This window comes from Musca vetustissima, unplaced genomic scaffold, assembly GCF_032173495.1.
Source record: "Musca vetustissima isolate MV318-11 ecotype Yass unplaced genomic scaffold, APGP_CSIRO_Mvet_v1 utg58853, whole genome shotgun sequence".
Lineage (NCBI taxonomy): Eukaryota > Metazoa > Arthropoda > Insecta > Diptera > Muscidae > Musca > Musca vetustissima.
This window is the reverse complement of record NW_026883943.1, coordinates 1-52,164: the sequence shown is the minus strand read 5'-3', so window position 1 is coordinate 52,164 and position 52,164 is coordinate 1. Positions and strand designations below refer to the sequence as shown.

General features: G+C 36.6%; 5 protein-coding genes and 1 pseudogene across 5 annotated transcripts; 2 read left to right on the top strand and 4 right to left on the bottom strand.

The window, feature by feature from the left end:
- Positions 1–7,711: 7,711 nt before the first annotated feature.
- Positions 7,712–9,006, top strand: LOC133330936 (vitellogenin-1-like). The gene is made up of 2 exons (XM_061539335.1): positions 7,712–7,931; positions 8,001–9,006. The coding sequence occupies exons 1-2, from the start codon at positions 7,727–7,729 to the stop codon at positions 9,002–9,004; spliced, it is 1,209 nt and encodes a 402-aa protein (XP_061395319.1). The 5' UTR covers positions 7,712–7,726; the 3' UTR covers positions 9,005–9,006.
- A 2,398-nt stretch (positions 9,007–11,404) lies between these two features.
- On the bottom strand, positions 11,405–12,763 carry LOC133330940 (vitellogenin-1-like). The gene is made up of 3 exons (XM_061539339.1): positions 12,547–12,763; positions 12,157–12,461; positions 11,405–12,100 (listed from the first exon to the last, which is right to left on the bottom strand). Exons 1-3 carry the CDS (start codon positions 12,761–12,763, stop codon positions 11,405–11,407), a joined length of 1,218 nt encoding a protein of 405 aa, XP_061395323.1.
- A 3,626-nt stretch (positions 12,764–16,389) lies between these two features.
- Positions 16,390–42,877, top strand: LOC133330939 (vitellogenin-1-like). The gene is made up of 2 exons (XM_061539338.1): positions 16,390–16,597; positions 41,868–42,877. Exons 1-2 carry the CDS (start codon positions 16,390–16,392, stop codon positions 42,875–42,877), a joined length of 1,218 nt encoding a protein of 405 aa, XP_061395322.1.
- On the bottom strand, positions 26,340–29,231 carry LOC133330935 (dual specificity tyrosine-phosphorylation-regulated kinase 2-like). The gene has a single exon (XM_061539334.1). The coding sequence runs from the start codon at positions 29,229–29,231 to the stop codon at positions 26,340–26,342; it is 2,892 nt and encodes a 963-aa protein (XP_061395318.1).
- Positions 42,878–45,828: 2,951 nt separating the features above from the next.
- LOC133330938 (vitellogenin-2-like) lies at positions 45,829–46,253 on the bottom strand (annotated as a pseudogene).
- A 215-nt stretch (positions 46,254–46,468) lies between these two features.
- On the bottom strand, positions 46,469–47,869 carry LOC133330937 (vitellogenin-1-like). The gene is made up of 3 exons (XM_061539336.1): positions 47,650–47,869; positions 47,215–47,579; positions 46,469–47,146 (listed from the first exon to the last, which is right to left on the bottom strand). The coding sequence occupies exons 1-3, from the start codon at positions 47,867–47,869 to the stop codon at positions 46,469–46,471; spliced, it is 1,263 nt and encodes a 420-aa protein (XP_061395320.1).
- Positions 47,870–52,164: the final 4,295 nt, after the last annotated feature.

Genomic DNA, 52,164 nt, shown 5'->3' with positions numbered 1-52,164 from the left:
ATCCGGCTGATTTCAACGTTTTTATTATTTCATGATCTGCTTGTAGTGCAGATTCGATTGTATGACCGCCTGCTAATATGTCGTCGACATATATTCTTTTTTAAGTATGTTTGTAGCTAGCGGCCGCTCAATTTGCCATTCTGTGGCCTGCTGCAATAACGTTCTTATTGCCAGGAATGGCGCACAGTTAATACCAAATGTGTTTATTTCGTAATCTTCGATTTGTGCGGTTTCATTTTGTATATACAATATTCTCTGATACGGTATATCAGACTCGTGTACAAATATTTGACGGTACATCTTCTCAATGTCACCATTAAATACATATTTGTATAACCGCCAATTTAGAATTACAGACGTTAAATCGTTTTGTAACGTTGGGCCTGTATATAGAACATCATTCAATGAAAATGAACTATTTGTTTTGCAAGTCCCATTAAACACACGTGATGAAAATATAGATTGTTGATATTCTTTTTTAAATGGAATTTTTACACCAAATCTACCGCCCGGTCGACTGCACGTCTTTTTGTAAGAGTCTTCGCAGTACTCATTTAATACGGTCGGAATAGGAGTCCGTTCGACTTCCTCATGTTCCCCGAATTTTCGTGATAATGCTTCTATGTCTTCTTCACCTTTCGAAGATTCTTTGACTGTGGCAAATGCTATACTTTCGTTTGCTATTGGTCCGTATATATACCAACCGTAAATTGAATTCTGTGCTATCATATTACCTAGAATATTTTTCTTCATGCCGTTTAGCATTATTGTTGGAAGGATATCGCTTCCAATCAACATATCTACATGCGCTGATACCGCAAAACCAGGATCGGCTAGTTTTAAATCTTTAACTTCACTACAGTACGAGTTTGGAAGAGACCTAGTTGGAAGTAGACTAATAAGATTTCGTAGCACTATTACTTCGGATACTAGATTAAAAGAAGTGTCATCTGTACATAGTGTAATGCAACAAGATTGGTTTGCATTGGTGACTATTGTGTCACTTAAACCACTAATTTGGAAATCTTCGTTTCTGGTCGTAATACCTAAGCGATTAACCACTTTATCTGTCACAAATGACCTTTTAGACGCCGAATCTAACAACGCCCGTAATGTGAACCTTTGTCCGGAGTGCATAATTTGTACCAAGGCCGTCGGTAACATAACGTCACCGTGACTAATTGTAGCTAGTGTCTGAACGTTTGTACCAGACACTGCCCTTGACGAGCATGGCAATTCATTGTGTGATTCGTCGGTGGTGAAATGTGTTTCGGTTCGGGCATGACCATAATTGTTTTCACGCGCTACGTTATTAGCGCTCGATTGTTGTTGTGAATAGTTCGTTATATGCAACTTAGTATGATGTTTTTTCTTACATTGCATACATCTGTGCATACTGACGCATTCTTGGCTCGTGTGTCCACTCGCAAGACAATTGTTGCATAAACGTTTTTCTTTTGCAACTTCGATTCGCTGATTAGCTGACATGTTGTTAAATCTGGGACAGTTCCGAAGAATATGATTTTTTGCACATAGAATACATCTATTTGAATTTGTGTTCGTATTATATTGAGCTCCGAAGTTATATCGTGAAGATTGTGGAGCGTTCAGTGTTTTTATACGACTAATTCGTTCTAACACTTGTTGTCGGTTGATCAAAAATTCTTCCATTTGAGACCACTTTGGTAAGTCCGCATGTGACTCAAGTGACTGTTCCCATAACGTCAACGTTTCTATTGGAAGTTTTGTCGAACAAAGGTATATTAAAATTGGATCCCACTCGCCCACACTAATGTCGTGTGCTTTCAAAATTGCGAGACAATCGCTGATTGTTAATTGGATCCTTTTTATGTCTGCGTTATTTTCGTTTTTTGCGGGCGCTATTTCGAATAAAATCCGCAATTGGTTGTCTACCAAAACTCGCTTGTTTTCGTAGCGTTTCTTTAGTGCGTCCCATGCTAATGAAAAGTTTAGATCTGACAATGAGAATCTGTCTACGATTCTGCCAGCTTCACCTTTAGTTTTATTTTTTAGGTGATATAATTTTTGTGCTGGTGTCAGTCTGGGGTGATTGCCATATATGGCCATAAACATGTCCCTAAAGGTGGGCCATTCTTCATAGCTTCCGTGGAAATCTTTTGTATCACATGGAGGAACTTTAATACACACTTCTGACATGTCAAATGTGGTAGTTGGGGGATACATGGCCGAACTATGAAAAAGTGAAGGATTTGTTTGGTCTTCTCGTCCTGAACTGGTGGACTTTTGAAGAGACCTCTTTTTTACAACCTCCATTAAGTTCGATTTTGTTAATTGGTATTGATCCCGTGCGGATTCAAACTCCAATTTCGCAACATTTTTAAAATCATCATCGATTGCCTTGTCATCGGCCAGATAGACGTTTTCATAGGCAGTACGTACATTATGCCAGTCTTCATCTAATGATTCTAATTTTGTTTCTATCAGCGAATCTGACAGATCGTTTTCGGACATATTTAATATTTTAGCACATGCTCCCATTAAGTTCTCCATGTCGAAGTGGAACCTTGCACAAATTACTTTTGCCATTTCTTTGATTTGTAATATTATTTATTTAACTTGAGTTTTATTATTTGTATATTTTTTTTTATTTTTTTTTATATATATTTATGGACTTTTATTATTTATTGTAATATTATTTGGGTCTATTTTGCCTTCGGTTAACTTTCTGCTTTATTATACAAATAGAGAGAAGTTAGAAAAAATTAAAAAATTATTAGGCTTTAATAGGGCTTTGCTCAACAAATATTTATTTTTTAAATTTTGAGAGCAATTTTATTATTATTTTATTATATTATTATTAGGTATTATTTGTATTATGTTTATTATTGATACTTTTATTTTATTGCTTATATTTTTATTTTATTTTTATTTGTATTTATTATAGAAATGGAATGCAATATAATGTAATGCAATTTCCACTAACGTTCGTTACGTTGAATTACGTTTGTTACGTTTAGTAACGTTTGTTGCGTTTTGGTTGTTTACGTATATTACGTGTTCACTAATTGGACTATCGCCTTAATGTGAACAAGAGTACTCGGTATCGGTTACTCTTTAAACGTATGTCACTATTCCAACAAAACAAAACAATATGTCTGTCTGTGAATATTGTAAACAATGCAGGGAAATGTCAACACTGATGTAGAATGAAAAAAAATTTGTTGGAAAATTTTTTTGAAGATTTTTGAAAAAAAATTGGTATTTAATGGCAAATCTAGGCCGCTAATTCGTTTTATCCGGCTCGAAGGTGATGAAGAAAGGTAACTGGTGACAGAAAAATTAAATTGACAATTAAAGCTTTAAGGTAGTCACAGATAATAGCCATTACCGCCATGACCAAAACAAAATGTAGTCGAACTAAGCAGCTAAAAAACACAATTACCCGACCAAACTCACACTCTACAAGGCGCCGATCCCTATTGCTTACCGCGCAAGCAGATGAAGCAGCTCTTGAAGTATTTGATCTGTGTCGATAGTAATGTTCGTTGTTAAATAAATTTTGAACAATACCATCTTTTACGCAGAAGGGAAAGACCAAAAATATTGAACTATCAATTCGAAGATAGGTTGGAGTTTTCAAAGTATATTTTTTCAAAGCCCACAGGAGCATGCTTTTTGAAAGTATATTTTCTTAATGGACCCACATTTGTGAATTTGTATGTCTTATTGCATTATTGTTTATTATAAGTGCAATTATGAGATTTTGTGGACTGGTAATTTCTTAAATGTGGTCTGCGGACTTTGAAATTAATGTGAATAAATAAATTAAATTAATATGGCCCAAGGACGAACCCTATTGAAATTGGAAAAAATCGGTTCAGATTTCGATATAGCTCCCATATATATTTTCGTCGGATTTTAGGTAAATAGTGCACTAAAGTCCCTATATACCCTTTGATTTGCACGAAATATGGCATAGCGTACTTAAAAAAGACAAGAGTGATGCGTGTTAAGTTTCGTCCGATTTTAGGTAAATATTGCAACAGAGTCCATTCATATCCTTCGATTTAGCCGATATTTGGCATAGCGTATTGAATTAAGTCTAGAAGGATGTGTGTTAAATTTCGTGAATATCGGTTTAGATTTAGGTAAATAGAGCACCAATGTCCTTTTATATCCTTCGATTTGACATAGCGTACTGAATTGAGTCTAGAAAGATGAGTGGTAAGTTTCGGGAAAATCGGTTCAGATTTCGATATAGCTCCCATGTATATTTTTGTCAGATTTTATGTAAATGGTGCACCAAAGTCCCTGTATAAATCTCGATTTGGACAAAATTTGGCATAGCGTACTTAATTAATTCCAGAACGATGAGTATTAAGATTCGGGAAAATCGGTCCAGATTTAGATATAGCTCTCATATATATTTTCGTCCAATTTCATATAAGTGGTGCACCAAAGTCCCCATATATCTTTCGATTTGCACGAAGTTTGGTATAGCGTACTGAATTGAGTCTAGAAAGATGAGTGGTAAGTTTCGGGAAAATCGGTTCAGATTTCAATATAGCACCAAAGTCTCTGTTTAACTCTCGATTAGGACGAAATTTGGCATATCGTATTGAATTAAGTCTAAAACAATGTGTGTTAAATTACGGGAATATCGGTTCAGATTTAGATATAGCTTCCATATATATATTCCTTCGATTTTATGTAAATATTGCACCAGAGTCCTGTATAACTTTCGATTTGGACGAAATTTGGCATAGCGTACTGAATTAAGTCTAGAACGATGTGTGTTAAATTTCGTGAAAATCGGTATTTAGATTTAGCTCCCATATTTTCGTCCGATTTTATGTAAGTGGTGCACCAAAGTCGGCATATATCTTTCGATTGGCACGACATTTGGCATAGGGGAATAATGCCTGGTAGTTTCGGGAAAATCGGTTCAGATTTCGATATAGCTCCCACATATACATACATATATGGGCAATATTGTCAATTTTTTAATATTCCATTTCAAAAAATCAGCTTTTTTGTTTTTGTGGCACATCAATGATTTTTGGTACACATATAGAGAAAAATGTTCTGACTCCGAAACCGTTCGCGATCAAATTTTTGGTTGATGCGCGCAAAAGTTATCGAGGTTTTAATTTTGGGCATAAGAAAAAAATTTTAAAATTACGCCGTTTATTATATTGACCAAAAACGTTGATATATATCTTCCTCCATAATATAAGAATATGAATATATTATAATAATCACGATAAAGTTGCACATATTCGCGAAATATGAGAAAAATAAAAAAATATAGCAGATTACATCAATATTGTCATTATATTAATGACATACACATAAAAATTAATTTAAAAATATCTACATACATACATAATCTAAACACCAAAATCACACAAGTCCCTGTAGCGGTTTCTAAATCAAAGCGACAACAAAACAAGATATTGAGCAAAAATATTTGTTTTTGGTTCGAAAAAATAATGTCATCATATTAATTTTTTTAATTGTATACAAGAAATTTCAGAAAAAAATGTTGGGGTTATTCTGCTATTTTACCCGAATTTCGCCGAAAAATTTACATACATATATAATAATAATCACTTTTTGTGTATAAGTATACGCCGTGAGGATTATATCAAGGCCCTTCCGATAAATCTTAGAATTCTATAAATAGGAGTAAATCTTAAAATAAAATAATATTATGAAATACACATTTTAAATTGCGTGTAAATCACGTAATTCTCAAAATAATTTGATGCGCATGCGGTTTCCAGGAAGTACTGAAGTTTATCTTCCAATCCATATATATTTTGCGAAATTTCATTTGACGGCTAAGAAAATCGTAAAACGCGAATAATTTCCGAAAACTCCATATGCCATTAACGCGCATCCGATTTCGGTGTGCACCCTAAAAAAATACATCGATCTATACCGATAAGAACCATGGATGTGCCAGCACAATCTATTTTTGAGATAAATTGCGTACTTCTCTCTGTCGTCTGAAGTTTTTAATGTTCTATTTTCGAAAAAGATCAAAATCCGTATGAGGTCATTTATTGAAGCGGTAATGATACACAGAAAACGCAAATAAATCCGCGATATTTTCAAAAACAATTTTTGCCAAATTTCGTGTTTTTGGAAGGCCAGTTACCGCCGTTCTAGTAGATGGATTTTCACGAAGAAGATTTTATATCATCCGAAACGTAAAAAACCTTATTGATCGCGGGTACCCTTATCATTCATTTGACAGATCTAAAAATTTGGCCCGAAAAATAGGTTTTTTAGAAATTTGATCGCACAAAATGCAGGTAAAATTTTGAAAAATGATACATAAGGGGCGTAGTCCCCATTTTGTTGGCTTCTAGTTTTACTTTCACACGAAGACCGTGAAATGAGTGGCTTAATCACAAATCGATAGAGAACATATAAAAACTGGTTCGCCTAAACCTGTTTACACATTTTTTTACATTAAAGTAGACACAGCTTCCACCAATATAAAGTTTGGAGGTCAATATCATGAACAGTTTGCAACGACAGATCAATTAACCCAAAACTATTCACTTTTTTTCATATACTTAAGTAGTGCCCGAGTTATAAAGGGGTGAACCTCCGCTTCAGCTATGTTAAAAACTTGGCAATATTGCCCATATAATGTTTATCCGATTAACAAGAAATTTTGCACAATTTTGATATAAATCGTTTTCCATAAATTTGTCGCATGGTAAGCTGCCGACTCTAAATCTGCCCTAATGAAATTAAATTTAGTAAAAAGCCATGAGTATGTTCCTTCGAGAGAACATTGACATGTAATTGTAAGGATACATATCATATAGTCGGCCCAGTCTGACTTTACTACTTTCCTTACTGGTTCATTTTTGTAAGATCATATTTAGAAATACTCTCAAAATGTGGATTTTTTATGAATATTTTTAGAAAGTCTCTCAAAGAGGGATGGGATTTCTTTTTTGAAGAAAATATATTTAAAAATTAATTAGTATATATATATATATAGAAATGTTTGTCAGTGAATAGGCTTTCATGAATATATTTTCATGATCAACTCAAATATGTTAGACAAATTATCGAGTATATAGACCAATAATTGTTTTCTAAAATTTATATCATAGTGGTAATGTTAATACCACTAGAGATTATAAAAATAAACTTATTTAACCAGATATATCTTCACATACGTAATCCCTTGGATATGCTTATATATGAGTTTGTTTTAAATTTATTAAGAATTAGACACTTGCCTTAACCAAAATATCTAGAATAAATTAAACAATTGTGATTGTAAAGAATTGAATAGAAAATTTTCCCATCAACGGTGATTGGTAGTAGTGAGTGATCTTCTTCCGTTGCTGCCGTTCCGATTTTTTGTTTGTTAATGCAATTTTACTTTGTAATTACGTATGCAAAATTTATTTTGTTTATTTCTATGCAAAGGGAACGCTAATATTTCCAATCGAAAGGAAAACGAAAACAAACAAAAATATCAAACCTGAGCAAAATTACCGAATTTGTTTAAATCAGCAAAAAAAGAAAAAAACTGATTATTTTAGTTACTCAGCAAACAGATCCACGGGCTGTGATGATACTGCTGATGAATTTTTTATTATAAAAACCTCTTACCTTGAAGGTGAAAGGCACATTTCAACATTCGGAATAAACAGTTGAAGTTGTCCGGCAAATATTAGCGGAACTTGGAAATATCAACTCGAACTCAATTATGAATCCTTTAGCAGTTTTGGGCTTTGTAGCCATTGTGGCCGTGGGCTCGTTGGCCTCACCCACTTCCCAGAGTAGCAACATGAAGCCATCACAATGGTTGAAACCCAGTGAATTGGAAAGTACACCATCCCTGGATGAGCTAACCTTTGAACAATTGGAAAATATGCCATTGGAGAAGGGTGCCAAATTGGTGCGCAAGATTTGTAAGTATTTTAGATGTACTTAGCTCCTGTGGGAGACATTAAATTCAAATTATTTCCTCTTTATTGCAGATCATTTGTCTCAAATCGATTACTCCGTGACGCCCAATTTTGTGCCCAGCCCCAGCAATGTCCCCGTCTACATTTTCAACAACAAGGGCGAAAAGGAAACCTGCAACTTGAACAACTATGTCGATATTGCCAAGAACAAGCCCCGATTCGGCGAACAAGAAGTCACAGTTTTCATTACCGGTTTACCCCAATCCTTGGATGATGTCAAGAAGGCCAACAACCGTTTGATCCAAGCCTACATTCAACGTTACAGCCAAAAACCCCAACCACCAAAGGATGAAGATAGCTCCAAGTGGGAAAATGAACAGCCAGTTGGTGGTCATTTGGTTGTCATCGATTTGGGTCACACCATCAACAGTGTCCAACGTTATACCTCCTTGAACGTTGAAGAAACCGGAAGAATGATTGCTAAGACTTTCGCCGAATTGATGGAGGAGTGCGATGTCGATGTTGAGGATATGCATGTTGTTGCCCAGGGTATTGCTGCCAATGTTGCCGGTTCCGCTGGTAAAGCTTTCCGTGACATAACCAGCCACAAATTGGATCGCATTACTGCTTTGGACCCTGCCCGTCAAGTTGCCAAGAACCCTAAAGTTTTGTCCGGTCTAGCTCGTGGATCTGCCAATTTCGTCGATGCCATTCACACCTCTGCCTTAGGCATGGGCACCACCAGACGCGTTGGTGATGTTGATTTCTTCCCCAATGGTCCATGCGAAGGTACTCCTGGAAGCCGTAATGTCATCGATGCTCAAACTCGTGCTACCCGCTACTATGCTGAAACTGTACGTCCTGGTAATAGCCGTAATTTCCCCGCCTTGGAAGCTAACTCGTTGAAGAAATACCGTAGCAAGGAAGGTTATGGCAAGCGGGCCTATATGGGTATTGCCACACGTCGTGACACCACCGGTGATTACATTTTGGAAGTCAACGAACAAAGTCCATTTGGCAAACGTTCTGCTCCCCAACAGAGATCTGTACAATCTTTCAATGATGAAAGTTATTAAGGAAACATGGCATGGAATGTATTTTCGCACCGAAAAAACCGGCAAATAATTTTGGAACTGTGAAATTTTGTAATTTTTTTTAATAGTTAGAATTTAGTTGAAAAAAAATAAAAACAATAAAAAATAATTGAAATTATAAAAAGAGTTTTGAACAATTATACCCTTCACCACTCTGTGGTACAGGGTATTATGTCTTTGTGCATATGTTTGTAACAGGCAAAAGGAATCGACGAACCCTATTGAAATTGGGGAAAATCGTTTCAGATTTATGTATAGCTCTCATATATATTTTCGTCCGATTTTATGTAAATGGTTCACCAAAGTCCCTACATATCTTTCGATTTGTACGATATTTAGCACAGTCCAGAGTCCAGAATGATGTGTGCTAAGTTTCGTGAAAATCGGTTCAGATTTAGGTATAGCTCCCATACATATATTCGTCTGATTTTAAGTAAATGGTGCACCAAAGTCCCAATATATCTTTCGATTTGCATGAAATTTGGCATGATAGAATGATGTGTGCTAAGTTTCGTAAAAATCGGTTCGGATTTAGATATAGCTCCCATACATATATTCGTCCGATTTTAAGTAAATAGTGCACCAAAGTCCCTATATATCTTTCGATTTGCATGAAATTTGGCACAACGCACTTAATTGAATCTAGAATGATGTGTGCTAAGTTTCATAAAAATCGGTTCCGATTCAGATATAGCTCCCATATATATTTTCGTCCGATTTTATGTGATTCCGATTTTTATGAAATTTGGCATAGCGTTCTGAATTGCTAAGTTTTGTGAAAATCAGTCCAGATTTAGATATAGCTCCCATATATATTTTCCTTCGATTTTATGTTAATGGATCACCAAAGTACCTATATATCTTTCGATTTTCTCTAAGTTTGACACAGTATATTGAATTAAGCCTACAATGATGTGTGTTAAGTTTCGTGAAAATCGGTTAAGATTTAGCATAGCTCACACATATATATATATATATATATATATATATATATATATTCGACGATTTAATGTAAATATTGCACCAAAGCCCCTTTATATCTTTCGATTTGCAGAAAATTCAGCATAACGTACTGAATTAAGTCTAGAATGATGCGTGTTAAATTTTGGGAAAGTCGCTTGAGGTTTAGATATAGCTCCCATATATATTTTCGACAGATTTTATGTTAATGGTGCGCCAAAGCCCCTATATTTTTTCGATTTGCACGATATTGTATATTTCGTGAAAATCGGTTTAAATATAGATATATCTGCCATATATATTTTCATCTTATTTTACGCAAATGGTTTCCCGAGGAGCCTACGTCTGTTCCATATACACGAGATAAAATTACATACATAATTTTGCTAGGTTTTATACTAATTGTACACTAAAGAATCCAAGTCTCCCCGATTGACATAGAATTTTTCATAGATTCGCAATGATATGTTTATGAGGTTTTGTTATAGGTTGAAATATCTATGTAAATCACACATTTAATTTCGCCCGATTCCATTTCCAAGGTCCTCTAAAGAAGATATGTCTGTTCTATCTACAGGATATTGTATATATTACCCATAGTGGTGAAGGATGTCATATAGTCGGCTTTTGAACTTTCCTTATTGGTTTTTATTTGATGAAGGTCTCTAGGAATTAAAGAAATAAAAATTGGCTTGATTACGATGTACTGTTTATGTATAGGTGTCTGAATTGGAGAACTATACTGGGGCTAAGCTGTTAAAAGTTGTATTTAAAAACCAGGCCTTAATTGGGCCCTCAAAAAATTTTTTTAAATTATTTTTTTTAATCCACGCCTTAATTGGGCCGTCAAATTTTTTTTTAAATATTTTTTTAAATCCACTCCTTAATTGGGCCATCAAAATTTTTTTTAAATTATTTTTTTTTTAATCCACGCCTTAATTGGACCTTCAAAATTTTTTTTTTAAATCCACCCCTTAATTGGGCCATCAAAAAATTGTTTTTTAAATTATTTTTTAAATCCACGCCTTTATTGGGCCTTCAAAAAAATATTTTTTTAATTATTTTTTTAATCCACGCCTTAATTGGGCCATCAAAAAATTGTTTTTTTTTTAATTATTTTTTTAAATCCACCCTTAATTGGGGGTTTAAAAAGTTATTATTTTAAAAATTCACGCCTTAATTGGGCCTTTGAAAATGTTCGCATGGTCATTTTAAAATATTTTTTAAAGATTGTTCCACGACTGAACGCCCTTTAAAATATTTTGAAAAAAATTTTAAAAATGTAGAAGAAGTATTTTCTCAATGCCAACAATTTATTTATAAAAAAATGTACAAAAATTATTTTTTTCCGAAATATACTAAACGAAATGATTCTGACAATCTTTGAAGTTGATAGATACGCAATTTGATTTCCGCTCGAATTTAATTTCTTTCCGACGACCAGGTGGCAGAGGATCTATGAGATTTATGGCATTCCTTATTGTGTTTAGCTGGAGCACGTTGGCCGAAGGGACTCTGTTCATTCACCTGGAGGATGAAATCACCCTTGGCATTCTTGTCAACAGCCAGACCCATATGGACACGTTTACCACAACCATAATTCTTGTAATTCTCAACGGAACGTTCTTCAACGGCGGGGAAATTATGTTCATGACCGGGACGGACAGATTCAGCATACAGGCGAACGGCACGCATAGTGGCCTGGATAACATTGTTTGTACCGGGAACACCACGGCATGGACCGTTGGGGAAGAAATCAACATCACCGACACGACGGGTTGTGCCCATGCCCCAGGCAGAGGTATGGATGGCATCAACAAATTCAGCATCACCACGAGCCAAACCGGTCAAACAATCCGATTCTTCGGCATAGATTTTGGAAGGATCCAGGGCAGTGATCCGGCTAAATTGTTCACCAGTTTGACGTTCGAATGCCTCACCAGCGGCACCAGCAACATGAGCGGCAATATTATGGGCCACAATATGGACAATGTTGTGGGGTACCTTGCATTCTTCAATCAAATCGGCAATGCTTTCGGCAATCTTTTCACCGGTTTCTTCAACATCCAACAAGGCGTAACGTTTGGCACTGGACAATTGTTCACCCAAATCAATGACCTGTAATGGAATTGTGAGAGAATGCATGGAAAATGTGGTTGGTTTTGTTTACTTACCACCAAATTACCAGTATTGGGATTTTCCTCTTCGGTCTTGGAGGCACGATGGCGATAACGTTCCACATAGGCATTTACAAGTTCACTATTGGCCTTGTGTACAGTTTCCGTTTTAGCTGGGACACCGGTAATGTAAATGGTAATCTCCTGTTTGCCAAATTTGGGCATTTGTTTGGCAGTGGAGGCCATTTTGTCCAAGGTGGTCTCGACCTTTTCGCCATTGCTTTTGAAGATTGTCACGGGAATGCTGCTGGGAGTTGGTGTATACGATGGCTGCATGTCATAGTTGATGTGGGAAACGTGGTCTAAAAGAAGAGAAGAGTTAAAAACAAAAATATTTCATTGAGTTCCAGGCACCAAGGGCTTCGAAAATTAAAAAAGTATACTTACAAATGGTACGCAAAGTCTCAGCTCCTTCCTCCAAGGACATATTTTCCAAACGCTCAACGGTGACATCATCCAGTGATGGACAATCTTTTAATTGTTTGGGGGAGAACCATTCGCTTGGTTTTAACTTCTGCGATTGTTGATGTTGATGATGTTGGCGATTGGCACTCGCAGTAGCTGCCAACAGACCCACCACAAATAAAAGTTTGAAAGTATTCATGTCGTGTTTGTCCTTGTTGTCCTCGCTTTGGATTTTTGACGATCAGTGAGTGCTGTCTGAACTGTACCTTTTTCGTATTCACTCATAACATTTTATAGTCATTATAGTTGGTCTTCACAAAATTAGCTCCAGGATTTTTGCTGACTGGCCCAAAATTGAAATTATTGATTTATTGAACGACGTCGTCGTTTATTTTATTATCGCCGGATGTAAAATGCCGACATAAAAATTATTGTGGTTAAAGTTTATTAACCCCTTTTTGATTTTGTAATAATTATATCGTTGCGAAAAATAGCCGGCCACACGTTTAGTTCTGAGGTCAACAATAGATTTTGCTGATTGATTTTTTGCTCTGATGGTGTTTGAGAAAAAATATTCTTTAAAAAATCCACGCCTAGAGCTCTGAGCTTGAAAAAAATATTCTTTAGAAAATCCACGCCTAGAGCTCTGATGGTATTTGAAAAAAAATTCTTTGAAAAATCCAAGACTAGAGCTCTGATGGTATTCTTTAAAAAATTGAGAAAAAATATTCTTTAAAAAATCCACGCCTAGAGCTCTGATGGTGTTTGAGAAAAAATATTCTTTAAAAAATCCACGCCTAGAGCTCTGATGGTGTTTCTTTAAAAAATCCACGAGAAAGAAAAAATATTCTTTAAAAAATCCACGCCTAGAGCTCTGATGGTGTTTGAAAAAATATTCTTTAAAAAATCCACGCCTAGAGCTCTGATGGTGTTTGAGAAAAAATATTCTTTAAAAAATCCACGCCTAGAGCTCTGATGGTGTTTGAGAAAAAATATTCTTTAAAAAATCCACGCCTAGAGCTCTGATGGTGTTTGAGAAAAAATATTCTTTAAAAAATCCACGCCTAGAGCTCTGATGGTACTTGAAAAAAAAAATATTCTTTAAAAAATCCACGCCTAGAGCTCTGATGGTGTTTGAGAAAAAATATTCTTTAAAAAATCCACGCCTAGAGCTCTGATGGTGTTTGAGAAAAAATATTCTTTAAAAAATCCACGCCTAGAGCTCTGATGGTGTTTGAGAAAAAATATTCTTTAAAAAATCCACGCCTAGAGCTCTGATGGTGTTTGAAAAATATTCTTTAAAAAATCCACGCCTAGAGCTCTGATGGTGTTTGAAAAAATATTCTTTAAAAAATCCACGCCTAGAGCTCTGATGGTGTTTGAGAAAAAATATTCTTTAAAAAATCCACGCCTAGAGCTCTGATGGTATTTGAAAAAAAATTCTTTGAAAAATCCACGCCTAGAGCTCTTGTGGTATTAGAAAAAATTATTCTTTGAAAAATCCACGCCTAGAGCTCTGATGGTATTTGAAAAAAATATTCTTTGAAAAATCCACGCCTAGAGCTCTGATGGTATTTGAAAAAAATATTCTTTAAAAAATTCACGCCTAGAGCTCTGATGATGTTTGAAAAAATTATTCTTTAAAAAATTCACGCCTAGAGCTCTGATGATGTTTGAAAAAATATTCTTTAAAAAATCCACGCCTAGAGCTCTGATGGTATTTGAAAAAATATTCTTTAAAAAATCCACGCCTAGAGCTCTGATGGTGTTTGAGAAAAAATATTCTTTAAAAAATCCACGCCTAGAGCTCTGATGGTGTTTGAGAAAAAATATTCTTTAAAAAATCCACGCCTAGAGCTCTGATGGTGTTTGAGAAAAAATATACTTTAAAGCAGTAAGGAAAGTAGTAAAGTCGGACGGGGCCGACTATATGATACCCTTCACCACTATGGGTATATTAAACAGGACGATAACATAAAATTGGATGAAAAAAATGTGATATTTATCTAAATGTGAATCTACCTAGATCTATCCATAAAGTATGTCAATCGACTTCAAACAAATATAAATAGGTCATCCGTTGGGCTATGTCTGCACTTCTAGAAAACGCAACTACGTAATTCTATGCACAATTTTGTAAGTTGTGCAAAATTTGATGTCAATCTGACTAACATGAGGAGTTTGATGCCCAATTTACTTGAAATCGGGCGAAAATATATATGGAAGCTCTATCCAAATATTGAGCGATTTCAAACAAACTTGTCACTGGTTAGGTTATACTAATTTCAGAACGTTTTGTTCCTATTGTACGTCAATTACTTAAAATCAATCTATAATAAAAGGGAGCTATATCTAAATCTGGACCGATTTTCACGAAACTTGGCAGACATCATTCTAGGGTCAATTAAGTACGTTATGCCAAATTTCGTGCAAATCGAAGGATATATTGGGACTTTTGTGCACCGTTTACATGAAATCGGACGAAACTATATATGGGAGCTATATCTAAATCTGGACCGATTTTCACGAAACTTGGCAGACACTATTCTAGACCTAAATGATTAGGCTGTACCAAATTTCGTTCAAATCGAAAGATATATAGGGACTTTGGGCACCATTAACATCAAATCGGACGAAACTATATATGGGAGCTATATCTAAATCTGGACCGATTTTCTCTAAACTTGGCATACATCACTCTAGACTTAATTCAGCACGTTATACCAAATTTCGTGCAAATCAAAAGATATATAGGGACTTTGGGGCACCATTTACATGAAATCGGACGAAACTATATATGGGAGCTATATCTAAATCTGGACCGATTTTCACGAAACTTGGCAGACGTCATTCTAGACCTAAATGATTAGGCTGTACCAAATTTCGTGCAAATCGAAAGATATATAGGGACCGTTTACATTAAATCGGTTAAATATATATATGGGAGCAATATCTAAATCTGAACCGATTTTTCCCAATTTCAATAGGGTTCGTCCTTGGGCCGAATAAGTGACCTATGCCAAATTTCATCCAATTCGGATCATAAATGTACTTTGTTTACAATTTAACATGGACAGACAGACGGACGGACGGACGGACATGCATATATCGACTTAGAAAGTGATTCTATGCATATTCTCAAAAGGAACCATGTGTCTATCTCGTTTCTTTTTGCCTGTTACAAACATATGCACAAAGACATAATACCCTGTACCACAGTGTGGTGAAGGGTATAAAAATCCACGCCTATAACCCAATGCTCACCGCTGTTACCCCGAAATTGGCCCTGCCGACAATGAACTTAACTTCCCAGCTGCCAAAATCTAGTTTGGCCATGTAGCCATACATATGTCTAATCCTAGCTATTCGAACACTATCGATTTAATTCCCCTTTCTTCTGTGATATCCAGGATGAACAACATAGACTGAAGGTCTTCCAGAGGAGTGATTAACATGAAAAAAATCCATCTTAAAGAGCGATCATTTGATCAAAACTTTTCCATTGATTGAAATACATACATTCGTATATAAATTTCCACAATCGATGAATACGAATTACCACATATGTACGTCCACAGCGGCAAAACGGTGATAAACTAACTTGTGTACTACTTTTTGCGTTGTAGTCATGTCAGCATCAGCAATTTAAACGAATATTTTTATTTTTGCTGAAAATTCAATTCGATTTCGTTTCAATTCAATATTCTGCAAAATTTACTATAAAAACCCCATGCCATGGGTGGATAGAGCACAGTTAACGTTTCGAATAAGGCAAACGTTAAGGGTAGTTGACGACATTACGACGTACTGATCCATCCGCTCATTATGAATCCATTGGGAGTTGTTTGTGTTGTGGCCTGTTTAATGGCCGGCGCTTTGGCCACACCATCATCATCGCGCCAGAATAGCTTGAAACCTGCACAATGGCTGAATCCCAGTGAATTGGAGGCAACACCATCATTGGACGAATTGAGCCTCGAACAAGTGGAGAATATGCCATTGGAAAAGGGAGCCAAGTTGATGCGTAAATTGTGTAAGTAGTTGTGGGGGAATTTTTGAAAAGGAGCATTTTTTTCAAATCTGTTATTTGTTTCATTCACAGACCACTTGTCTCAAATCAAAAATGGTGTTGCACCCAGTTTCGTACCCAGCCCAAGCAACATTCCCGTCTACATTTTCGGCAGCCGTGGTGAAAAGGAAACCAGCAATTTGAAGAATTACGTTGAAACTGCCAAGGAGATGCCTCGTTTTGGCGAACAGGAAGTGACGGTGTTCGTTACTGGTTTGCCCGAAAGTTTGGAAAAGGCCCAGAAGACCAACACCAAATTCATCCAAGCCTATGTCCAACGTAACAGCCAAAAACCCCAGGCGCCTAACGGTGAAGATCAATCGAATTGGGAAAACAACAAGCCTGTAGGTGGCCATTTGGTTGTCATCGATTTGGGACACACTATCACCAATGTTCAACGTTACGCCACCTTGGATGTCGATGAAACCGGCAAAATGTTGGCCAAATCTTTGGTTGAGCTGACCAATGAATGTGTTCCCCACGATAATATCCATGTCATTGGCCAGGGTGTGGCTGCCAATGTTTGCGGTGTTGCCGGTAAAGTATTCAAGGCCTTGACTACCCACAAATTGGATCGTATCACTGCCTTGGACCCTGCCAGCCAAATGGCCAAGGACCCCAAAGTGTTGACTGGTTTGGCTCGTGGTGATGCTAAGTTCGTCGATGCCATCCACACTTCTGCCTTGGCTTTGGGTACAACCAGACGTGTCGGTGATGTTGATTTCTTCCCCAATGGTCCATCAAAGGGTTGTCCTGGTGCTCGCAATGTCTTTGATGCTCAATTGCAGGCTACACGCTACTACACCGAAACTGTCTTGCCCGGTAATGAACGTAACTTCCCAGCTGTCAAGGCCAATTGCTTTAAGGAATACAAGAATAAGGAGGGTTATGGCAAACGTGCCTACATGGGTATCAATACTGCTCGTGATGTTTCCGGTGACTATATGTTGGAAGTGAACGAACAAAGCCCCTATGGCAAGAGAACTCCAGCTCGTCAACAAAAATCTCGTCATTCTTCTCATCAAAACAAATATGATGATTAGATGGTGTTGTTGATGATGACGATGATTAAGAAATAGGCGTTTGTATTAAGACCGTATCGACTTGATGTATTTTATACGAAAACCAATATTAGAGTTTGTAATTAGAAAAAAATTTGAAAAAAATCGTTATAAAAATTCAATAAACAAAAGCAAGTTTTCTCCAAGATGAGAAAAAGAAAATCAAAATATTTGTATTCGATTTATTTTAAAATTTTGCATGAATATTGAACTTAGAACTTAGACTTAGAAGTTCTTAGATTCTCGAGCAAGCGTTTGAGAATCATTCATTTGAAATCCAACTGCTTCTCAAATAACTATAACGTTTTCCAGTTCTAATGAGTACTATTCTTTGGCCATCATATTTTAATGTTACTTGGAAATTAAACCGGTGGGGGATTTATTGATGTCACATTAAAATATTTGGGGTTGGATATTAGTCCCTTCACCGTACTATTGAGGACGATTTTGCTTATTAGATTTAGCCACACCCTTATCTACGATAGACGGCAGTCCCTGTACCTTCTTCCATCTTGGATCCGTCTGTATAAAATGCCAGACTGTCCAAAGGAGGGTTGCTACGGTTCTAGTCGTCTCTACTAGGGATAACGACATCTATATCATCAAATCTCAGGACTGGTGATATATAGACGCTTAGTTTTACGCCTTGGTCCAATGTCGTACCTAGTTCGTTCAGGATACATCCATGCCCGTAGGTACGCCATAGATTTTTTTCATGTAGCCTTAGGGGACTACGCGCTGCCTGACACTTAATGCTGAGACACACAGGCCTTAAGTTCAGCATTGCGTTCAGAGCTGCTTGTGGGGTTATTCTCGCGGCTCTAGTTATTAGAATCGAGGTGGTTTTTTGTACATTGTCTAGTTTGGATGGATGTCGACTTGTGGCGCAAGCAGTGCCACCAAACAAGATAACCATAGGAAAGGATGGGCCTTACCACCGTGTTTAACAACCAGTATTATTTGGTAAAAATATATTTTTTTGACCGATTTGTTTTATATGAGCTCTGACTTTTCTCAAACAGCCAAATCAACCACCAACCTATCTCGAATCTTACTCGACCACTGTCACCTAATCCTATTGGATATTAACTGTAGGATTGCTACATCAACATGGTTTGAACGAATCTGAACGTAGGATGGATACTATCGGGTATGCTGTGGAACATGAGGTGAGTTTTTTACACTTCACCCATACACTTCCCCTCAGAAGTTACCTCCTGTTCTGCTTATCACGTGAATTGAAAATTTGGAACTTCTGCTCAACAAAAACACAACATTGTTTCTGTCATTTTTATTAATTTCGTTAATTCTAACGATAGTTAAATTATTATTTTTTTAATATTTTATTATTCATATTAACTTGGTGTAGACCGCACTAAGACAGAATTGGTGCTCTTCATTAGGAAACGTAAGATTCCAAATTTCCGCTTGCCATCTTTGGGTGCAGTGACCTTACCCCTTGATCGCAAATTAACGTGGAATAGAAATGTTGAGGAACGCTCTATGAAAAGACTAATAGCACTCTACTCCTGCAAGAACTGCATAGTTGGTTGTATGTGACGGTCTCCTCCCCATTCCTACATATTGATGCCTTGAATGGTGGCAGAGGGTCAACAAAAAGATACTGCTGACTAAAAGGAATTCAGTACAGCGATCGGCTTCGATCGTGACTACCGGAGCGCTAAGAAGGACACCACAGCCAGCCTTGAATGCGATCTTCAATCTCCAACCACTGAACACTCTGATTAAATACCAGGTTGCATGATGTGCCCTGGGGCACTTCAACGACATCAGAGTAGATTTTCCTAGTAGGGAATCCTGGACTTGTGGCTCCTTACCTCTGCCAGGTATGTCATTTTTCACAGACGGGTGAAAGATGGAGGAAGACACTGGTGTGGGCGTTTACCAGGGTGCGCAAAAATTCGCTCGCGAATGAATTAAAATACATTCTTTTCGTTTTGTGTTCATTTTACGAATGAATTTATGGCGCTAAATTCTTTACCAAACGAGCATTCGCCAAAGAATGTTCGCACACGCATAACAAACGAGTGAGAGCACACAACACCCTGACGTTTACTGTAGGGAATTAGAAATATACAACTCATATAAATCTAACAATCTTTGTTGCATTCTTCAAGCTGAAATCATTGCAATCACGAAAGCGGCCGAAATAGTCTAAACACTTACTGCCGATAATACGGGACCGGTGATCATGTATGTCGATAGTCAGGCGGCCCTCGAGGCTTAAAAGTCGTGCACTACAAACTCAAAAGCAGTTCTTGATTGCAAGTCTGATCTGATGATATACGACGGATAGTTAAAACATGTTCCAGGACATAACAACATAGAATGGAACGAGATAGCCGACGACGAGGGAGTTCACAGTCGTCCAATCTTCCGATTGAGAGATCTGTGCAACCATCCATTGACTATTTTAAAATCCGTTTGTTATACGGCGAGGTAGTCGGCAACATATGGTCGAGAGAACCGGGTTGCAGACTCTCAAAAGCTATCTGGCCTGAATTCTCTCGCCGAAGAACTTCTTTGCTGTTGTCACATACTAAGACAGAGATAAAAACTATTGTGGGTATCATAACAAGTCACTACAAGATTAGATCCCTCACTTCGAAATGGGACTCCAACAGAGAGGATTACTGAGGATTAACCATTTTCTAAGCTCTCCAACTCCAACTATGTTTTCCTCTCTTCCATTCTCTTTTCTTTTCCCTTTTCATTTCAAGTATCAAGGACGATCACAATGGACAATTGTATCTGAGTGAACGGTTGTTATTAACAACCGCACATCCCTAACCTAACATATTAATCTAATAATATTATCGCTGGCTTAACTTGTAAAGGCGCCAAGTCCATATTTCACATTTTTTCAGGAGAGACAAAAAACTTTATTTTGAATAAAGATTTTTTTAAATCTGTAAATGCAATTTGTTTTTGTATTGTATGTGTAATTTAATTGCGTAAAGGCAAAATGAAAAAAATAAGTATTTGCGGAGATACACGCCTTTTTTGGGACTTAGAGCTTTTTCTGTCGCTAAGTTTGCATGTTTTAATGGACTTAGGACTTTTTCTTACAACTTGTCTACCATTATATTTTCTAATTACTGCAATAATTTTGATTTTTTACATGTTAATATTATCTAAAAGAGTAAAGATTGTTTTGGAATAATAATTCATTCAAAAATATGAAGAAACAAGTAAAAACGTCGCTATTTAGGCAGGTCGAATATTGGGGATAACGTTATATGGGCGGTACCCTAAAAAGTGGACCAATATTGATATGTTTTTGTTGGAAGATGAGCTACCCCATAAGTACCTAAAATACCAAATTACAGTCAATTCGGCTGAAAATCATGGCCAAAATCTTCAAAATAAAAAGTGGACTTACAGTCTTTACATGATGTTAAGCCAGCGACAACAATAACAAATGAGATAACTCTATTTTTATTTTTTTAGATCGATGTATTTTGCCTCTTTATACATAACTGTATCAAAATCTCAATTTCTCGAAAATTGGACTTGTTGCTTTTACAAGTTAAGCCAGCGTTATTTTATATAGAAAAACATGACTCTCACTATAAAAATGTGAGTGGAAAGAATTCACTTCAAACGGGTGTAAAGTGTGTTACAGAACAGTTCGACGTGTGTTCGATACACTTCTACGCCTGAAGTGAATGCCAGCACATGCCCGTAAGATTCATTGGAATCATGAAGCCTGGAAAAAATAAATTTACAAAGTTATTACATTTCCAAAATTGTTCTTTGTATACATACACAATGTATACATACACAATGTAGTCTTGTTGGTTGGGGGTAAGTTTATTACGACAATATCAGACATCCTGGAGGGTGCTCTTTCAACCCTGTCAAATTGGGCTTGCACCAAAGGTCTTGGTGTAAACCCCACAAAAACCGAACTGGTACTCTTCACTAGGAAATACAAAGTTCCTAGTTTCCGTCTGCCATCACTTGGTGGAGTGACATTAACTCTCTCTGATGAAGCTAAATATCTTGGCACTGTCCTAGACCGCAAGTTACTGTGGAATAGGAATGTCGAGGAACGCTCTAAGAAGGGATTGATGGCACTCTATTCATGCAAGAACTCCATAGGCAAGAGTTGGGGATTGAGACCCGGAATTATACACTGGCTGTATACGACGATTGTCTTACCCATACTTACCTATGGATGTCTTGTCTGGTGGCAGGGGGTGAATAAAAAGAAGCTGCTGACAAGACTGAGCTTAGTACAGCGATCGGCTTCAATTCTGATCACTGGAGCATTAAGAAGCACACCACAAGCAGCCTTGAACGCAATCTTGAATCTCCAACCATTGGACATTCTGATCAAATTCCAGGCTGCTAGGTGTGCCCTGAGACTCCGGGAAACAGATGCCTTGAAATCGCGGAACTATGGTCATGCCAGCATTCTAAACATAACGCCAAGTTATGACCTTTTTAGGGGGGATAGTCATATCAGTGATTATATTCCCCCCCACAGGGATTTTAATGACATTAAAGTCGAATTTCCTAACAGGGAATCCTGGACTAGTGGCTCCCTACCTCTGCCAGGTCTGTCAATCTTCACAGACGGGTCCAAGATGGAAGAAGGCACTGGCGCAGGCGTCTACTGCAGGGAATTAGGTATACGAAACTCATATAAACTCAACAATGATTGTAGCGTTTTTCAAGCAGAGATTCTTGCAATCACGAAAGCGGCCGAGATAGTAAAAGCACTTAATACAGACTTTACAGGACCGGTGACTATTTACGTAGATAGTCAGGCGGCCCTGAAAGCGGTGAAGTCGCATACTATAAACTCGAAAGCAGTTCATGATTGTAAGACCGCTCTGAATGATATACGTCAAATAGTTGGGTTATGCTGGGTTCCAGGACATAACGATATTGAAGGGAATGAGATAGCCGACGAGCTTGCTCGAGGGGGGTCACAGTCGTCCAGTCTTCTGATTGAGAGATCTGTGAAACCCCCTATTAGCTATTTCATTGGCAGAATCCGTGCGTTCTATTGCGAGGTAGTCGGCAACAGATGGCTAAGGGAACCTGCATGCAGAATCTCTAAATCTATCTGGCCAGAATTCTCTCATAAAAGAACGTCTTCGCTGCTGGATCACAACAAGAGGGAGATTAAGATCGTTGTGGGGATCATTACTGGTCACTGCAAAGTTAGATCTCTCACTTCTAAGTGGGACTCCAGTGGAGAGGATTACTGTCGTCTATGTGAGGATGAAGAAGAAGTGGAAACAATTGAGCACATCCTTTGCAAATGTCCATCGCTGATCAGCAGAAGACATAAACAGTTTGGATGTTATGAAATTGATAATCTAGTCTTCTTCTCCAAAATAGACCCTAACCTAATTCTAGGCTTTGTCAAAAAATTGACTTGGCTAAAATAATGTCTCTTCCGCTTCCGCTCCCTCCTATTCTGACTACCTCTCTCTCTACTCTTCCACTATCTTTTCTTCTCTCTCTTTATAGGTACACCTATACATAATGGATGATCACAATGGACATAGTCTCCGAGTGGACGGTTGTTACAACAGCCGTACATCCCAAACCTAACCTAACCATACATACACAATTGGGTCATAGGCTTGATTCCTTTGTCCACAATAAACTCTTCAATAGCTGGATACCTGGATTAATTCATACAATGATTGTGTTTATTCCAATTTATTCATTATTGCGGATTTATTATTACTTTTTGACATTTCTATCTATCTACCTATCTATGCGTTAAAATCATTAATCGACAGAATACCTCTTAAAAATGCGTCTTTGTTATTCATTATCCCCAAATAATAATAAAATGAGACACATACACACAACATTTTCATACCAACTGGTGATAATTAAAGAATTATATGTTTTTTATTTTATTTATTGTTATTATTTTGTATGCGTTTAATCTGTTATTTTATTTTTAATTTTTTGTTGGTTGATTTATTTTTGTTGCACAACATTGTGGCTTAACGAATTACTCTCTGGCAAAAACAAAAATTCTATAAATAAACAAAATTTATATTTTCTTTCTCATATCTCATACAAATACAAGTTGTATAGGAAAAAGTACTTTAGTTTTAAATAAATATTGTTTTCATTTTTTTACTTAGCAAATATTTAACACAAAAACAAAACATTGTTATATTCTAACACGTTAGTTTCTAGGAAAACCTAATGAAATGGGAAAACAAGATTAGAAGACACATCTAGAGTAGTATAGAAAAAGAGGTTTAACCTAAAAACAAAACACATTTTTGTTTTCTTTTTTTATCATTTGTTACTACTTAAATATTAAGACAGATTCTGGCTTAGTTTTGGTGTGAGTGTGTGTGAGAGTGAGTGAGTATAAGTGTGGTAAAAATAGGCTCTAGGAGCATTTATTTTAACTCATGGCAAAATACATGAGGTATAGAGTTTAAAGATTACAATTCTTTTCAATTACTTATTAATTTATTTTTATTAATTTTAAATATGTTACTTTTATTTTAAATAAAATCAGTTTTGTTCTTTTTTTTCATTGCCAACAAAAAAATCTCATGAGTTGTGTATATTTTTAGTGTTGTTTGCGCTAATTGTTATTTTTAACTTGTTATTGTATTTGCTATATAATATTGTGTATATATATATATATATTTGGAGGATTTATTTAGACGTGTGTTTTCTCGGTATTGGATTTTGAAAATATTTGAAAATCGTTTGGTTTTATTCGGGGTTTATTTATCGGGAAAAAAGGTTTGTATTGGGAGGCTGGCTTTTAGAAGGGTTGTGGGATTTATTTTCTGCTAATTTACCAAAGATGATCTGTCAAGAAAATTACCATACATTTATGTAAAATTTAAAATTTTCTTGAACGTGAAAATTATTAAAAAAATGCTATATGAAATATATAATTATTGGATTACTCCTGTCTGATTTAAATTATTAAACAAGAAAGAAAATACTGAAAGTAAAACTTTTTATAATCTGGCAGCCTTAATATAATGTATAGATTTCCTACCCGCCATCTAGCCTGATCTAGCTTTAAGAGTTGAAGAAATAATACAGCTTTTCTCCGGCTTCGGGGAGCAGAGCTATTCAGTAGTATTCTTTGGGTAACGGACACTCAGCGGGCTAAGGGGGAGAGCCTCGGAGGAAATGACCTAGTGCCTATGATCCCAATGGGCTACCCTAAATACCCATCTCAAAGGTCTGAGTCACTACCCCTTAAAAGTGATCCCCCTAACGTTGGAGTGCCATGTAACTTGTGCCCATCAGTGTTCTAGGGTTTGCAGTCAGGGTCTCGTCTGTATTAGAACGGAGCCTGGTTGATACCTGGGCGCCCCAATAAGTTCATTCAGGCTTAGTTGCCGTGTCCTTGCCATGGTAATATGCCATAGTTGACATCAAACCCTTATCAATATATTCTATGGAGCCGAATTTTAATAACGACTCACCCTTGTCAGACGAGGAATATGGAAAATACATGGAAAATACTGCGATTAGCACTACGGTGACGAACACAGTAGCAATCCTGGTGACTCCTCCGAAGTAAGGGGTGTTAAAACTGGCGAGGTAGAGGATCCGAACTCCACCTCCATGGCCTATAATCACGTCGCTAGACTTCTCAGGCAGTTGGCCGTCGAAGCGGAGACTGGGACTGATAAGATGGACGAATTATTAGAGCCAGAAACTGCAAGACAAGTCCACGCCAAGGAGATGGCTGCCAAGAAAATGTACCGGAGAGCGGTTAATTACTGCAACCGGTTCATCGGACGGGACAGCGACTCCATAACGGATAAGGAGTTCCTTTTGATCAAGAGGAACCTCAAATTCATTCGGCAATTGTGACCCAGAATCTCGATCACAGTCCACAGCTGTGAAGAGAATGAGGTCCTCGGACGTACAACAACCTTATGCTAAGAGACCCACGCAGTTGTCAGTTGCACAAGTTCTGCTATACATTAAATTTCAGACATTTGGAAAATTCGGCTATGGCCTTTAACATACCAACAAGTTGACTTGATCTATGCATGGGACATTCATTGCATTATATTTTTACTGATGCCGAAGATGATGCAGGATACGTATCTCTTCTTGTGCCTGCCGTCATTTCGTACAAACTTAGGGCCTACATGTTTTTTTATAATTTTTACATTTGACACAAATTTATGAAGTTTTCAACGTATTTTACTTATCCTGTATTTGCACTGATGTGAATATTTCAATTATTTTTTTTTTTTTACTTTAGAAAAAATTCTAAAATTTTCGACATATCATCTTTGGTTTTTTATTTTTTTGTACTACACAACAACAACATTAATATACTTTTGTTATTTTCTTAGTCCAGATTTACACTATGCAACTTTTAATTGCCACAATTCTCCTCTAACAAACAAAGCAGAATTGCCGCAAGTGTAATACCTCAATTGTAAGTCATGACTTAGATTTAAAGATAATATATAACACACAGACAGACAATCCTACTGACCAACCGACTGATAGACAGACGACACACATACTAACAAATACACAGACATATATATTTAAGTTTAACCTCTATTTCATCAATCTCACCACACTTTTCAATTTGCATTTCCATTCCTTTGATCCATTAATAATAATGACATCCTTGCTCACAAATAGTTACTCTTATCAATTCCCATGGTATATTCTAAATTGCTTGAAGACTGCTGTTGTTGTTGTTGTTGTAGCTGCCATACATTTTCGGTGCAGGACGAGGAGGAAGGTGTATTGTGAAATGATGATTGTGTGCCATGGGATGTGTTCGATGTTTTACCATCACCCCCACCACTAACACCATTATTTCCACCACAACCACCGCCTACAGTAAGGCCACCATTACCCGAAACACCACCCATATTACTACCACCACCTCCTTCGTCACCATTCTGATGGCCATTGTTATCGATAATAATTGAGGCGGATGCCGAAACACTTGAGTTCGTCGATACTGGTGATTTTTCCTCACAAACACTATTAGCACCACTACCGCTACTGATCACACCACTTTGACTACTCGGTGGTTTGGGTAGCCGCCTTCTAAGCCATGGATGTTTCAAAGCCTCAGCGGGAATTAGACGTTTCTCGGGATCCCATTCCAGGCAACCACGTATAAAATTCAAAAATAATGCATCTTTACAACCATCTAAGGCCCGTGAAAGACTTTTTGAACCCGGCGGTCCTCGTATCTTACCGTGTCGTGATTGACCACCTTTGAGTACCACCATACCATCGGCTAGATTACGTACTGTACAATAACGTGGATAACCTTCGGGGTTGAAGAAGACTTTGGTACGTCGAGAGTTTCGCAGCAGATCTTTGGGTGGCATACCCAACACCTCAATGATACATGCCAATTGATCGGATTCATTTTCACCGGGAAATAGGGCATGTCCTGTTAACAGTTCGGCTAAAATACAACCCAAAGACCACATATCAATGGCACGGCCATACTGTGTACCCAATATAACTTCAGGTGCACGATAAAATCTCGACTGAATATAACTATAAACCCGTTCGCGTTGAAAACACGATGAACCGAAATCAATGACCTTTATGCCCGAACGTCCCTGTTGCTTGAGCAGAACATTCTCGGGTTTCATATCGCAATGGATAATCTCATTTTTATATAAAGCATCCAGACACTGCAGTAGCGAGTGAGCAAATTTTCGTATTAGCTGCAGGGAGAAGCCCTTAAAACCGTTCTTTTTTATAAGCTCATACAGATTAATATTAAGCAGCTCGAACGTGATACACATGTGATTGCGAAACGTAAAATAGTCGTACATGTGGATGATGTTCATGGTATTGTATTTATCCTGACGCCGAAGATGATGTAGGATGCGTATCTCTTCTTGAGCCTGCCGATAGAAGCGGGCTTCATTTCGTACTATCTTAAGGGCGACATGTTCATGGGTCTTGTGATCGTAGGCCTTAATAACTTGGCCAAAGCTACCCTTGCCAATGATTTTTAACATTTCATAACGATAGGCGACATGATCATGTGGCACGTGAATGTAGGCACCCTGTTCATTGTCATAATCCGAATTGTTGGGCCCCACAATACCGGGACGTTTTTTGGCATTGGCGCCAATGAAATAAATTTGATTGTAACTTAAAATTTCGGTACGTTCGTACGGTGTCAGTTTGTGCATGTACAGTATCATAACCTGTTGTGGTGATACTACCAAAGGTTTGGGTTTTTCGGTCATGGTGGCCTTCTGTTGTCCGGACATTATAATTTGTTCGTGAAATGTAAAACAGCTATCGTTTTGATTGTTGCTTGGAGTCGTGTTGTTGCTACTACTACTTTGAATGGTGTTGGTGGTCGGTGTTAATTGTTGTTGTACTAAGGCCGTTGTTGATACTGTTGTGGTATTGCCATTATTAGTGCCGGTATCTGCTGCTGTATCGGGATTTTGCTGTCCACCACCACCACAATTATTGCTTAAATATTGCACACTTTGGGAGTTAGTCTTATGCTGATTACTTGTGGCTGGGTCCACTCCACAGCTGGAGGATTCAGTTAAACTATTCGAGTGTTTATAACGACTTGTGGCCGAGGCAGGTGTTGAACGTATTGCCAATGAGTTCATAGGTATGGAATCGATTAATTGTTGTACTGTGGTCGATGATCCCGAGCCAGTGCTACCGCCATTGGTCGATAGGGATTTATGGAGACGTTGCGGTGAGGTCGTACAATTATCTTTAGCACTTAACGATAAATAAGGTTTTGATCTAGATGATGTTCCTCCTGCCACGTCACTTAGTTGATGATGATATTGTTGTTGCTGTTGCACCTGAGTTTGAGTTTTATTTCTCAAATCGTTGTTACAATAATAATTCACTTGACTATTATTTAGGGAGGCATTTGTATTGGCATCGAATACCAAAGAAGTAGCCGATGCTGCCGTCGATAGCTGTAGATGATGATGATATGCCGTTGCTGCTGATGATGATGTACCGTTTGGTCCTCCTCCACCGATTAATTTATTGCTACAACTTTTACTACGCATTGATGTATAAAGATTTTGGGGATTATCTACGCCAGCGGCGGAGGCAGTACACGTTCCAGATGATACATCCTTATAAATACTATTGGCCGATAGCGGTAATAATTCTTCGGCCTGGGCGGCTGCGGCAGCAACAACGCAAGAACTGCTGCTATTTATTGAGCTATTGTTAAAAGCTGTGGCATAATCGATGGGCGATAGATTGGCTAAAACAATGTTATTTTGATTGGAATTATTGGCTGCGGCGAGGGCGATTGATGTCGGAGGACAGGAATTTGTGCTGCTACTACTAGTGTTGGTGGTGATGTTGCCTAAATTGTTATCCGCCAAAAGGCTATTTCTACGCATGGACGCCGCCGTGGTGAGACGTCCTAAACTTTGCAATGATGATGACTGAGTGTTGTTAACACCGCCAGCAAGAAGTTGATGACTTGTGGCCTGTTGCTGCTGCTGTTGTTGTTGGGTTAACTGTTGAGTCTGAGAACCCACCATTGTTGTTGCGTGTAAAAAAGTCCTTTTTTCTGGCTCGCTCGCTCTTTGTCTGAGATCTGAGTGGGCTGCTTTTTTGTTTCGTTTCGTTTTTTTCTTCTTCTTTGTGTTTGATTTAATGCAGAAATATGGCAGTGAATGATTACTACATATGTTACGAACAAGGGAGCAAGGGTTCGGGGGCTGTTATTATTGTTGTTGGTGCGGTGGTCGGTCTACAATTTTAGGCTATAGCTATAAGGTCACGAACAGTATTTAAAAATAATAAATGGTAGATGGGGGCGATATATGGAGTGGTATGGTGGGGGGTTTACTTTATATGCGTGAATTGTACTCGAAAAGGATTTGCGTGTTTAGGTTATAAGGTGGTAGCTACTTCTCTAAAAACTTTGTATTCCAGGAAGTTTTAGGATTAGTTTTTCTCGGGGGGGTTAGGCAAAGAGCAGAGAACTATAATACTGTTGTATTTTAAGAAACTAGTTAAGGTTACTGACTAAATTGTTGCAATAATCTCTAAAAAAATAAAATAATAGGGGAGTCTCTCTCTCGAAAGGAAGCCTTTATAAGGAAGCAAAAAGTGTTTCAATTTTCTTAAAATATTTTTTTTAAATAGGCAAGCTTTCTTCTTTTTTTACGCTAAGGATAATGGTGTGGTGTATTTTTTTATGAGAGTGTGTGCGTGTGTATGTATGAGAGTGTTTGAATAATTTGTTTTGGTTTATTTACAACTCAATTGAGATTTAAAATGTATTGTATTCTTTGATGAGGAAACTTTGTTGTTGTTGTCGCTGTTCTTTAAAACATAACCTAAAGATGTGAGTTTTTAAATGCTCTTCTTCTACTAAAAAGAATAACTTGTTGCTTTTCTTTGAATTCTTATTCGAAGAAATTTTTCGATTTGAGATTACTGCTTACTATGTGCGCTAAATTTAGTTTCTTGTTTATCGCTATAAATACAATATTTTGTTTTATGTTAATTTATACTAAAAACACGTTAATGCAAAATTATACGAAATTTGCAATTTATCACACTGCGCCTGTGCGTTTACTTTTTTTTGGGAAACGTTAAGGTCTTTAAATTGTTTTCAACTTCTATTATTAATGGTTTCTGTTGTGATGACTTTCCAATTTTTATGAAATAATGATGCCACAGCAGGATGATGTGATGTTTCTATTTTTTCCAATATCAATTTAATTGCAGTTGTTGGAAGGAATCTTATTAGTTGTTGTTATTTTAGTTTCCTTTGCTTTTTTATTGTTTTCTGAAAATAATAAGAAAAAACAAAACAATTAGTAACTTTTCAACAACTGTTTTTAATTAAATATTTAGGTTTATTATGAATCTATATATAACTCTCGAATCAACTATCTACGGAACACAGTGTTTAATTTTAGAGTTATAAATGAAATGTGGATAATGGGGTCCAAATTATTGTTATCGCCAAAACTACGAATCAACGAAAAACTTTTTAAAGATAATACTTTGGGAAATATAATAAACAAATAATTGTAAGTAGAACATTAATCTCAGATCAAAATGTATAATAATAACAACAAACTATTATTTTCATATCGTTATGATTTTCTAATAAAATACTCCTGAAGAGGTTGAGTAAAAAAATTTAAAAAATAGTTTTTTTATTCCATAAAATAATTAGTTTTGTCAAATTACTAAATATACGATCAAAAACATACATAAAGAAAGGTGAAGTTATTAATGTATGAATGTCTCCATAATTGTGAAGTGAAATTTATCTAAAGGGTTTTTTCTCGTACCACATAATAATCTTTCAAACTTGTAATGTCGAAGTAAAACAGAAGCCTTACAGAAATCCCTTGAAAAAATTAAAATTTATTGTATATAACGACTTTAGGCCGAGGCACGTATCTACCAATGCATTTATAGATATGGTTTGCCGGTTGAAAGTCGATGAAATTTAAAGTTGAGAATGGTTGTGGTCACCTCAATTTAATTTATTCCCAATGTTAAAATACAAGGGTCCAAACGATACTTTGGAGACTTCAACAAGAAAAAAAAAAACAGTATGGAAAGATCAAATGTCGAACGGGCCGACTATATGATACCCTTCACCACTTTGGGTGCATACGAGATGTTCATATGTACAATATACTTTAGAGAGAATAGACATAGAATCTTTGGAGGACCATTGAAATGAAATCGGGCGACATTAGCTGCGTACATAGATATTTGAACTTAATTAAAACAACCCATACACATATAAATCTAAAATTTATTAAAAATTTACATAGGCTCCTCTATTTGCACCATTTGCATAAAATCGGACAATAATATATGAAGGAGCTATATCTACCTCTGAACCGATATATATATATATATATATATTTCAACAAAACTTCACGGATGTCAACCTGTAGTAATTTCAATACGGTACGCAAAATTTTGTCTCAATCGGACGAAACTATATATGGGAGCTATATCTACATCTCAACCAATTCCAACAAAACTTGGCATACATCAGTCTGGACATAAGTCAGTACTCTGTGCAAAATGTTGTCTCAATCGGACCAATTTACATAAAATCGGACGAAGCATATATGGGAGCTATATCTGAATCGGAACCGATTTCAACAAAACTTGGCATACATCAGTCTGGACTTAAGTCAGTACTCTGTGCAAGATGTTGTCTCCATCGGACCAATATTGTCAGTATGGTGCTCAATTTACATAAAATCGGACGAAACTATATATGGAAGCTATATCTAAATCTGAACCAAATCCAACAAAACATCGCATACATCAATATGGATCTAAATCAGTACTCTGTGCAAAATGTTGTCTCAATCGTACCAATATTGGCAGTATGGTGCTCCATTTACATAAAATCGTACGCAACTATATATGGGAGCCATATATAAATCTGAACCGATTTCAACAAAACTTGACATACATCAATATAGACCTAATTAAGTACTCTGTGCTAAATTTTGTTTCAATCGAAACAATATTGAGAGTTTGGTGCACCATATGCATAAAATCGGGCGAAACTATATATGGGAGCTATATCTAAATCTGAACTAATGTTCTTCAAGTGCAATATGGAACTCTGCATATTCTCAAAAGGAACCATGGGTCTATCTTTTTTATGATTCTTCGATTTTTTCCTATATAAATTGTGTACGAGAACTGTCCAATTATGCCGATGTTTCAGAAGACGAAGGACATTCATTACTTATATTAAGATCTGAATATAAGTGAAGCTCTTTGTTACAAATTAACAACCCTATGAGAAGACATAAATATCAATAAAATATAAACGTGGTTAATTAACTTTCTACTATAGATAATATTCACATTATAATACTCACTGTTATTATCTTATCGATGTATTATATCCATAGGATGTTGTATCGTTAAAGGCTTCCTGCGCCTTTGGTGTGAAGAAAAGATTTTATTTTTATTGCTTTCTTGGGTTTATTTTATTCAAGACTTTGTCTGTGGATTATTTAAAGCACTTTTTAATTTTTTATTTATATTTTTTAAGCCTTTGTGCCACTAAAATTTGATTGCTTAGAGATGCTCCACTTCTCTATTTCTTATTTTTTTCTTCTTGTTTTCAATTTTGCCACACTATTGCCTTAGGGCAAGAATCACTCTCCTTCCTTGTCAATGTGAAATAAAAAAGATGACTTATCTGTTGTAACACACAGCTTATAATATTGCCACAAAATCCCTCGATGATGATTCATTCGAGCAAAAAAAATTATGGTTTCTTTTACGCCCACCACCCTCCTCCTTGTTGACGGTGTTTGGTATTCAATTCTGTCATTACTTTACAACAACAACAACAACAAGCTCAATAAAACATTGCCAATAATAATACAACTATTTTTTGTTTGTTTTGTGTGTAATAAGGAAATAGCTGCGATTGTCGTCCTTTGTTGTACAATCAGAATAAAAAAAGTGGAACCATACAAGGATGGATGGCTGTTCGGTTGGATGGATAGATCAATTGCTGTCGTTGTTGTTGTGGCTGTTATATCCTTTTTAGTCTTCTCTTATTTAGTTTGCAAAGTGCTTATTTTTGTTGAAGAGTTTAGACGCCCCTAATCGCTTTGACTAAATGCTATTATTGTGCTATTGCTGTGTGCGGCGATGTTGTCGCCTGTTTGTCTCTCCTCTTCTTCCTGCACTGAGTTTTCTATGTCGACCGTCTGCTGCAGGTGTTCTTGTTGTTGTTGGTGGTGGTGTCCCCAGTCGCATTAACATATCGACGCCCAGTCATTAAACATGATTTGTTTTGAGTTTTCTTCTTGCAACATTATGTGTGCGTTCGTGTGTGTGTTTATTATTGTTTGTTGTTGCTGCTGCTACTGGGGGTATGTTGTTGTCGGTCAAAACGTTCGTTCGTTGCTTTGCTCTCCGTGGGCTGGCTATTAACAAAAATAAAATCAAGTTAAATCTTGCCGGTTTTGTATTTGAAAATATTTTACTTTTAAATACCACACGCCAACCCAAATGCAAAAATTATAATTAGGTCCACCACACTCCAACTACTACTGCGTTGTTGTTGCTGCTTGCTGTCTCCTTTAGCTGTTGTTGTTTAGCTTGTTTCCAACGTGCAGGTTGGTGCCTTGCCTTTACTTGTGTCGTCGTCGACAACTGTCTGTCCGTCCACACGTTGATGGGGTGACCGTATTTTGTATTTAATTTGTCCCTATGCTGCCTTAACTGCTGCTGCTGTTGGGCACCGTCTTCTCTTCTCTCTTTCGTTTGCTCTCATCACTTCAAAATTTGCTGTACGACGTACTCTCCTCCAAATGTGGCCAGGGCAAAAAGTTCGCAAGTTCTTTGCACTTTTTTAAGGGGGCTACCAACTACTTCTGCTGCCTGCTGAACAGCAACTTTTCTACACACAACAATGAGCACGAACAATCAAAATTCGATTTGATTTTTTCTTTCATTCAACTTGAAAGCACAACTACTATTTAATTCTTTTGTTTTCTTTGATGTTTTTTTATTGTTTAATTTATTATTAATCACTAAGTTGTTATTGTTTTATTGAACTTTTCCACCTCGCACAGTTGTGGACGACAGTAATTTGCTGCTATTTGTGTTCTTAATTCCTGGTCGGTGTTACATTCTCTGAGCGCAACCAGAGAGTCACGAGTCAGCGTCATACTTTTTCGCCGGCGTGAAAACCAAACGAAAGAGTTAGAGTCTAAACGCAACCAGAGAGTCACGAGTCAGCGTCATACTTTTTCGCCGGCGTGAAAACCAAACGAAAGAGTTAGCGTTAGCGGCACAAAATGTCAATTATTTGTTTTCATTTTCTGACAGAAAATTTTACGTCGTGCAAACCAAAATCAATTTATTATTTAATAAACAATAATGTCAAGGAATTTGGATAAAATTATTGAAAAAAATATTTTTCTTCCATTTTATTAATAATTCATTAAAAAACATCCACAATCTTTGAAAATATTTGTTTTTTTAACAGTACTGCCATATGTTTTGATATAAATTCTCATTGAAATTTGGTAGCACTGTTGATTTTTACCTAACACTGCACTTAACAGCACTGCCATATGTTTTGATAAAAATTCTCATTGAAATTTGGTAGCACTGTTGATTTTTACCTAAAATATGGCAACTCAGTTGAGAGCAAGAGAGAAATTTTGAGTATGACGCTGAGCAAAAATGAATAAAATCTATTCTAGCGTCATGCCGCTAGACGCGAACGTCAGCCGTCGCGATTTCCCGTTGCCTTTAGAGTCTAAACGCAACCAGAGAGTCACGAGTCAGCGTCATACTTTTTCGCCGGCGTGAAAACCAAACGAAAGAGTTAGCGTTAGCGGCACAAAATGTCAATTATTTGTTTTCATTTTCTGACAGAAAATTTTACGTTGTGCAAACCAAAATCAATTTATTATTTAATAAACAATAATGTCAAGGAACTTGGATAAAATTATTGAAAAAATTATTTTTCTTCCATTTTATTAATAATTCGTTAAGAAACATCCACAATCTTTGAAAATATTTGTTTTTTTAACAGCACTGCCATATGTTTTGATATAAATTCTCATTGAAATTTGGTAGCACTGTTGATTTTTACCTAAAATATGGCAACTCAATTGAGAGCAAGAGAGAAATTTTGAGTATGACGCTGAGAAAAAATGAATAAAATCTATTCTAGCGTCATGCCGCTAGACGCGAACGTCAGCCGTCGCGATTTCCCGTTGCCTATAAGAAACACACGGCAAACGACTGTCGCTGACTCTAGACTCTATGGTTGCGTTTAGACTCTTAAGAAACACACGGCCAGTGTTGCCAAAACTTTGTTGATAAAAAATGCTAGATTTAGTTTAAAAGAGTCCCAGAAAGTGCTAAAAAAATTAAAAAAGTGCCAAATAAAAGTGCTAAAATTGTTTATAATAAAAATTAGTAGAATTGACTGTAATTTGATATTTTTGGATTTTCATTAGGTACAAATTTCCCACCTAAAATAATCAATGTGGTCTATGTTTCAGGATAGGCCCTAGAGAATGAAATTTTGGGGACGTCCGTGCATCTACATAAACATAGCTAAAGATTTCAAACTTTGCGACAGTAATTTATAGACCAAAGTTAGTACAATGAGAGATTCATATCGAAAACGCCAATGTCAAATGTGCCGCAGTCTCCTCTATGAAGAAAACTGTCAAAATGAAGGTTTGCACATAGTCCTCATATTAAAGTACTGCTCTATCTTCTTTACTTTCAAGATTTTAGATTCATTCTCCGGGTTCTTGTAGGGTAGGATATATATTTGCGGACAATTTTCTACAAGGGAATATGTTTGGACATATCCCCCATATTAAGGTTCCATCTTTTTTGCATCATTTTAAGTTTTAGAAACTTTCCCGCCGAAGTAGCTGTAATTTAAAAATATGTTTGCTGATCTTTTTCGATGTAGGTCTAATTTTTGACATAACCCCATTACAAAGTGAAACGCGACTCATTTTCTGTACTCTCAAGTGGCTATAATTTGGCAATACGGATTCACAGTGAATAAAAGCTCCTTTCCAGAAAGTTTCCGAATTAGGTTCTACACCACACAAAGGCCTGGTTTTTCATTTTATTAAATAAACAACCTTCTAGCTAGCGATTTTTAGAAAAAATGTTAATACACTCCACATGGTGTAGGTTATAAAAAGTTCTAACTGGCTGAATTTTTTGGCTCTTTACAGATGTACTGACACTTTTTTAACATTAGGGTCAATTTGAAATCGAACATTGCCGAAAATTTTAACTAACTTCAGAAAAAAATAAAAATGCCAAAAAAGGTGCTAGGTGCTAGACCACTTTTTTTGGTGCTAAACGAGTTTGAAAAGTGCTAAATCTAGCACTAAAAGTGCTAAATTGTCAACACTGCACACGGCAAACGACTGTCGCTGACTCTAGACTCTATGGTTGCGTTTAGACTCTTAGCGTTAGCGGCACAAAATGTCAATTATTTGTTTTGATTTTCTGACAGGAAATTTTACGTTGTGCAAACCAAAATCAATTTATTATTTAATAAACAATAATGTCAAGGAATTTGGATAAAATTATTGAAAAAATTATTTTTCTTCCATTTTATTAATAATTCATTAAAAAACATCCACAATCTTTGAAAATATTTGTTTTTTAACAGTACTGCCATATGTATTGATATAAATTCTCATTGAAATTTGGTAGCACTGTTGATTTTTACCTAAGATATGGCAACTCAATTGAGAGCAAGAGAGAAATTTTGAGTATGACGCTGAGCAAAAATGAATAAAATCTATTCTAGCGTCATGCCGCTAGACGCGAACGTCAGACGTCGCGATTTCCCGATGCCTATAAGAAACACACGGCAAACGACTGTCGCTGACTCTAGACTCTATGGTTGCGTTTAGACTCATAGGGATAAGTAAATCGACTTTCGACTAATCGAATTTTTGTATTGAAATATCGACTTTTGATTATTGAGGAAATCGCAAAGTCGACTTTTCAATATCGACTTTCCATTTTCCTTATAAATACTTGCAACCTTATTCTGGATGACAATTCCACGTGAATCTACTCGCTCTTCCCCTACGACTTATTCTGAACATTTCCCAGTGAATTTTTTCGCATTCTCGCTTTCGCCTTATTCTGAATGAAGTTTGTTAGAGAAAAAATCCGCTTTTGGAAAAATTAGTTATTCTGGATTACAGAGAGTGGGGGAGAATGAGATGACATTTTGTGAGAACAAAACATTAGTAATAAATATGTTTATAAAAAATATCTACACAATACTTATTCTATGTAGATTTAGAATATTATAAATGATTGTATGCACATTTTTAACTCGAAAACAACAATTAAAATGCCATTGGAAATCCTATTGATAACGATGCATGCTCAACCAAATATTGCCAGGAAATGCATTAGGGCAATAAGGAATATTGAAAACGAGTTTGATGCATTTTGAAGAAACACATCCTCACATTTTAGGTGAGAATGTGTTTCTCAAGAAAAACATTTTAAAAATTGTGGAAACACCAAATTTGCCTGATGAACCGCATAACAGTCACAAAATTCAAAGAAAAATTATGAAACAACAATAATAAAGCTACAATTTTTTTTAATTATCGTGTGCATGATTTGAAGGAAGACATAAAGGAGTAGGAGAAAATCATATAATAACTAGCCACTTTAAGAATTTGAGGAGATATATGATTGGAATTGGAACTGGAATTTAACAACAAAACCCAGCTGATTTGATTCCAACATAATACTAGTGTGAATATGACTATGACAAATTATGTTTTTTAAAATCAACCAACAGGAAAATTGAAAATTCGAAATTGTTCTTTATTAAATGTCCTCCGGTAATCAATTTACTTAATCTGCCTGCTGGGAAAGTTTGAGGAAGCAAATCTTCCTTCATGGAATAACTCGCAATTCCCAGTATTTTCTTATGTGCTACACATATAAGTGGTAATGGCTCAATTATAGGAAATGAAAAAAAATGCTCGTACCGACAATTTTCTGGCAATTCGTTTTGTGCATTTAGTTTGTAGTGTCATTTCAGAAAAAAGAATTAAATTCAGAAAATATATGTTTGCAACCGAATTGCCTTATATAGACGCATGAAGCAAGTTCAAAAGAGAACGATAAGAATTGCCGCAAGTAAACTCGCCTAATATAAATCAGGACTTATACCATGCGACTCATGTTTAAGAAATGTAGGGCAGTTCATACACAATGATATGTTGTTTATTTTTTATGGGAAACATAAAAGATAATTTAAAACCCGTTAAGTTTGAGCGAGTCGAATTTTTTTAACCTCTACCATTAGGTATATATTAAAAATTCCTTTGGATATACAGTGAACCCCGTTAAGTTTGAGCGAGTCGAATTTTTTATAACCTCTACCATTAGGTCTCTATTGTGGTATCATTTGTATATTGTTTAAGAGGGTAGGTGTTGGGCGCCATATCGTATATCGGTATAACCCTAAGTCCTGATTTATATTAGGCGAGTTTACTTGCGGCAATTTTTATCGTTCTCTTTTGAACTTGCTTCATTCGTCTATACAAGGCAATTCGATTTTAAAAATATTTTTTTTTTTTACAATGTTCTGGATTGATATTTTAAATTACTGACACTACAAACAAAATTCACATGTTCTATTCCCCTTGCCCCTCTCTCCTTCAAACAAAGACTTGCCGCAATTAAACTCGCCTAATATAAATTGGGACTTACAGTACCTTTACATTTAACCGGATTTCGTTAACCCAGTGGGTTTCAATTGTCATTTCCTTTGCATATAAGTCAAATAAATCCTCATAAAGTAGGTTAACCCGGTAAAAAGTTCTAATGTACAAGGAGTTTAATTTAACGGAATTTGTGTTAGAAATTGAATGTAATTTTATATTTTGGGTTCTCATTGGGTAATACATATTCCTTTGAATAATAATCAATATTGGTTTACTTCTTAGGGTAGCCTCTACATAACGTTATCGTTTTGGATTCTGGGTGGTAAAAAAAAAAACTTTGTACCAAAAATCGTCTGTTCGGTTATTTGATATTTTTAGAATTTTTGTCAACGTTCATTATCCGACTGTGATATTTAAGGTTTTCATTGGTTGACAAACAATTATAAATATTGGTCCAAATTTGGCATAACCTTCATATATACATCGATTTGAAATTTTTGGTATGTTGAGGATTTAAGCGTATTGTCTGCAATTATAAATTTTTGATTTTGATTCCAATATCGGAAAAGAAAATTTTCTGGTATCTTATAGGTGAAACATTTCATGCTTTCTTAAGAAGAAAACGTTATTATCAATAGAAGAATACCTTATGGATTCATTAACTATTGAAGTCTACGACGTTTTTAAAGCCTTCTTGAAAAAAAGTTCTGGTCTCCATTGAATTCTCTTGTGTCTGTAGCAATTTTAAGTCCCTGAGAATTTTTGAAATTTCTACGGTCTTTTGAAGTTCTGAATGCCGAACGATGGTTTTAATGTCAATTTTTGGATTCTCTGCTGACTTTTGAAGTATTTAGGGACTCAATACGTCCTTGACGACTATATATTAATTTGGCGTCTTATAAAGCATATTACGATTTCTAAAACCTCTGACCAATTATGAAGTCTCTTAAAGTTTTTTAAAGTATCCTGCAACTTTGGAAATCTATTGTAAATTTTTAATGTTTCTGGTTTCTACTTCCGAAGAAGACAGAAACATTGATGATTTCTAAGGCTTTTGCGAAACCTGAAGCTTCAGACTATTAAAGTCTCTAGTGACTTCTCAGATTTCTTGCGACTTTTGAAAGCTTTGGTGTATTTCGAATCCTCTGATGACTTCTGAAATTATTAGAAACTTTTAAAGTCTCTGGCGAATTTTGAAGTTTTAAAAGTATCCGGCTGCTTTGTAAGTCCATCTCAACTTTTGTAGTTTCTGGGTTCTTCAGAAGTCTTTGATGACTTATAAAGTCTTTAACGACTTCTGGGCCTTGGCGAAATCTAATGACTCGTACTATTAACGACTTTTCTGGCGACTTTTGAAAGATTTTGTGTATCTTGAATCCCTATCTGACTTCCGAAGATACTGGTAGCTTCTTAACTCTATGGCAACTTCTAATGTTCACTAAAGCTACATCTTGAAAACTTCCTTCCGTCTTGGTGTTTTTTGAGTCCTCTGGAGACTTTTGAAGTTACTGATAGCATCTGAAGTCCTTAGCGTTTTTAGAAATCAACCGGTAGTTTTTAAAGTCTCCGTTAGCTTTGAAGCCTCCGACTTCTCAAAACTCTTGCGGCTTTTGAAAGTTTTTGTGACGTTTAAAGTTACTGGTAGCTTCTTAAGTCTATGTCAACTTCTGAGATCTCTGACGTTTTCTAAGAAAGACTCGTCTATGGAAGACTTCCTTCAGTTCGTTTCGGGGTGACTTCTGATGTCCACAGAATCGTTTGAAGCCTCTGGAAACTTTTTAAGAATTCCTTCACCTCGTCTATAAGTTACTTCCTTCATTACGTCAATGAAAATTTGCTTCAGCTCGTATTTGACTCAGGCCATCTATAAAGACTACCCGGTGTTAATTCGACTATGAATGTCCCACGATTTCTTTTCGTGTATGAAGGACTCCTGATATCAGCTCGTCTATAAGTATTGCCACTGATTCCTTATAGACGAACTTAATTCACGTCTATGAACGCATATCTTCAGTTCATCTAGACTCCCTTCTGCTCACCTTTTAAAAACTCGTCCCTATTTCCTCCCTAATAATAAAAAACATTGCTTGCTCCAGCTTCCCATTAATCGAGTCCAGATTATTAAAATGTTGTCCGACTTCGAATCTGATTTCTAATTAACAATTTAAATAATTTTCTATAGTTAGAATATCGTCTTTAAATGTCACATTCGATATTAAATGTTTTTATTATTTTAATTTTTCAAACCAATTATCTGAAATTTGACTCTCGTTCCATTTTGGGGCAATGATCTATGTTACAAGGCTATTGCAAACAATTATTTCAAAGGTCTCATCTTCCGTTTTATTTTTTGTTGCCTTCACATAATAATTTTGCAATATTGTATTTATTTCTTATCGCATATTGCCGAACAAAATCGACTGCGATTCTATAGATTTTGCAATTTACGTAAATGGGGAAAGCGAACAGAAAATTGAAAATCAGCAAAATTTTCACTATCAGCAATTCAATGGACTCACCTGACATTCGGCACTATTTTTGCTGTGAAATGGAAAAAATGATTATAAAAACCTGCAGCGAACAGAGCAAAGGTACATTTCAAAAGTTTGAACATTCGGCTTAAGAAGTGCAAGTACGACTTTGGCAATTGTTTATTACTGACCACCACCGTAGAAGGATGAATCCATTGGGAGTTTTGTGCTTTGTAGCCTTTGTGGCTGCTGGAGCTTTGGCCTCACACTCGCAAGAGAACCCAAGTCCAAAGCCATCACAATGGTTGAAACCCACTGAATTGGAGGCAGCCCCCTCTTTGAATGATCTGACCTTTGAGCAGTTGGAGAATATGCCATTGGAGAAGGGTGCCAAATTGATGCGTAAACTTTGTAAGTCTTACAAGAAATACATTTGAAAATTCTCGATTTTTATTATTTTCCATTTTCTTTTTGCCAGATCACCTGTCCCAAATCAATTATTCAGTGGAACCCAACTTTGTGCCCAGCCCCAGCAATGTCCCCGTCTACATTTTCAACAGCAAGGGTGAAAAGGAAACCTGCAACTTGAACAACTATGTTGATATTGCCAAGGAGAAGCCGAAATTTGGTGATCAGGAAGTGACCGTTTTCATTACCGGTCTACCCCAATCCTTGGACGATGTCAGAAAGGCCAACAGCAAGCTGATCCAAGCCTACATCCAACGTTACAGCCAACAACCCGAAGCCCCTCAAGGTGAAGATCAATCGAAATGGGAAAATGAAAAACCCGTTGGTGGTCATTTGGTTGTCATCGATTTGGGTCATTCGATTACCGATGTGGAACGTTACGCCACCTTGAATGTCCACCAAACCGGTAAAATGATTGCCAAAACTTTGGCTGAATTGGAAAAGGAATGCAATGTGGATTTGGAAGATATCCATGTTATAGGTCAGGGTATTGGTGCCAATGTTGCCGGTGCTGCTGGTAAAGCTTTCCGTGACATTACCACCCACAAATTGGATCGTATCACTGCTTTGGACCCCGCCAGCCACATGGCCAAGGACCCCAAAGTGTTGACCGGTTTGTCTCGCGGCTGTGCCAAATTCGTCGATGCCATCCACACCTCCGCTTTGGGTATGGGCACCACCAGACGTGTTGGTGACGTTGATTTCTTCCCCAACGGACCATGCCAAGGTGTACCCGGTACCCGTAATGTCATCGATGCCCAAGCTCGTGCTACACGTCTTTTTGCCGAAACTGTTCGTCCCGGTAATAGCCACAATTTCCCCGCCATTGAAGCCAGCTCCTTGAAACAGTACCGCAACAATGATGGATACGGCAAACGTACCTACATGGGTATTGCCACACATCGTGACATTTCCGGTGACTATATGTTGGAGGTTAACGAACAAAGTCCATATGGCAAGAGGACTCCTGCCCGTAAACAAAAATCTTACCACGGTGTTCACTCCTATGAGAAGAATTAAGTGGAATTCAGGATATGGCTGTGGAGAATCTATTACTGGAAATTGATCTGTGAATATATTTTTGCGAAAAATAAGTTTTGTTTCAAATTGAAAATTGTGTAATTTTTTAGAGTAGATAAACGAAAGATAAATTATTGAATTATTAAATAAATTGCGAGCAATATAAAAAATGCAAAACTATTTTTTAAATTTTTTTTGTTTAGGAGTCCTGGGAGAGCTTAACATCAGAAGTTATGAAAAACTGCACGCAATCATTGCCTACACTAGACAATGATATAGTCTTTGAAATCGTTTCGAAACGAACTAGTTCCAGAAACGTCTTCTAAAAGGAATTTTGGAACTAAATGAATAACCAAGTTTCTTTTGCGAAACTAATTGAAAAAGATCACACTGCTTCAGGAACGAGTTTGCCCATTGGCTAATTGTATATTAAGAATCGCCAGATATGTTTGTGCAAATATTGGACGCTAAATATTCGAAACAAGTGTTTTTTATTTATAAAGTACACTCTTTATATAAATGGTTTAAGATCCTTAAAAAAAATTTTAAAAGCTTTCAAAAAATAATTTAAAAAAATCTCGTTTTAGGGTCTTGAAAAACATAACGAAATGTCCACGTTTTGAACCTCGAAATCATATTTAAAAATCCATATTTTTTGAGCCTTAAAGTCATATTTACAAATTCAACCTTTAGGCTACGAAACCCCGAGGAATTTGTCAGCCTCGTACCGGGTGCATACCCAAGTCATACGTGGAATTAATTTGAATGTAATGTGATATTATTATCATCCACCTTTAGGTTTTAAATCGCGCGGATCAAAACTCAAACGGATGGAAGAGGAAACAAAATAACGGCGCAGGGTCTAAATAAACTAATATCAGCGGCTCACACTCCGCCGACATTGTGAGCATACATATCATAAAGATCTGAGTTTCTTGGCGTCTGAGGTATTGGGTTCACTAAAAGCACGCTACCTAGGGTTCGTTACAAGAATGCAAGTACGCGGTTTAGGTACAAAATGAATCTGACTTCAATCTCAAATTCCGTGTTTCAAAACGATAGTAAGACCAAAATAAACGTCTTGTAATGCCGGAGACGAGAATAGATAAGATTGTGAGAGAAGTGAGTAGGGATATTGTTAAGCTACAACCAGAAAGAAGCAGTTAGAAACTGGCTAGGGTGGACCTAAAATCAAAAAAGAAGAACATAAGGACGCACATATAGATAACCCTAACCTTCACGTCCTTAAAAGCGGCCAAGAGAATTAGATTACCTGAAGAGCAGCAGAATGTCAGAGACACAAAGAAGAAAAATGTTCAGGGTTCGGAGAATCGATTGGCAGAGGGCGGTATTTCTAATTCTGAGCGCATCCGGAATATTGCGTACAGATCCCAAAGATCAGACTATCCGTTATATTATTCGAAGTTAGCGAGGAGGCAATACACAGATTAACTCTGCTAGGAAAGTAATCGAAAATAAAACCATAGGCATAAGTCTGACCTATTCTTCACTTCTACCGAAACAGCGAAGCGATTAGGTCTAACAATAGCCAAATTCTCAAAGAAGAAAAACAGACCGGCAATTCCAAATGCAGAGGTTTTCTTAGAGGGCGGTATTTCTAGTTCTGAGCGCATCCGGAATATTGCGTACAGATCCCAAAGATCAGACTATCCACATCCACGGAAAAGTTCCCTGGTAGAACAGAACAATGCCAAACCCACTAAGAAGACAAAAAACTTCCCATTGTTTAATGCAAAGAAGAAACTGAGTAACGTAAGGTTTAAGGATACTGCCAAGAGAATTCGTCGATTGAGGACTATTCGTAATGTAAAGAAGATTACATCAACATCCATCTTATATGAAGATATTGAGGATGGCATAAGAATAAACCTTATCTTCCTTCTACTATCTCGGTTTAGAGGATTAGACATCCGGAATCTTCCGTAAAGTCCGGGAATCTCATAAGAACTAACCAGACTATACGGAGGAGGCAATACACAGTTTATTGCTGCTAGGAAAGTAATCGAAAATAAAACCATAGGCTTAAGTCTGACTTATTCTTCACTTCTACAGGGAAGAGGATTAGGTCTACTAATAGCCAAATTCTCAAAGAAGAAAAACAGCTTCCCGTCGGCTGATACAAGATAAATCTGAGCCAATCCAACGTTAAAGGAGAATGTCACGAGAATCCATCTACAGAAGACGGTAAAGTTGGTTTAATATCCAGATGGGTGAATTCATCCGGTATCATCCGTAAATACCGACAACTTCAAATGCAGAGGTCTCCTTAGTTTTTACTTAGTTGCTATATAACAGTATAAGTTGAATTATTTGAAAGGTCCTAGATTTGAATTTCATATTAAGGCAGCCTTCACGTTGGGCGTTAATGGAGCAGCTCGTGAGCGGAGTTGGTACGGTTTCATCTAAAACAAATCGATTTAAGTTACCACTTTTATTTCCATTAAGTCCATTAACTTGTGCAAGCGTGGTTATTGATCTTAACCATTCAATGATTGCCAATGATAGAGTCGGAGTGACTTTATTGGCCTTAGGTTCTGCTGGGTTAAGTTATAAGGATCAGAGGTGTAATTATAGTACATATGTTCTGGTTCTAGCCGCATTTCCACAACTTAAATAACTGAAATTCGGCGGTTCGGATTCTCAGAATATAAACAAAATCCTGTCAGAATATTTTCACTGCTTTGTATTGTAAAAAAACTGCATGATAAGGTTCCAAAAATCTATCCTTTTCCCCAGAAATTCAAATAAGTTAATATTTTTCTAAAAATACATTAATTTTTTTACTTTTCATGGTTTGCTTATTTTTGTTGAACATCATTAGCGGGACAATATTTTTCAATATTATTCTAAAACTACAAAAATCATATAATCAGGTCAAAATCAAATAATCAGATCACTTATCCAGGTATCTATCTCATCATATCTCATACTTAAAGGCGTGAATATGGCGATGATCTCTTCCATGATTCGGATGACTTGAAGTTATGGGATGGGGCACGTTTACCGAAGGGTTTGCTCGAATCAACTTCCAAAATGCAATCACCCTCCAAGTCTTCATCACAATCGATACCCATATAGACACGTTTGCCGTAACCCTTTTTGCTGTTGTAGCTCTCGAAAGAGTTGTAACGCTCTCATTACCGGGACGTACAGATTCGGCAAAGTAGCGGTTGGCACTGGGAACACCCTCGGATGGACCGTTGGGATAGAAGTCAGCGTTGGCAACACGGTTGGGTGTACCCATGGCATGGGCGGAGGTGTGAATGGCATCAACAAAGATGGCGGTTCGGATTCTCAGAATATAGACAACCTCCTGTTAGAATATTTTACTGCTTTGTGCTGTAAAAAACTCCATGATAAGGTTCCAAAAATCTGTCCTCTCCCCCAGAAATACAAATAAGTTTATATTTTTCTAAAAATGCATTAAAGTTTTTATTTTTCATGGTTTGCTTATTTTTGTCGAACATCATTAGCGGGGCGTTATTTTAATATTAAACTAAAACTACAAAAATCATACAATCAGGTCAAAATCGAATAATCAGATCACTTATCCAGGTATCTATCTCATACTTAAACGCGTGAATATGGCGATGATATCTTCCATGATTCGGATGACTTGAAGTTATGGGCTGGGGCACGTTTACCGAAAGGTTTGCTCGAATCAACTTCCAAAATGTAATCACCCTCCAAGTCTTCATCACAATCGATACCCATATAGACACGTTTGCCGTAACCCTTTTTGCTCTTGTAGCTCTCGAAAGAGTTGGATTCAACGGCTGGGAAGTTACGTTCATTACCGGGACGTACAGATTCGGCAAAGTAGCGAGTGGCACGCATACAGGCTTCAACAACATTGTTGGCACCGGGAACACTTTCGGATGGACCGTTGGGATAGAAGTCGGCGTTGGCAACACGGTTGGGTGTACCCATAGCATGGGCGGAGGTGTGAATGGCATCAACAAAGATGGCATCGCCGCGGGCCAAACCGTTCAATGTTTCGGGATCTTGAGAGGCCAATTTTGCGGGGTCCAAAGCGGTGATACGGTTCAATTTGTTGCCAGTCAAGCGTTTGAATTCCTTGCCACATTCGCCGGCCACATGGGCAGCAGTGCTTTGGGCAACAATGTGAATGATGTCCTTGCGGCAATCCAATTTGGTTATTTCACGGGCAATTTTAGCACCAACTTCGGATACATCCAACATGGCGTGTTCTTTCAAGTTGTGTAGCTTTTCTCCCAAATCGATGATCTGGAAAGAGGTGTTTTTTTTCTTTAATAAAATTTCCCAATTTTGGGGAATTATTTGCCTCAACTTACCACCAAACTTCCGGAGGCTTGTTTGGGTGTTTCCCATTCCGAGCTGGAGTCGCGTTCCGAATTCTTTTCGCTGCTGTAATCGTATGAGCGGGGCTTTTGTCTTTGCACATTGTAACGTTCCATGTAGGCTTCGACTAGTTCACGATTGGCCTTTTCAACCGATTCAGAGCTGCTGGAGGGTAGACCGGTAATGAAGATCGTAACTTCTTGTTTGCCGAAGTTGGACTCTTGATTGGCAGTTTGGGCGAATTTGTCCAAGGTGGTGGATTCCTTTTGGCCATTCGATTTAACAATGTACACGGGAACACTGCTGGGTTTGGGTGAATAGTTTTTGGGCAAGGGGCTGTTGATTTGAGAGACATGGTCTGCAAATAAAAAAAAAATAACGAAGTTAGTTTTATTCTCTTTCCAATCCAGTTTGAAAAGAATACTTACAAACAGTCTTCAACAATTTGGCACCCTCTTCCAGTGGCATATTTTCCAATTTCTTGATGGAAACTTCATCTAAGGCGGGTATCTTTTGCAATTGGGAGTGGGACAACCATTGCGATGGTTTCATAGAAGATGAAGAGGACGGCGACGACGATTGATGGCGATTGCCACAAACTGCGCCAGCCAACAAGGCTACCACAAAGAGAGCTTTCAAAGGATTCATAATTTTCTGCAGCCTTCTTCAAAGCTCTGTATTCCAAACAAATAAACCGATAAACCGAGTTAAAACCTTGACCAATGAACGTAAGCAGTGATCTGTGTTGAATCGACATGTTCTCAGGGAATTTATAGTCTAAAACTAAATAGCTGACTCAAAAATGCCTCACTACGAAGAAAATGTGTTAACGATTTTTCCACAACATATTTTCGCGGTGATCATCAATATTTTTTGATTTAATGAAAACTTGTGGAAGTGCATTGCCAATCAATATTTAATGGCTCGTGCTTAGGGTTCAGCAAAAAAATTGAAATTGCAAAACAACTATCTCTGGTTCCGCTCATTATCAGTTGTTAGCGATTTTTCTTGATAGTTGCGGTAAGTCAATGACTTTTAATCGAGATTACCTGCGTCATTTTTCCCAGCTGTGTATTGGAACATTGTAACATAATCTCCAATTACCTGATAAGCGGGTTAGTGGAACTTGGAATTAATTATGGGTCTTAGAAAAAATATTGTTTAAAAAATCCATGCCTTGTTGGGCCCTAGAAAAAATATTCTTCATCCTTGTTAGAAAAAAATATTCCTCTTGTTAGAAAAAATATTCTGCTCCCTTGTTAGAAAAAAATATTCTTCTTCTTCCTTGTTTGAAAAAAATATTCTTATTCTTCCTTGTTAGAAAAAATATTCTGCTCCCTTGTTAGAAAAAAATATTCTTTTCTTCGCCTTGTTGGGTCTTAGAAAAAAATATTCTTTAAAAACTCCACGCCTTGTTGGGTCTTAAAAAAATATTCTTTTCTTCCACGCCTTGTTGGGTCTTAGAAAAAATATTCTTAAAAAAACGCCTTGTTGTTAGAAAAAATATTCTTTAAAAAATCCACGCCTTGTTGGGTCTTAGAAAAAAATATTCTTTAAAAAATCCACGCCTTGTTGGGTCTTAGAAAAAAATATTCTTTAAAAAATCCACGCCTTGTTGGGTCTTAGAAAAAAATATTCTTTAAAAAATCCACGCCTTGTTGGGTCTTAGAAAAAAATATTCTTTAAAAAATCCACGCCTTGTTGGGTCTTAGAAAAAAAAAATATTCTTTAAAAAATCCACGCCTTGTTGGGTCTTAGAAAAAAATATTCTTTAAAAAATCCACGCCTTGTTGGGTCTTAGAAAAAAATATTCTTTAAAAAATCCACGCCTTGTTGGGTCTTAGAAAAAAATATTCTTTAAAAAATCCACGCCTTGTTGGGTCTTAGAAAAAAAATATTCTTTAAAAAATCCACGCCTTGTTGGGTCTTAGAAAAAAATATTCTTTAAAAAATCCACGCCTTGTTGGGTCTTAGAAAAAAATATTCTTTAAAAAATCCACGCCTTGTTGGGTCTTAGAAAAAAATATTCTTTAAAAAATCCACGCCTTGTTGGGTCTTAGAAAAAAATATTCTTTAAAAAATCCACGCCTTGTTGGGTCTTAGAAAAAAATATTCTTTAAAAAATCCACGCCTTGTTGGGTCTTAGAAAAAAATATTCTTTAAAAAATCCACGCCTTGTTGGGTCTTAGAAAAAAATATTCTTTAAAAAATCCACGCCTTGTTGGGTCTTAGAAAAAAATATTCTTTAAAAAATCCACGCCTTGTTGGGTCTTAGAAAAAAATATTCTTTAAAAAATCCACGCCTTGTTGGGTCTTAGAAAAAAATATTCTTTAAAAAATCCACGCCTTGTTGGGTCTTAGAAAAAAATATTCTTTAAAAAATCCACGCCTTGTTGGGTCTTAGAAAAAAATCCACGCCTTGTTGGGTCTTAGAAAAAAATTTGTTGGCTAAAATATTCTGGGCCCCTGGTAGTTTTGTGAAATTTGTGCAATTCTTTGGGATTTTTTATACCCTCCACCATAGTATGGAGGGTAACTCATTGAAATGTTCATTTCCGACCCTCTAAAATATATATATTTTTGATCAGGGTAAAATTCTAAGACGATCTAGCCATATCCGTCCATTCGTCAGTTGTAATCACTTTTTCACTTGTTTTAATTCATTCATGTGACGTTACAGTTTTACAAGCAGACTTAAAAACTTATTTACCAGAATTTTGAATCAAAATTTTGGGGCTAATTTGAAGCAAAATTTTGGGGGCTAACATCGGGAAATAGATCAGAAAAAAAAATCAGCTGATTTTTGGTAGACTTTAAAAAATCAACTATGATGAATCTAGTAATCATTAAAGAAATTCCCTTGAGGGGACCCCCCCATTCTCGGGGTCAAAAATTTTGTTGATATAATTCGAATCTACACTAATTAAAGAATGTCCCTACAAAATTTCAAATGAAAATCTCAAGAAGTCTTGAAGATATAGCCGATTTATTGTGTTAGCATCAAGTGACGGCTGAAGGACTTCTCAAACTATAAACGCGTTTTTCTCTAAACATTTTTTTGCGAATGGCGGGCACGATAACTCAAAAACTAATAACCCAATCGATTCGAAATTTTTACACGTTTCTCTGTGAGTGTGTAGCTATCGTATGAACTAGGATAAAGCCAATCGGTGAAGATCTTCCTTATTTTTTGACTTGGGTTTTGGTAAAAAATCGGCGATTTTCAAAAAATATTTTTTCAAAGGTCCACCATTTTGTTAATTTTAGAGCGAATATAATAATCCTAGTTCATACGAGAGCCAGACATATACTCTTTCTAACACCGTTGGAATTTTCGAATTCCGATGTTCCAGTGAGGAGTTATCATGCCCGCCATCGAAAATAAGGACTTTTCTTTAATTACAAAAAACAACAACAAAGCAATAACAAAATTTTTTTGTAAATTATTATTCCTCTCTTTTAAATCTTCAAATATATATGTGCAAAGTTACAAACCTTAAAAAACATTGGTATTGATTTACCAGCCCATTGAAAATCTTGAAAAATTAAAATCGAGAATGGGTGGGGTTCCCTTAAAGGTCCTTAAAAATAGTAAGTTCTTGGCAGAGTATTTGGACGAGGTTACGCTATATGAGTCCAAGTGTGTTTCGTGATGTTTGGGTCTATGTTTATAAAAGAAAATGTTTATAAAAATACCCGCCTTTTATACCCTTCACCACACTATGGTACAGGGTATTATGTCTTTGTGCATATGTTTGTACTGGCAAAAGGAAACGAGTCAGACCCATGGTTCCTTTTGAGAAGATGCATAAAATCTCTTTCTTCTTTCTTTGTCCGTCTGTTGATGTTAAATTGTAATCAAAGTACTGGTTGCATTTGTAATCCGATTTGGAGGAAATTTGGTAGAGGAGAGGGGGCAAAAACACCGTTAGTTTCGTAATCGTATTAGCCCATTTGAAATTTTGAGAAATCGAAGCCAAAAGTTAAATACTTCGTTTTTTACTGGAGTTTACTGGGCATGTTCAAAGGTGCCCCACCTGTGGCATTTTACGGAAATTTATAATAACTTTTTTTGTAGGAAACATATCGACGCCTCCGAACCAGTAGAGGCTTCTGTAGAAGCTCTCAAAGTATGGAAGTTTCATATATCTTACGGGCCATGCTAAGTACATTTTTGCTTATAACTATGGTTTGGTTTGGCCGATGATCACCAAAATTTCAGAGAATATAAATTAAGGACCGTAGTATCTAAAAACGTAAAGAACTTTAAAACATGCTAAGTCGACTTAGCATACTATGGTTCGGAGGCGTCGATATATGAAAGAAAATACATTAGTTATGTTTGAAATGGTTGTTGGAATGCCAAAAAATGTTTAACGAAGGTAAACTATCACGCAATTACAACCAAAAGAATAAAAGTTTACAATGGCAATTCGAATACATGGTCCCCCATGTACGATTTGTCGACAGCTGAAAAAGCTAGCCAAAGTGGTTTACGCAGATAGAGAACAAGATTGTCATATACAAAAAAGTGTTTGCGGTTCGGTAAAATTTTAAACCGAGATTTCATGAGCACTGTTCAAAGTTGCCCACGTTGAAAGGTGCCCCTCTCCTCTATAGCTCACTTATTTGTCCCAAGGACGAATCCTATTGAAATTTGTGAAAATCGGTTCAGACTTAAATATAAGCTCTGATATATATACTCAAATCTAGGCCGGTTCTAGGTTCGTCCCAAGGACGAACCCTATTGAAATTTGTGAAAATCGGTTCAAACTTAAATATAAGCTCTGACATATAAACTCAAATCTAGGCCGATTAACATCACATGTTGCAAAACGTACCTAATTAATTAATCTCTGGCAAGTTTCTTTCAAATCGGTTCAGATTTAGATACAGCTCCCATACATATTTTTTCGATTTTAGGTGAATAGTGCACCAAACTA

What these genes read in the sequence shown, in the direction of transcription:
- LOC133330940 (XM_061539339.1), bottom strand. Translation starts at nt 12,763, where the DNA reads ATGAATACTTTCAAACTTTTATTTGTGGTGGGTCTGTTGGCAGCTACT. An exon ending in TGAGACTTTGCGTACCATTT is followed by an intron (nt 12,462 to 12,546) that starts GTAAGTATACTT and finishes CTCTTCTTTTAG; the next exon opens with ACCACGTTTCCCACATCAAC. An exon ending in CCAATACTGGTAATTTGGTG is followed by an intron (nt 12,101 to 12,156) that starts GTAAGTAAACAA and finishes ATTCCATTACAG; the next exon opens with GTCATTGATTTGGGTGAACA.
- LOC133330935 (XM_061539334.1), bottom strand. Translation starts at nt 29,231, where the DNA reads ATGGTGGGTTCTCAGACTCAACAGTTAACCCAACAACAACAGCAGCAG.
- LOC133330937 (XM_061539336.1), bottom strand. Translation starts at nt 47,869, where the DNA reads ATGAATCCTTTGAAAGCTCTCTTTGTGGTAGCCTTGTTGGCTGGCGCA. An exon ending in CAAATTGTTGAAGACTGTTT is followed by an intron (nt 47,580 to 47,649) that starts GTAAGTATTCTT and finishes TTTTATTTGCAG; the next exon opens with ACCATGTCTCTCAAATCAAC. An exon ending in AAGCCTCCGGAAGTTTGGTG is followed by an intron (nt 47,147 to 47,214) that starts GTAAGTTGAGGC and finishes ACCTCTTTCCAG; the next exon opens with ATCATCGATTTGGGAGAAAA.
- LOC133330939 (XM_061539338.1), top strand. Translation starts at nt 16,390, where the DNA reads ATGAATCCATTGGGAGTTGTTTGTGTTGTGGCCTGTTTAATGGCCGGC. An exon ending in CAAGTTGATGCGTAAATTGT is followed by an intron (nt 16,598 to 41,867) that starts GTAAGTAGTTGT and finishes TCTTTTTGCCAG; the next exon opens with ATCACCTGTCCCAAATCAAT.
- LOC133330936 (XM_061539335.1), top strand. Translation starts at nt 7,727, where the DNA reads ATGAATCCTTTAGCAGTTTTGGGCTTTGTAGCCATTGTGGCCGTGGGC. An exon ending in CAAATTGGTGCGCAAGATTT is followed by an intron (nt 7,932 to 8,000) that starts GTAAGTATTTTA and finishes TCTTTATTGCAG; the next exon opens with ATCATTTGTCTCAAATCGAT.